This window comes from Malania oleifera, chromosome 13 (genome assembly GCF_029873635.1).
Source record: "Malania oleifera isolate guangnan ecotype guangnan chromosome 13, ASM2987363v1, whole genome shotgun sequence".
NCBI lineage: Eukaryota > Viridiplantae > Streptophyta > Magnoliopsida > Santalales > Ximeniaceae > Malania > Malania oleifera.
In genome coordinates, this window is record NC_080429.1 from 10238929 (window position 1) to 10311017 (window position 72089).

The 72089-nt window shown below is 34.2% G+C and overlaps 1 protein-coding gene across 5 annotated transcripts; it reads left to right on the plus strand.

Annotated features, from left to right (window-relative positions):
* The first annotated feature begins 20982 nt into the window (after positions 1-20982).
* Positions 20983-58314, plus strand: LOC131146005 (pectin acetylesterase 9). 5 transcript variants are annotated; one of them, XM_058095248.1, is made up of 14 exons: positions 20983-21207; positions 21405-21588; positions 21733-21815; positions 27727-27856; positions 32404-32483; positions 38018-38104; positions 38300-38424; positions 38515-38575; positions 39039-39095; positions 39195-39272; positions 39385-39490; positions 39626-39774; positions 50841-50951; positions 58074-58314. In XM_058095248.1, exons 2-14 carry the CDS (start codon positions 21462-21464, stop codon positions 58167-58169), a joined length of 1290 nt encoding a protein of 429 aa, XP_057951231.1. In that variant the 5' UTR covers positions 20983-21207; positions 21405-21461; the 3' UTR covers positions 58170-58314. The 5 variants fall into 5 exon arrangements, 4 of the variants coding, with proteins under 4 accessions (XP_057951231.1, XP_057951229.1, XP_057951230.1 ...); XM_058095249.1 differs by lacking the exon at positions 58074-58314 and adding an exon at positions 51082-51272 and having other exon boundaries at positions 20990-21207; XM_058095246.1 differs by having other exon boundaries at positions 20985-21588.
* Positions 58315-72089: the final 13775 nt, after the last annotated feature.

Sequence of the window (72089 nt, forward strand, 5' to 3'; positions counted from 1 at the left end):
TTTTCAGCATTTCCTTTCTTCCAATCCGGACACTCTAGTTTAACATGCCCCTTTTTACCGCATTTATAACACCAGATTTCCTTTTTTCTTTCTTGGATTGATTACGAGATTTGTCTTGACCACTTTTAAACTTTCCTTAGCCACACTCATTATTTCCTTTCACCACAAGTCCTTCTCCTTCATCACATATTTTCTGTGGTAACCCGAATGTTATACAACGGAAGACCTCAAATTCATTATACCAAAGTACTAAATAACCTCATCAAAATTATATCTCAAATATCAAATTTAATTCATCCTTATAAATTCTAAAATATACAAGAATAACAAATTTAATATTTAATCTAAACTGCGCTTTCTAACCCCATCCACACTTCCGCTACGCTACTCTGATTTCGGCTATACTCCTCAAAGTATTTGAAAAGTTTGATAAAAATTGGGGTGAGACACCTCTCAGTAATTAAGAACTAGATTATTATCAGTGTGTGGTTAAAATGAGTTGTGGCATAAAAATAATTAATTTAATAATTCAACTGTTAAAACCACATTTATAAATAGAGGACCACATATATTTTCTATAATAAAAATTCCATTGTAACCTATGGATCACGTATATCAACATACGTACTTTTCTTCAAAACAACATTAAGTCCATTAAGTGGTGATAATCACATAAATATCCAAATATGTATAAAAGAACTCCTTTTGGCCTATGCACGTCATGTTTAACCCCCATGACCAAGTTGTGCGGTTTGAAAACTAGACTTAACTTGGTTAGCCGACCAAAACTAAATCAAAATATTATGGTTGTAAGATCGATTTGTCTACCACATCCTGGTTCGAAAACAAGTGGGTACAACCCTACTCAGGCCAAATCGACTATCCACCGCCAACACTTCCACAATAGTGTGACTGCACTAATATTCCTCTACAGCTACGGTATCGAGCATTCACCTCATCTGGCCCATCAATATTCTTAAAACATATAATTGCAATTTATACAATTAAAACAATATCATAATCTCATCAATATTCCTAATATAAAATTTGTACAAAAATATCATCTTAATTCCCAATCTCATTAATATTTGCAATAAATCACATATTAAACATACACCACAAAAATCCTCAACTTGCTCAATTATGCGATAAAATAAAATAAACGCATGACACACGATTTGTATAATAATTATGATTTCATAAATTATCTGATAAATTTTTATAAATATATATCCGGTAGATTCAAATAAAAACGCGAGTATGATCGATTCCACATATTTAATTTGACTCAAATATATTTAAATAATAATGAACAGGATCAAATCTACGTACTTCAATTTTACTCACATATAATTTAAAAAAAAAAAACCAATATCACCAAATTCATATACTGAAATCTAATTGGATATAACTAAAATAAATATGTGTTCAAATCCCCGCGGTTTAATTTAATTTCAATATATTCCCAAAAGAAAAAAAAAAAAACCCCCCGTTATGATCAAATTCTCGCAATATAATTTAGCCTAGACATATGGATATAATTAAAATAAAAATAATCAATTTAAAGTAGACATATTTTAAAATAAAACCTGACATAATCTAGCCCACTTACCCTAACCCTGGAGTGGTTTCTACAACGTGTAGAAGACGAAATCTCCTCTGTCAAATCTTTGAAGAGCAGACCTGGGACCTGGGAATGATGTCTGTTCTTTAATTTGACCAAAAAATGGAAGAGAAATTAAGAGAGAGAGAGAGAGAGAGAGAGAGAGAGAGAGAGAGAGAGAGAGAAGGAGAAATCTAATTCTCCTGATCCTTCAAGAGCTTTTACATATATATATATATATATATATATATATATACATACATTATATTATATTATATTACATTATTTAATTAATAATCATTATTATTAATTAATTAATTTTTTATTTTTATTTTTTTACACATACATACATTATTTTTGGAGTCGTTACATTTTCAGCCTTTGATGAAAATTCATTAAGGCACTTGTTACCTCTTCTAAATCAAAAGTTTTTCCCCCCTAAGAGTGGTAACTATATTTTCATAGGTATGAATTGACGACAAGGAGTTTAGCAACATCAACGTCTTATCATCTTTATCAAATTTAACATCAACTCTCATCAAATCACTTATGATTGATTAAAAGCATTAATATGTTGATCTAAGTTTGATCCTTCAACCATCTTAAATAAAAAAAGACGATGTTTAAGAAAAAGTTTTAATTGAGTGATTTGGACATATCTCGGCTTTCTAACTTTTGCCATAAAGCCGCTGGAGAATCCTCCTCCATCACACGATAGAGAACTTCGTCAGCCAAACACATGCGCATTGTAGAAGCGGCCTTTGCTTTTAAATCTCCCCATGTTGCCTCATTCATTGCTTCCGGTTGAACATCAAGTAAAGTCTTAGTCATTTCTTGTTGCACAAGAATATCCTTGACTCTCCTCTGCCACAAATCAAAATTTTCGATTCCATCGAATTTGATAATGTCAAATCTTACACAAGATGATCCCGATGTCATGACAATAATCGCTCTGATACCAATTTGTTGTAAATAAGGAACGAATATAGGATGCACAGCGGAATAAAAACGCAACAAGCAAATTAAACTCAACTAGTAAATAAGAAACAACAAGCACAAAAATAAGATTTATGTGGTTCGACAAAGCATATATCAACGGAAGTAATGACATAAGAATTTCACTAAGTAAATGTCAAAGTATACAGTACACTTCACCAATGATCATTCCCACTATCAATACACACCCAGAATGACATATATAACATTCCCTCGAAGGTTTTCCTCTAATTACCCAACCACCCAAGCGTTCAAATTCAAAATTCAAAAAATCGCTCGCAACCCAGAAACACACGTCGACGAGAATAGAGGATTCGTCGATAAGACAAAGAAGGACACTTGTCCACTAGTCTGATCACTTGTCGACGATCCTTTAAATCTACTCTCGGTATCTTAGAAACTCTGAATGTTTCTTGCTCTCGGGATCTACTCGTCAACGAGTCCCTTCTGCTACTCTACACCAAGAATACATCCATATATTTTTTTCTCCCTTTGTTTTTAAACCCATAAAGTATAAGAGTCACACCATAAACAACAAGGTGCATAATAATTAAACTATATATCAATTATGTTATGTTTGCATTCTCGTAAGAGGTTAATAGATTGTCACAATGTTCCCGACGTGAATTGGACGAAATGTGTAAAAGGTGGTTTTAAAAAATGATATTTTCGTGAAAAACATGGTATGATGGAGTCGTCACTAACCTTTTGGAGTGTGGTTAGAACACTTGATTTCTACCCAATTAAGGGTAGAATCGGTCTGCGTCACCAAAGTCGAGATCGAGAGTTCGGTTACGCGAGGGAAGGTATTAGTACCCTCTACATGCCCGTTCTATGAATGGTACCTAATTAATTGAAAATTATCCCACAAATTAAATTTAATAAACCTTCAAAATTATCCCTTTTAAAAATTGTGAAGAAATGCAAAAATAAATATTATATAAGTATTCTCTCAGAATCGGGGCATACCGAGCTCCGAAGAGCTCATACTCTTTTGCTGCAATCATAGGGATTGAAAAATCGAGAAAATAAGTTTGCAAAATACACTCAGAGATTTTTAGAAATTTTTATAGAATTTTCTAAGTATAAAAAATAATATTTCGGGAGGTTTGGGACTTCATTCGGGATGAAAAGAGTGTCAAAAATATTCTTCAACATCAAAAAATATTTTTTGGAATTTTCTATAATTTTCTAATTTTTTTGTAATTTTTCCTTATTTTCCCCAAATTTTAAGCAATTTAAATAACAAAAAGAGAATTAAGCTGAAAAAGATGAAAAGTGGGCTTGAAAACATTTTTTAAGATTTTATGATTTTTCTAAGTGTAAAAACATTTTTTGGTTGCAAAAATATTTTTTGTGAAATTTTTGGTATTTTTCTTGATTTGTATATTTTTAACATTTTTCCGAATTTGAAATCATGCACATAATATGGAAACAATTTAAAAATATTTTTTGTTTTCCTAAGGAATTTTTCTGATTTTTTTTGTGATTTTTTTTGAATTTTTTTTAATGAATTTTTGTGGATTTTCTTGAATTATTTAAGCATTTAAATAATGATAATTAACAAAATGGAGAAAACAAGTGAAAATCGATTCAGGGAGGCAAACTGGTCAAACATTGACTGGTCTGGGGGAAACCTGTTTAAGGCCTGGTCAGGGTCATGTGTCACACTGTGAGAAGGGCTTGAGGAATGGCCCAGATTGATCAAGTGGTTTCATTATGGCCACTGGTGCGAGGTGGATCTGACGGCTATGGGGAAGGCACGCCTCCCTCTGCATGCGTGGGGAACAGGTGACCCACATGTCACCTGGCGGGTGGAGGAGCAGTGCTCGAGGAGTCACCTGGCTCAGGGCAATCTTGGCCATTAATGGAGGGCAACATCCAACGACAAGGGTGGGGTGAACACGAATTGCTGATGTGGCTGGATCTGAAGCATTGAGAGAAAGCACACATCTGATGGTTCTTAGGCAACCATGTGACTTTTTTATCGAACGGGCAAGGATGCCCCACAAGTTGCAATCTGGTGGTCCTGAGGTCTGAGATACTTAAGCCTCAATTTTTTGTTTCTCTCATTTTTTCATTTCTTTTTTTCTCTCCTCTGCTCTTTCTCCTTCCCTGTCCTATCCTCTCTACGAACCCAACTCAGAAACCCTAGGGTTTATGAGTTTTTTCCTTTCTTCTTCGGCAACTCTATAGCTCAACAATCGAAATTCTAGGGTTTCTGATCTGTTACTTCCTCCCCATCTCCTTTCTTTTTCCAGAAACTCATGAAACGAAACCCTAAAGCCCTAAATCCTCTCTGCTTCCTTTCTTTTGTTCTCTGTAACTAAGAAAAAGATACCTATGAAAAACAAAATCACCCCTAACCTCTCTCTTCGATCTTGTCTCAAACTGCAGTTCCTTTCAATCTCACCCTCATCACTGGTTCACTCAAATGGCTCCAAGCCAACCTAAACTATGACAACCCGAACAAAAATGGAATTTAAATAATAAAGAGGAAGGGAAATGGAAAATAGTAACAGAAGGAGGAGGTCGACTTCGTCGACGACATTGCACTTTGAAAGGAATAACTGAGGGAAATCATCAGAGCTTCATCGACGAATACAGGATATTCGTTGACGAGGGTATAAGAGAATTTGTCGACGAAGATAGGATTCGTCAACGAGGAGATATCGAAAGAGGTTTTTGAGCAGACCGAATTTCGTCGATGAGGAGTGAATTTCGTCGACGAAATTATTAAAGGACTTGTCAACGAATGATGTGGCTCGTCGACGAATCCTGTTCTATAAATATCAAAATCCGGATTTTTAACTTCATTGTTAAGCAAACTTCTCTCTCTCTACTCCCTTCGGTTCTCTCTCTCTCTCTCTCTCTCTCTCTCTCTCTCTCTCTCTCTCTTTTTCTCTCTCTCTCTTTGATTTTGGGCCGGATTTACACCGATTTGACAATCCAAAGTTACCACGACGTTCCTGGGGAAGTTCTCTCCAAATCTGCCGGAGCGGATCGTTGGTGAAAGTAAGTTGGAAATCATCCCTAAGTTAAGGTAAGACTTTTTAAGCTAAATTTGATCTTACGGTAGTTATAAGAAACGATGTACACATAGAAATACTAAAGTTTAATACTGAGAGTTTTCAGTTTCAGTGTATTGATAAGGAAATCCTACGGGTGTTATACTAGGATATTTTAGGGGCTTCCTCAATAGCCAGGTAAGGGAATAAACTAAAGCAGTTATTTTTATACAAACTATTATTATTTATGAGAAAAGTTATTTTCTGAAAAGCATGTGTTATATTTGTAAATTACGAAGGAAATGTACGTTTGAGAAAAATACTGCTACTATGTGGAAATGTATGTATATATATATGTATGAGATGCTATAAATTATGATTTTTAGAATACAATGCATGGTTTTATACAGCAAATGTGTGGCATGAATATTATTTTACATGAAAGAATATCATGATATGATAATGATACGAATGGAATATGTTTTGAGAAATTATGGAAGAATACAGTACCTTATAATGTTGAAATGCATGATAAATTGATTATTTTCAGAATGATATGTATGAAATGTTCAGCACAAGGCCGTCATTATGAAATGTTCGGCACGAGGCCATAATTATGAAAAATGCTATATTATCATGTATTATATGTTATCAGAACCCAGATGTTAGTTTAGTTTAGTTCAGGAGCTCGGTACTATAGCTTATAGATCAGATATTTATGTTCATATTAGTACTAACCACTCCATGAGGGGGTGAGAGATGGATAGTCGATGTGGCTTTCAATAGAGTGTGGACGTCCACCTGGTGGTTCGGACCAGGGTGTGGCGGGCCCATCGTACTTACAAACATATTTTTGACTCGATAGTGGTCGGTCAACCATTGTCGGGTCCCGCCTTCGGGCTGCACAACCTGTCATGGGAGGTAATACATGACATTAGCTAGTTATTCATCCTAGGTATGTTTTCAATATTATCAGTTATAATAGATGTTTTATGTATGTTATGATTTATTAATAAATATGAAAGTATATGAGAATTCAGTATATTATGACGAATGTCTACAGATATATGAAATGTATTGTATATGTAAAATTGCATTAAATGTTCATGTTGCTACACAACTATATTTAGTTTATTTTCCCTTACTGAGATGTGTCTCACCCCCAACATTAATAAATTTTTCAAGAGACCCTGAGAGATCGGCGGGTCGTGACCGCCGTTGAGTCAGTGATATATTACTCCGTTAGGATTCGTTAGGAGGGTAAGCAACGTACTAGGATCAGAATTATTTTGGTTATGGGATCCTAGATGTATTTTGAAATATTTTGGAAGAATGTAAATAAATACAGTATTTTGGGAATGTAGATAACTCTGGTATTATGTTTTATGGTTGGATGATTGAGATTTTATGCTTACTACTTAGGTTTTCGCTGTGATTTACAGGTGTCCCCGTTACCCACGGGTTCAGGTTGACCATTTTATTTATTACGTTATATTTTATGTTAAGGAATTTGAGGTCGTTACAGTTTGGTATTAGAGCCAACACCCAGCCGGAAGTGTAATGAGATTCACATTGCCTAGGTTTGGAAATGTGGGTTCACAACGAGGACGTTGCATTCTCTAAGTGGGGGAGAATGTGATACCCCATGGATGAAATGCTTAAAAGACTAGATGTTACTACCCATATCAATAAGGTGTACCTTTCTTTCGGGAGCCTTCCCATAAGAACTCCATAGTTAAGCGTGCTTGGTTTGGAGCAATCTTGGGATGGGTGACCTCCTGAGAAGTTTTCTCAGGAAGTGTGTGAGTGAGGACAAAACACACTGAAAAGAACATGTGTTGATCTGTGGGGGCAGTCATTAGTCCGATAAGGCCCCCCCTGTTGTCTGGTCCAAGTGGAGAAGGAGAGACGCAGTGCTTCCTAGTAGACCCAGGTTGGCGCATTACATAAACCCTGAGATTCCATTAGACTTCCTAGTTTGGCCAATCCTGTAACCCTAGTGTTTCAGGTTGAGGCTTGATTTCGTGACCTAAAGGAGGTTCACTCAGGTTGACCAAAAAGATACGTGCTCCAAACTCAACCTCCCCCTCCCCCATTTTATTATTATTATTATTATTATTATTATTATTATTATAAACTGTGTACGTATGATATGAGCATTTGTGATTATGGTCTGTGATGATTCCAATTTGTGATGATTCTGGTTCTAGTCTTGCAGGGGTGGTTTTAAGGTTTTTGATTAGGAAGGTTAGCAGGATCTCAGGTTGAAGATGAGTCAACTCGTTTTCAACTCATTGAGTGAGTGAGGGTTGACTCATAAGTTGTGGACTTGGTTTGTCCCGAGTGAGTCACATGACCTCAGTCACGTGTGGGTTTAGGTTAGTGTGGGCTTCAATTTAAAAAGAGAATGGGCTTGGGTTTAGAGGTTTCAAAAATGGGCTTGTGGGTTTTTTAAAAAAAAAAAAAAAAAAAACAAATGGGCTTCTTAAAAAACAAACACCTAGGTCGAGGCTACTTTTAAAAATGGAGTTGGGCTGGTTCAGAGTATTTGGGTTAGTTTTTAAAACAAACCGGGCTCGGGGCATTTAAAATTGGGCTCAGGGCTTCAAAAAATGTAAATGGGCTTTAGTTAACTTTTTCAAAATGGGCCTGGGATAAAATTTTAGAATGGGCTTGAGTTAAAAACTGGACCAGCCCGAGATTAATTTTTAAAATAGGTCTGAGTTAACTTTTTCAAAATGGGCTTTGGGATAAAATTTTAAAACTGGTCGGCCCAAGGTTTATTTTTAAAACAAAGGGCCTAGAGTCATTTAAAAAAAAAAAAAACAAAGGCCTAGTGGGTTTTATCAAAAGGGTTAAGCCTTGGGTAATTTGGAAAAGGATCGGGTTAAATGGGTTCTGGTTTAGGGGCTTTAGATTTCAATTCAAGTATGGATGGTTTCTCAAAAATGGGTTCGAACCCGGATTCTAATCTGGATCAGATTCAACAGTAGCCTAAGCTTTGGTCCAGCAAGGGTTCAAGTTCGAATCAACTATTCAAGTTTGAACATGAATCCGAGGATTAGATGAGGGAAAAACCTGCTTTCATAGATGCATAGAGTCTAGCACAGTTTAAACATTCTGAATTAGGAAAGGGAAAGAGAATTGAATTTACCTTGAGCCTATCACTCCTTCGGTCTTCTTCTCCCTCCTCTGTGTGTCTGTCACTCTACTTTTTTGCTTATGTTTATCTTCATCTCTATTGCTCTGTTCCTCTACTACTTCTAAATTGAATGTTGCTTAGTATTCTGAATTTGAAGTGCTGCTCTGTGCTTTGACTTTTACAAAGCTTTCTCTCCCTTTTTTCTCAGTTTCTGCAGAGCTCTTCTGCAATTCTCCCCTCCCTCTCTCAAATTCCACAGAGTCTCTACCCTCTTTTTCTCTGATTTCTCTTAGTTTCCGCAGGGAATTTCTATTACTCTCTCCATCGTTGTGTCTCTTGCTACAGTGCGAACCTCCCTATTTATAAGCAGGCTAGGGGTGATTTGGCGCCAATTCCCCCTCTCAACCGAATTCCCCTCCACCTGGTAGGGAATATTTCTTTCCTAACAAACTTTATTCTACACCCATGTGATTGCATTTCCTTTTAATTTCTGAATTTCCTTTATTCACTGACGTGTTACTTCTCTCTTTGTGCGCAAGTGAACTGGGCGGGGAAGCTCTAGCTGGCAAGTTGGGATTGGTCTTTCCTGAATTTATTTTTTTTGTATTTTTTTTTTATGTATTTTCCGTATGTACCCCCGTATTGTCTTCAATGCAACCATTCTTTGTACTTGCTTTTCTTTTTCATTGTATGTAATTCATTTTTGTATTTTCTCTTTTTGTTTTTCTGCTTTTTTCCTTGTGCATCTTTCTGCATGTTCTTCCCTTACTTTGATTGGGACACATGCCCTCCATTCTCAATAAAATGTGATCTATGTTTGCAATTTGATCCAAAAATAAATGTCACACTTGACCAACTCCCCTTAAGAAGCAACTAGTTAATAAAACATGACCTTAAAACACGACCAAATACCTGATTTAAATTTAAGAAACCTAACCTTAAAATTGAAAGCCTTAAAATAAAAATTTGAAGGACTCAATTTAAGATCTAAAAATTTAGTTCAAACATTTTAAAGACTCAATTTAAAAATTCACAGATTCCAGCTATTGAAACACTCAATTTTTAATTGAACAGAATTAAAGGACTGAATTAAGGAGCTTAACTAAAAAGTTTAGCAAAATTTGGTTTTTGAAATTAAAATTAAAATATTTGAAAATAGTTATTTTTGGACTTATGATAAAGAAAATCAATTTTAAAATTAAAGGATCATACTAAGATAACTATATTGGGACTCAACTTTAAAAACTCAGAACTCAAAGGGCTTAATTTTGAAAAAGGTATTTATTCGGGACTTAAGGTCAATTTTTATTACGTCAAATCTTCTTGGGAGCCCCTAGTAAAAATTAGGGTGTCTACATAGACATTAGCAGGGCATGGCTTGATTAGCCATAGAGACACGTGGCGAGATCTTTACCAATCTCAGTCTTAAGATGTTCTTGAGAGTTTTGACTTGGTGGGCTCAAGTCAAAATTTTCTAGAGGACCCTATTGTTCAAGCTCACGTGTCATTCATGACACATGCTCCCTTTTGTTTACTCTTATTCTAACCATGTGACCAAATTCGCTAGAAGACACATTAATTTCATTAATTGAGACATGACATGTCAATTGTCACTAGAGATTAACACTTCAACACTACATCTATCCTATAAATTCATCTAATTATTCTTCAATCTATCTCACTCACACGTGTGCGCGCACATGCACACACACATACACAACCCACTAGTTCAAGGAATCCCTTAGCCATAAAAATATATTCACCTACCATAATACATGCTTTATATTCTTATGAGTTGTCAGATTCTCTTCTCTAGGTACTCTCTAAAATATCCAATACTCATGTACAACAAAGCTCTCCTCCTTTCTCAAGAACACCCTTTTTAACAATTAGTAGATTGGATTTTATGTATTTGTACCCCCACCCCAGAAAAAACTAAGATGGTTAGTTTTGGTAGTAACTATACTTAATACCATGCTAGGAAGTAAATCCTTTGCCATTGGAACTTCCTTGATCTTTAAACAATGCTCTAACTTTTGACTTTCCAAAAATTAAAATAGCTCTCGTAATATGTAAAATGAATGGCTAAACCTAAAAGGTCGAGTAGGCCACTCGTAAAAGGTCAAATAAGCCCATTTAGCAACGACAAAGTACAAAAAAAGTCATAGGTTTGCTTAGAAAAATGACCAAGTGCAAAAGGCTATATAAACCTAATTGAAAGAATAATCAAACATAAAAGGACAAACAAATTTACTTAGGAAAATCCAAATCCAACAAGTCAAATAGGCCCATTTAGAAGAATGGCCGAGCAAAAAAGGCCTAATGAACCAAATTGGTAGAATGACCAATGACCAAGCACAATAAGGCCAAAAATGACTTGGCATATAGACTTGAATACTAGGCTACTTCTTGAAGTGATAGCCGCATAATAAGAGAATGTCAATGTACTTTCAAGGCTAGAGGTGTTAACTTTGAAAATTCCCCAAATGAGAGAATATCACTTCAGTCGCTAAAAAAAGGAGGGGGCAACCTTAGAAAAAACTTGTGAAAGATAACGTCATTTTGGTTGCAATATTAGAGTCATAATATCAATAAATGGCCAGTAAACATATACCAATGAAAGAGAACGCTGTATTGGTCAAGAAAGTCAAAGAGGTGACCTTGGGGAATTCCTAAGAAGGGAAGATAACATCTTAGCTCTAAGGCCCTTGGAGGCATGATAATAAGAAGAAATAAAAAAAGGAAGTAAGGGGCACCTTGGCTTTCTAAATCGTGGAGCACCTTGACTCCAAGGTTCAAGGAGGCTAATCAATCTCCAAAATATATAAAAGTGAAGGGGGGGAGGGGAGCTCTTAGCTTTACATACTGAAAATCACTTTGGCTAGTAAGATTTTTAAGGAGGGAACGATACAAGGTATAAAGGAGAGGAATAAAGGTGCATAACCTCCCATAATAAAACCCCCTAATAGGACATTTAGCCTCTAGGGATGATACATATATGAGAGAGGATATAAGAGATAAGCGGGGGTAGATAAGATATAAGAAATAATATATAGGTCATACAAAAAATACACTTGAGGCCACAAAACAGGCATTAGGATGCCACATCATAGTAAAAATACATATGGTATATAGTACAAGTTGCAATGTATAAAATGTATGTAAAATCAATAGATATCATATATACATGCTTGATTTATCCTATTCCCTTGTCTTCTAAACTAGCTTAAGTATCATAGGAGGCTATCCAAGATTTCCTAAGTTTTATTCTCTATTGGTTGCAATAGTGTGTGTAACGACCTGCTATTTATTAAACATTTTTTTTCTAAATATAATAAATATCATTTGTATAAAATACTGAAAATTACATCCCAGGCCCAAAGAGCACTGAGGAAACTCTATATGCCATACATACCATACAATACCAGAAAACTATAGAACTCTGAAACATATTTACCATACAAAAATAACCAGTGACGTCAAAACACTGTTATCCCAAAAATACCTACCCTTCCCACAAGGGCAGCTCAAGTCAACCTCTACTCACGAGCCTGATCTACTCGCCTAACTGGATCTCCTGAAAAATGATAAGTCACTGAGATGAGACAACGCTTAGTAAGTGGAAATATGCTATTACTAGTGTGTGGCAGCTAAGTTAAATATTTAAAATATTGAAATAATACCGTAATATGAGAAAACTGATAAACTTTATAGAATATATCTATCTATCATGTAATCTTTAATATATGACTGTGTATCTGAGTTTGCTATCTGAAAGTACCGTTAGTATAATAATATAAATTGCTACTGTGTGATATATCTATACATAGGAACTTCTGCTATACCCTGGGATCTGTATATCATAATATATCCCCTCATGATAGGGTTGTGCGGCCCGTAGGCTGGACTTACTCTGGTTGGCCCACCAGGCAAGTCAATCTATATCTGTACATCCGCCAATCTGTAATGATCTATGAAGATCCTAGCCCACTGCAATCTCTCCGGGTTGTATCAAACCTCTGTCATCATCTAACTGGCTACCTCAACCTAGCGTGCTGGGGAGACTGCAATCTCTCCTAACACGGTTAGACGGTTAGACGGAATCCATATGCTATCTGAGTCACGTGGTTGCACGTGTCTGAAACTAGCAACGGTACCGTGCTCTGTTGTAACTATATTTGTCTGTAATTTCCACAGGGGTCTGTAACTGTGTAATAATGTATACATATATAAATATATAACAATCTTGCTGCTTTTAACATGATTTCAAAAACAACCATAACACTATATTTCTGAGTTATATTATCTAAGATATCTGACTGAAATATATATATATATATATATATATATATATATATTATCTATATGTATCATATGTACTTTCTGTCTGTACTATTTGTAATGTCTGTATAAAAATATCTATATATAATATATGTATGCTTTGTATATAATATCTGTATGCTTTATTTATAATATCTGTGTGCTCTGTATATCTGCTATAGCATCTTGATGCCATCACTGTATAATTTGTCTAAGTGTTATGGTCTAAAAATCATGTTTTTCTCTGAGAATACTGTAAGTCTCATTCATATCTAATATTATGAAATATCTAAATATTTGTATATCTGTAACACTGTAAAATCTATATATAGGGTACTGTAATAAACTCATGCCACACATTTGAATAAACGTAGTCCCATGCTTAATTTATGTAATTTTGTTATAAAAATAATATTTATAATTCTCTAAAAAATATTCTGATATATATGCTTGTAAATACTCATTCATAATATTTTGTATACATATTAAAAATTGTTAGCATAACATATTTCCCTTACCTTAACTTCGAAAATCCCCTACTAAATTCTGGCCCTATACCTGTAGGGTTCCTAACTCAACATACTGAAAACAATATCCCCCAGAACAAAACATCAGTATTTCCTTACCTACAACATTTTTTACAACTATAAGGAAGGCATAATCTGAATAAAATGTTTTACCCTGGATTTGGGATGGATTTCAAATCAACTTTCCCCACAATCTGCTCCTGCATACTTGCAGAGAACTTCGCCAGGAGCGTCGTGGTGGCCTCAAATCTTCAATCCGGCGAGAAATGGGGCCAGGATCGAAGAGAGAAAGGAAGGGGGTCGTAGGAGAGAGAGAGAGAGAGAGGAGGGTTTTGCGCTGAATATTTTGATTAAAAATCCAAATTTCAGATATTTATAGGACTGGATTCGTCGATGAGACACGTCACCTCGTCGACGAGTTTTTAAGTAATTTCATTGACGAACCCTACCTCATTGTCAACGAAATTCAGACTGCCTAAAAACCCTCTCTCGGTATCTTTTCGTCGATGAGGCGTGGCTTCGTTGACGAGGCCTACTTTTCTGCTCGTCAAAGAACTCTCTGTGTTCGTTGACGAGGCCATGTGTAAAAATTTTCGAGTCATTATATTCAAAGTGTAATGTTGTCAACGAACGCGAAGCGTTCGTCGACGAAGCCTACTGCCTCCTTCTATTTCTGTTTCCATTTCCCTCTCTCTTTATTATTTAAATATAATTATTTTTCGGGTTGTTATAGTGTGTGTGTGTGGAAAGATTGAGGATCAATTTTTTTGTGTCAAAAAATGCCAAATTGGATAGTGTACTCATCTTTTTTCGAGGTGCATTTGTTTTGCAAGGTTGCACTAAATTGAATAAAACTTATAGGAGTAATAATTACAATTCTCTATCAGCCATTCATAAAAAACAAGACGAAGACATCAATATTATTTTCTTTTTTATTTTTGTACCTACAAAATATCCTTGAATTGTTCAATTCCTTATTTTCGTTTCACCAAATATATAAAAAATTATCCAAAACTAGCCTCTGTTGACTTGCGAAACAAATGTACACTTGAGGATAATGTGAGGTCATGTTATAAATAAAGAGCAAATGACAAAAAGTTACTTACATCTCGTGGTTTAAGATAATCTCGATTTCTCAAGTATCAATATAGTCATCTCCAAACTCAAATTTGATAGTTTAAGCATTCCCTTTTAATTTAGTTTGAAGTATAATAATATGGTTGATAGGTGGTAAATAATTTTAATATTTGTCACATTTCAATTATTTCTTCTTTCAATTCCAAATTGCAAATCATCATCATCACCATTTTGACAATAACAATTTGTGGATCCTAATGGGCTCAACAATGTCAAAATAGAAAAAAAAAACATCAATTTTATTATTTCATGCTCTTTCTTCTAGAGTTGATTTACACAAAATAACATTATAGTTTTTACGATTGTATTTGATTTACCTTATCTTTTTTTTTTAAAAAAAAAAATTGCTACAATATGCACGAATGCATGGTCCATGATAACAACTTAAAACACATATCGTTTTTTATGTGATACAAAAATTTCCAATTTAACTTGCGTAGTTTACTACTTTTGTGATGCATATTGTAGTCTACAAGTGATTGTGGCATTCTTATACAACTTCTCAGAATGTGATGGTGATCAATCAACCAAGATGGTCGTCATAAAAAGAAAAAAGTTTGCCTAGTCAAAACAAATTATGTGCAACCTAGTTGGTGAAGTGACTAAATGAAGAATCGTCTATAAAAGGTGTAAGTTAAACACTATAGACAAGACACAAATTGCCTAAGAGATAGAATTACTTATTACCCAAGTGAGAGAACACAAACTTACCAAGTGACGATGATCACATTAGTTACTAGACAACGATGGTCGCATATATTATCAGTCAAAGTTCGCCTAAAATAGTCTAATTCATTAAGTGTAGTTCGCCCATCATTAAACAACAAGGTTGATGAGCATTAACATGTCAACTTTAATGATTTAGATCTTTAATACTATGGTAAGATAGTATTTGAGGACATGATCTGTGTAGACCATACTTTCTTTAATTTTTGCACATTCATATTTTGTTATTATTCTTAACTCGTACCAGTTGGATAATTCCCTAAGTGGGCTCCATGCTTTCCCGTGTCTATCAGCCCACATCATATTGGGCCACTTGAATAATTCCCTAAGTGGGCTCCATTCGGTATCCACCCCAACACTTTTTGCCAGGGCCCAGGTCGCTCTGGGCTGCTTGCTGGCTTAGGAATATCCAAAAGAAGTGAAAAGTGTTTTTGGGTTCATTAGATAAATATTTAATGGCCGTTTAATTGTGAAAATTAGTTTTTTATTTTTATTTTAATTTTTAAAAATTTATAAAAATATTGATTACTTTTTTATTTTTACAACATTTATATGAAATAAATTCATACTAATAAATAAATTTGGCACTAATTGTATAAGAAAATAATTTTACTTTTCTTTAAAATTTTCAAGTAATTAAAAACTTCACTTTATTTTCTAATTTTTTCAATTCATATGTAAAATTTAGATAACATATTTTATTTATTTTAAAAAATTTTAACTTCTACTTTGTGTATAAGAACATGAAATTCATATTATTGTGACTGTAATTTGTACAAATGAATTATAAAGTTTATCCTAAATTCAAACAACTGTAAACCCAAATTCGAAAATCTATGATTTTCAATAATACTTTATACATATTTGAAAATATTGAAAAATAAATTATCTTTTTTGGGTTTAATTCAAAATTTAGAAATAAAAAATAAAAAAATTCGCTCATTTAAACAAATTATTTTTTTTCTACATTTAATATGACTCTTGAAAATAAAAAAAAATAAAAGTTATAATTATTTGCAAAATTAAAGTTGAAAAATGAAAAATATTTCCAAAACTAAACGGGCCCATACAAATTTTCTCACGACACTACATTTCATTTTCTCACATAGTGGATTCCAAATTTGTCCTCCAATTTTTTTCTCTCTTTTTTACCAGGAAAGAAAAAATAAGGGCTACAATTAGCATGTGAAAATTTAGGGGATAAAACTTTCACTTAATAGTTTAAAAAATAAATAGAGTGCATATAAGATTTTTGGAGTGTGAATAGTGTTCAATGTTGGTAATAGGATTTAAAAATCATCAATTATAGTATTTTGTATATATTAATGCTTAGACTTGCTAAGCTAATGTGAAATCCAAGTCATTGAGTCTAATATTAAAAATGACTCTCAATTTCGTGGGTATAAGCACTCATGTGTTATTTAGGCGCCATGTTTTTAAATCATGTCAGGAATAAGTATTACTTAATATTTCTCTCATATTACACTTTTTATATTCTTACCACGGGATTGAAAGCATGAGATCTAAATATTAAATTTACAGTTGTATAGTTTTGAATAAAATATAATATAAAATTATATTAATTTTATTTTAACTCACACAAATGTAAATTTAAAAATCGAAACTCATACTCCTCAATATTGTCTTATTATTTCTTATTTATAATTTGTTTGTTTGTGGGGTGGGGGGGAGCATATATTGGTTCATTTTATTTTTTAACCTTAAAATCTACAATAATCCATTTAATATGATGTATGTTACCATATTTGATGGAATTTTAAAATATATTTTTTTGTGGTTTAATTTCAACAAATTAACTCAATTATACTTTGAGTAAAAGACACTCACCTCCCCTGAAGTTTGACAAAACGACAAACACCTCTCTTGAAATTTCAAAATTTTCATTAACCTTTACTAAGATTTTTCAAAAAAATATAAATATTTTTTTTTTCAAAATACTTGTCTTTTTGCAAAATACAATGAGAGGTTTGTGTGAAATTCTTAAAATTTAAGAGAATTCAATGTCTTTTGCCCTTATACCTTCGGTACTTATATCTTTAGTTTTGTTTATTTAATTTTTTTATCATGCTAAAAGGTTAGGTTGTATTATTTTATTTTATGTTTGTGTTTGCTATTATGTATATTTGATTCTTAATTCATACAAATTTGAAAATAAAAACAATATTATTCATTTAAAAAAAACAATATATTGTACTTTCATATAGAAATTTTTATTTAAGATCATGAGGGAAAATACAAAAAGGAAGCACTGAACCATCTAAACTTGAAAATTGAACCAAACAATCCAATAATAGAGCCTTCAACCACCAAATGGACTTTATTAATTTTCAATTTTGATCATTTGCCAAACTAATTCAATTACTTCGTTTTGAAATTTTGTTTTAGTTAGTCAACAACAAAAACTCATGACAATTGAAATGTTGACAATGACATGCATTATAAATTATTATAACTTACAAAATAATATTTCTTTAAAATGAAAAAAATTAATCACAGGGAAAGTCTCGTTAACCCTCTTCACATTATTGATTTACTATTTATTTATATTTAACATTTTAAGATCTACGTTGTTGCATTTTCTTCTTCTTTTTTGAGAAGTATGAATTTCATGTCTTAAATTTAAATATTCATTTAGTTGAGCAAAATATATTTATTTTTATTTTTTATTTTTCAAAATATTGTAGACATTTTTTAGAAAAAAGAAGATAAAGAATTTGTTTAGTTATATAAATTTTATTTTATTTTGTTTTATTTATTGCTTTCAATAAAATTATTTTTTAAAAAAAAAGTTTAATATAAAGTTGTATTTGAGGTTATGAATTTTAGGAACTGAATTTAAATTTTTGTGATTTAGAAATGAATTCAACGCAATCGTGTACTATATATTGTTGTAATCCATACAAATTTATACATAAAATCTGAACTCCATGCTTCTAAACATAGAGTAAGAAATTAAATATCTAAAAAAATGAAAAATATTTTTATTTGATTCTTAATTCATACAAATTTGAAAATAAAAACAATATTATTCATTTAAAAAAAAAACAATATATTGTACTTTCATATAGAAATTCTTATTTAAGATCATGAGGGAAAAAACAAAAAGGAAGCACTGATCCATCTAAACTTGAAAATTGAACCAAACAATCCAATAATAGAGCCTTCAACCACCAAATGGACTTTGTTAATTTTCAATTTTGATCATTTGCCAAACTAATTCAATTACTTCGTTTTGAAATTTTAGTATATTGTTTTAGTTAGTCAGCAACAAAAACTCATGACAATTGAAATGTTGACAATGACATGCATTATAAATTATTATAACTTACAAAATAATATTTCTTTAAAATGAAAAAAATTAATCACAGGGAAAGTCCCGTTAACCCTCTTCACATTATTGATTTACTATTTATTTATATTTAACATTTTAAGATCTACCTTGTTGCATTTTCTTCTTCTTTTTTGAGAAGTATGAATTTCATGTCTTAAATTTAAATATTCATTTAGTTGAGCAAAATATATTTTTTTTTATTTTTTATTTTTCAAAATATTGTAGACATTTTTTAGAAAAATCAGAAGATAAAGAATTTGTTTAGTTATATAAATTTTATTTTATTTTATTTTATTTATAGCTTTCAATAAAATTATTTTTAAAAAAAAAAGTTTAATATGAAGTTGTATTTGAGGTGATGAATTTTAGGAACTGAATTTAAATTTTTGTGATTTGGAAATGAATTCAACGCGTACTATATATTGTTGTAATCCATACAAATTTATACATAAAATCTGAACTCCATGCTTCTAAACATAGAGTAAGAAATTAAATATCTAAAAAAATGAAAAATATTTTTAAACTTGTTCTTCAAAATTTTGAAATTTAAAAATAAAGAAATATTTAGGTAATTATATGAAAAAAATATTAAACTATTTTTAAAAACAAATATTTGCAAGAACTTTTGACCAATATTCATCTTTCACATACAAATCTTCCAAAGCTAAAAATTAATTGATTTTTTAAATAATTTAACAACAACAACAACAACAAAATCAAATCTTAAGTCCCACTAGATGAGGTCAGGTATATGAATTATTTTCCATCAATTTATGCAATCATGGATCATTTTTTTTTTACAAATTTAAGGATATTAAATTTTTACTTATTATCTTCTCCCAAATTATTTTAATTACACTCCCATCCCTTATATTGCCCCTCACATTAACTAATTTACTTTTCCTTACTGATGCACCATGTAGTCTACGTTGTGTAAGTGTCCATACCATATAAGTCGTCTATCCCTTATCTTATCTTAAAGCTATTTCATAATGGATTATAAATTTATATAACTTTTAAAACAGTTCAGTATAATTTTATATTCATATATTTATTTATTTTATTTTATTTTTTGTATTGATGACTTCACAAATTGAGGTTGGAAGAGATGGGTTGACCCGACCCAAGTGGGGTGTGCCCGTGTGGGGACTCTTACCGCCAGTTAACCTATCTTGCAATTCATGCAACCCACCAGTCACGCCCAAAAGGAACGTCAACCAAACGAGACCTACCACTAACGGATCCACTTGGAAGATGTGATGCCATATACCAACCTCCCCTAGACCACGTTGGAATTGCTAACAAGGAACCCATGCAGTCAAGTCATCCGACCTCTCTTTCAGCTCAAATTCATTTTTTCTATATTTGTAACAATAATTAGTTGGACTAACTATTATAACTAATTTATACCAAATGCTGATTTAATTTGTGCAAAAAAACTAATATTATAATTTTAAATAAATTGAGGCTTTCTTTCAATAAAAATATTTACAAATCAACTATGTTTAAAAAAATTAATTCAGAATATCTTTGAACAATTTTGACAGGTGCATTGAAATCACCCATTTTAAAAATAAATGAAAAAATTTAAAGTTATAAAATTGTTATGAATATTTTAAAAAATGATTAATGTAAGAGAATCATTTGATCTATATAAATATAAATTCAAAATTCAGAATTAAACGTTTCCATTCATAAATTTCTGAATTTACCTTCCTTTAGAGTTGTGGGATCGACGTCAAAGATCGCTTAATTACATGTACCGTAAAACGAATATGTGGATACCTAGTGTGTGTAATCTAAAAAAAAAAATATTTAAAACTAAAACTCTTAAATGCAATAAATTTAAAACAATATACGTAATTATCATTCTATGGATAAGCCAATGAAGGGTGCTCATACATCACACTTACCATGGCCACATCCTTCCCACATAAAACTTATCCAATGGAATGGGGAATAGCCCATGCATCGATTGTCAAATACTCCCCCAAAACTAAAAAAATAGATAAATAAATAAAAGAGGCATGCATAGCTGCATAGTTGGTCATGCTTCTATCATCATCATTATCGTCTGGTAGGCGGTGGCCCCACTTCGCCCCACAACACCTACAGGCCTTGCACTTTCACGCGCTGTCTATGTGTTAACTCCGCAGCCGCAAATGCACTTCCCATCTCAAATGATTCTCTCTCTCTCTCTCTCTCTCTCTCTCTCTCTCTCTGTAATTAAATTCATTTATTCCGAGATTTTGCATTCAATTCGGATTCAATAAATTTAGCTCCGACTGTTACATTTTGGCTGATGAGTTATTGGTATTATGTTGGCGGAACGAAAGGAAATCGCTTCTAATTTCTTCAGTCAAACACGCAATTGCGTCTAATTTGTTAAACTAGAGGTCGTTTTCTTGTCCATTTTGATTGAAATTTCATCGATACAAAAATGTCGATTTTCTGCTTTCTAAATCGTATTTTATGGCGATTTAGTGCCTACTCCTCGTATATATCCTCTTCTATTCAGCATTGCGTGTTTGCTCATCCTTCTGTTTGTTATTATCCTTCTATACCTTCGCTTATAATTGGAAAATCGAAACAGAGGACGCGATCAGAGTCCGTCGCTTCGCATCAGATTCATCTGCCGTTTCCGGAGAAGATGAAGATGAATCTGCTCCCGCTTCTTTGCTTGCTCTTGCTAATATACGCACGAGTGTGTGTTTGCCAGGACAACAAACTTCTGGTGAACATGACTCTGGTCCGCCGCGCTGCGGCGACCGGTGCCTGTAAGACTTCGATCGATGAAACTTCAATCTTCGATGCTTCAACCGAACATTGCTGATTTTCCTTTGAATTCGTATGAATTACTATTTGATTTTCATATTAATTTTCTGTAACATTAATACATATTTATTTATTTATTCATACAGTTTGCTTAGATGGAAGCTTGCCGGCGTATCATCTGCACAGGGGATTCGGGGCAGGAGCGAACAACTGGCTTTTACAGTTCGAGGTGAGTTTCCGTTTCACACAATCACAGCACGCCACATGGATTTTTCTCTTTTTATTTATTTGCAAAAATCAAAAACGTCAGCTTTTTCCTCCTTTTTTCGTTGGGAGGTATCGTTCGCTTGGACCTTTTGTTGCGGTTTTCTACATTTGGACACAGATTCCGCTTGATAATTATGAAGAGAAAGTGCTCAAAAACTAATATATAAATATATGTATATATTTATATATAGTGTATTTATTAATTTACTAGTTTATTTTTTTATTATAATTCTTAACCGGCAAAAAAGTAAACTTTTTTTTTGAAACAACACGAGAAAAGTACATGAGAAATAAATTAGCCTACTTTTATTAATTATAGAGATATTAGTCACTTTTGCTTTCTCATTATTTCTCTTCCTGAGGAATCATCATTTATAAGTCCTTTTCACATGATAATTTTTCTAGTAAGTGTGAAAAAGGTTTTTGATAAATTTTATTAATAAAATTACTTAAAGATATCATCACCTCAAAATAATAAGAAATTTTATTTTTTATTATAATAGATAATATAAAAAACACATTGAAAATTATGTGCACCTACATGTTATATGCATATATAATTATAAGATTATTAAAATTAATAAAGTGAAACTAATGTTCTATTTGCTTTACTGTTTCATTTAAATTAAACATTTTGTTTGAAAAAAAAAATAAATGTTCATTTTTTATCATATTTTCTTTTTATAGTAAATTTTTTAAGAATGCAAATTTATTTTATAATAAATACAACTTAAATATGCAATGTTTTTTTTTTTTTTTTGTTAGTTGATTTACTACCAGGACAAATCAAACTTCAAACTTCGTAGGCCAAACTAAACTTAAAAAAATTATATTTGTTTAAATTTTTCAATACCAACCATATAATAATTTATTTTTAGCTTTAGCTATATAAAGTTGGACTTGATGAACCACATCATGCATCATCTAACTACTATTGAAACTTGCTTATTTATTTATTTGTGTTAGTAAAACTCATAAAATATAGAATATGATATTGTGTGAAATGAGTCTTAAATTAATTCACTTTGGCTCCATTTGAATCAAGGATTTGTGAAGAAAGAAAAATAAAAATAAAAAATTATTTTCCAATGTATTTTTTTCCCACATAAAAAAAAAAAAACACCTATTAAAATGAGTTTTTATTTTAACATAGGTAAAAATCAAGATCAAATGTTATTGATGTTTACAATTAAGTTCTTGTTTATTGATTTGTTAATAGAATTAATTTTCTTTCTTACTTTTCTTAACAATCAAATATGAAAAATTAGTTACATTCTTTATATTTTTTTTTTCTTAATCTGAAGTTCCAAACAATAAATCTCAAAAACTTCAGCTTTGTTCTACTTGATTATGATCATATATAATAGATGAAATAGCAAGTCAATATCTATATTCTTAGAAGTGGTAATGTGTTGAATATATAATATATAATTTTTTTTATATAATAGATTAACCATATAATTGGCTAGAAACAAGCCTCAAATTTAACATTTTGCTTGGTATGTTTCAAATATTTTGCTCAATCCCAAATTTGCTAGGAACCTTATAGGGACATTTGGTTTATGTCATTTTTTAAAATTCTTGAAATTGTGATGCTAATAGTATTTCATTTTCATATTTGTTTAAATATGAGAATCTGACGTGACGTTAATTTTTACATCTGTAAGTTCAAACAATTCTTATAAAACATGGGCATCCTATTTCAATATTTCCAACTGTACTCATGTGTAAATTTCATGAAAATTCCATTCCCTTGAAAATCTTAATTTTTTAACCAAATTGTACTCACTAATTTGACTTTTAAATAACAATGCCGTTATAACACAATATAATCGAACTTTTAAATAAATTAATAATTAATAGAATAAAGGTAAAAAATTCGAATCAATATAAATATTAATTATTTATAATAAGAAAATTTTTATGATGTTAAATAAATAAATAAATATTTTGAAAACTTTTGTTAGAAGTATAAATAGTCATGTTAATTAGCATTTTAATTGATATTTGTAATTTATTAAATAAAGATAATAATATTATTGTCTTGTAGAAACTTAATATACTAGTTAATATTTAAATACTATATTGCCCTTAATCATATCAAATAAATCAATTATTCAATATTAAAAGTTTTAAACTTATAGTTGTTAAAAATTTTAGGATATAAATTTAATTAAATACAAATTTTTAGTAGGTTTTTTTGCTTGAAAAATAAAATTATTCTCCATACATTAGTAACATACATATCAAAAGAATTACACATTGACATGGGAATGTTATATATATTTCTGTGAATCTTGTCATGTGAACTAGTAAAAAATATTCTCACGAGACAGACATACGATTCTTAGGAATAAAATTCCTAAAAATTTCATTTTAAAATTGTTTTTAATATTTTTTAATTAATTAATAAATTTATAATTTATTTTTGGTAAATAAACATAAGTAGAAGAATCAATATGTAAAATAAACTATTATCAATCCAAGAGATAATGGAGGTTGAGATGATGGGATCTTACTTGTGTTAGTATTTGTCTTGCGAAATTGCTAGGATAAAGATTTAGAAATATTTTTTCTTTATGGTTCAATTTCAAATTATGGATGAAGGTTTGTTTATATGGGAAAGGTTGACTATCTCATAAAGTGTAAAAGAAAATAGCATGAGAGAGTAAGAGATTGAGAGATGGGACAAGTTTGCAAAAACCATTTTGAGTATGCGAATGAAGATTATGATTACATGTTTAGTTGTAGGAGGAAGGTGTAGAGAGAATCAAATAGTGGGAGGGAAAGTTTGAGAGGGAGAAAAGGAGGCTAGATAGGCACAAATTATGGCGGAGTACATTGAAAGAGATGAAGAGAGGGAGGGAAATGGGGAAATCCAAAAGGGGCTAGAATTTTACACTTATTGTTCTATTGTAATATACCACATGCTTTGTCCAAGATAAAAGTAAGGAAAGGATGGGAAAAAGTTCTGAAAATAGAGTCAAAAGGTGTTTCAATCATTAAAAATCAACCAATAAAAAAATTTACAATTAATTAAAAAAACAAAAACTTTAAAAAATTTAGGATTTGCTTAGATAAAAAATGATTAATCTTATTTTATTCATTTACTATATATCATACTTGTTTAATTCTTACTTGACTTGCTTGAATCGGATGATAAGAATATATATATATATATATATATATATATATATATATATATATATTTTCATTTTACTACTAAGCTAAAGATTGAGACCTAATCATTTTCTACTCCCCCCAAACACATCATTAATTTGTCTAACACTTCAATTAGGTTTTTAAATATAATAATTTTTAAGATAAAATTCAAGATCTTACTTATAAATTTATCAAGGTTTTTATAGTAAATTTGATTTTAATAAAGATTAAAATAAGGACTGACGTCTTGTTTGGTTTGCAAAATGGAATGAGATAAAAATAAAATGAAAATTTAAATGGAGAACTTGAATAAAAAAACTGATAAATTCTATTTCATTTTATGCCATTTTATTCTGTTCTTGTATATGTATCAAACATATACTGAGAACTATATATTTCTATCTCACATGAGTCTCCTACTCTAGAATACATAATAAAATATTTTAATTTTTGTAAACTCTCTTAGTCCCCCTTTCAACTCCTTGACCCAACAATGCTAAAAATGAAAAGATTTTGACAATTTAAGCTTATATATGAATATATATATATATATATATATATATATATATATTGTGTGTGTGTACACACACACACAAGTACGTATGTACGTATGTATATATATGTATGTATGTATATTATTTTTGGGATGGTTGTTGTCGCGATGTTCTCCTGCACGGGGCGAAAACACAAAGGATGTGTGTTGCCCCAGGGTACACGAATTGGAAAAAGATGAATTTTTTAAAATAATATTTTCCTAAAAATCACGGGTGGATTTAAGCTCATGTTAGTGGTAATAATTAAAATTTTGCATAAATATTATAATATGTTCTTTAAAATGCTTTTTCCGTCTCTTGTAAAAAATAAGATTATTTTGGCTTTTAAACTTTTAACCTTTATGAACGAATGAAAAGCGTAATAAAAATCAATTTGGGGGTGTGAGACATTTAGAAACTAGAATTTTCAAACATAATTCCATATACTTAATTAAAAAGTACGTTTTCAAACTTCTGTAAGAAGGCAAGGTTTTTAACTTTTCATGATTTTAACTTTTGTGAACAAATAAGAAATGTAATATAAATCAAGGCTGAACTCAAATTCAAGCCAATGGGAAAAGTAAGTCCCAATTCAAATTTTGGAAAATAGTACAATAAAAAATTAATAGTTTTGTCTCTTGTAAAAAAATAGCATTGTTTAAGTGCGATTTTAACTCTTGTAGATGAATTAGAGAGGTATTAAAATCAAAGATAGATCCAAGTTCAACTTTAGCAAGCATTTGATTAGAATTTTATAAAATAATCCAATATTTAAAAGTGCTTATGTTGTCTTTTGTAAAAAGAAAAAGAAAGATTGTTTTAGTTTAGTGGTAAGACTTGATTTTGTTGTTATTGTTGTTGTAGGAGTTTAGCTTAACTTATCGAGACTGGACCATATTTAGACTAGTGGAAATAAGTGTCCCATTAAAATTTTGAAAAAAAATAAAACAATATACTTAATAGATCTTGTTAACAAAAAATATTTTGATTATAATCATTATTAATGATTTATAAATCATATTTAATTTGATAAATGTTTATATTGAATTGAAATAATGTAATATTATATTAGTGTTTTTAATATAATTCATAGATTTTATGATTTAATTTATTTTGATTCATGTATTATTTAAATTTTAAAACATATAATTTATGTACCCATACAAATTAAGTAAATAATTTTATATGTTTAAATTTTAAATTGATCATTAAGAAACTATAAAAAATAATTTGATAGTAGTTTAGATACATCATATAATTAAATAACAGATATATATAATTGTCAAATCACCAAAGTTATAAACTGCATTTTAATAATGTTAATATAATGCAATTTCATTCATTTTTAATCAAGTTAATAATTAATTCTTAAAGATTGAATTAAACTTATTTTCACATAATGATAATATCTTATAATTTTAATCTTTATTTTCATGTGAAGTTTCTGTTAAAGCATAAAATATGTATCACAGACTATTGTAAATGTTAGTAGAAAAATAGTACTTATTTTATACAGGAGGAGTTTGCCCTTCGATTTTAATTTAGTTGTTTTAAATATTCATGACTTTTTTAACAAATACAAAAAAAAAAAAATCTTTTGCTTTTTAATAGCTTATTTGTCATGGGAATTAATATTATTATTATTATTATTACAAAAATCTCACAAATCAACTTATTTTCATCACGTCATTTTGAAAAATTTCCATTTCAAAAGGTAAGGTCAAACTAAACATGATGGTACCATATATCTTACTTTTTAAAATATTTTTTTCTAGTGTGTTGTGTGAGAAAAATCTACAAATTAATAGTTATAAAAGCATTTTTTTACATATAAATTATATATTAACCTTATTTTTAGGAGAGTGAAATTTAAAATTTAAATTGGTTAAATAAAATAAATAATTATATTAAAATTTATTAAAAATTTACTCAAATTTAAATAAAAAAGCATAAAATTCATACTTTCGATACAATTTAAATTTAAAATAAGTAAATCAAAGAAACTCAAGTACTATAAATTAATTATAAGTGTACACGTATTCCTTAAGATAACGATAGACATATTAATGGTTTTAGATATTATGATATAGGTCAGCTAGTGATACGTCACATGCATTCTCCAAACATTGATTATAATTTTTAGAAAAACATACATTTATCATATTTTTTTATATGTAGGGGGGTGGATGGTGTAATGATGTAGCATCATGTCGGGATAGAGCCAAGAGTCGGCGTGGATCAACTCGTTACATGAACAAGTTGGCGGTCTTTTCAGGAATCTTAAGCAATAATGCATATTTAAATCCAGGTACATTCTCATCAAATACTTATGAAGAACGATTACTTCCTATAAAGATTTAAAATTTATCAATTTAAAAATATTACAATTTAGGGCCATTAAAATATTATAAGGTCTATATTGATCCTTATTTTTTTATTTATATGAATCCATATATTATTATGATATTCTATAATTAATGGATTCTAAATTTATGGTGCAACAACTATTTCTTTTCGATGTTTTTTCATAGTCATTAATATGCATATTCGTGCATAATCTAATAACACAAATTGTATACACCGAGAAAAAGATTAGCGCGCATTACACTTTGTGTCACAATAGGCTCATGTAGCAGGGATTGAAGAGAGTGAAACATTTTTGTAGCCATTTGTTATCTATTTGCTACGGCCATGCATACCCATAATAATATTATTCTATACGAGCTCATAATTGTTTTCATTTTATATATGGGCATTGATATTGTCATACGTGCCAATAGAATTATTATATAATAGAAATATTCTAATAATTAGAAGTTATCAAGTTTTTTATAATATTGATTTTGAATTTTGTTTCTCAAGAAATATATCATGGCTAAAGTTTAATATTTTTATATTAAAAGTCTCCATTTTAAATATACAGACAAAAAACATATAATACATACACAGTATAATATAATTGAAGGCAAAAGACAGGAATGTTTCCTAAAGTTTGATAAAAAAAACAATGACTTTTAAGATTTCAAAAATTTTAGAAATCTCTCTTAAGACTTTTAAATTTTCAAAAAACTTCCATGAAATTTGTCAAAAAGACACAAATTTTTCTTTACATTTTGCAAAATGATAAGTATTTTTAAGGAAAGTCTATGTCTTTTTGGCAAACCTTAAGAGAGGCTAATGTTATTTTTGAAACTTTATGAGATGTTCGTGTTTTTTTACCAAATTTCAGGGAAGATGAGTGTCTTTTGTCCTATAATTAAATTTAGTGTGTAGTTTTAATTGATAAAAAAATGTGAATTTTGATATAGAAAATGAGTAGGAGTGAATAAAGTTGTATGATGTGTTTATAACTCAAATAAAAGGTCTGTAAAAGAAAAACGAGTAAATAATATGATAAGTTTCTAAAATTTTATCGCATTATTCAGTTAAATTGAATTATTAATTAAGGCTTAAAATGATGTAATCAAAATTGTAAAGAGTAAAGCACAATGCAATAAAATTTCAAGACGTTTTTAGTTAACACAAATGATATTTTGAACAATTTGACTAGAATGAAAGAAAATAATTACTTCATAAAATCATTTGTTCTTCTTAAAAATGCAATAAGTTTCTGCTTTGAAAAATTTTGTAGTTCTAAATTAATAATATAGTTAATAAAAATATGTGAATTTTTTAAATATATATATTTTTAGAAAAACATAAAGACAATAAACTAGGTTCCATTCAAATTTAACAAAAAGAGTTAATGAAATTTGATTATCATTAAATTTAAAAAAAAATCATAAACTTCTCATAATATTTTCTTCATAGATATAATATACCTTTTTTTTATGCTTGACGTAAATATTTCAAAATCAATTATTTAAGTAAATGTATTAAATATTTTTAACTTAAGTAGGAATGTCAATTTTCACTAAAACAGATCTTATGTCCAAAATCTTAAATACTCGTCCATGTAAAGTTAATTAATATTTTAATTTAAAATTTATAAAAATGGAATTGAATTTTAGAGAGTAGGTCTGTTTTTGTATACAGATCACAGATGCAACTGATCATTGGCGGGGCCACCGTACCGCATTCTTTGGGCTTTGTGTTCCTTTAATCCTCCGGACATTAATATCCTCAATAAATATCATCATCCGAGAATGCAGTACCTACGGTCTTTTAGCTAATGAGGGTAATCCCGGAAATATAGCCAAACATTTGACACCTTCCACGTTGCGCACTTTTTCTACGTCGTACCCGTCACGTGATGAACAGCTGACGGCAAAGCAAAAGGCTACGGGCCTATACGGCCCATTGGCCGTTCCCAAATTCCAACCTCGCCCTAGCCTTTTCCCCGTTCTTTAGCCTGGCAGCCCTGGCCCTTCTGTTGCATCTCGAAGTTATTGAATTGATCAAATTGCCCTTGAGTTGTGTTGTACTTGTTCACGTTTATGAAATGCGTGAAGTTCTTACCTTAGATGTGTCTTTGCGTCATTTAGATAAATCTTTTATTTTTCATAATCTTCTAATAGTGTTTAAAAATATGAGTTTTTGAATTTTAGATTTGAATTTAAATAAATTTAAACAAATTTTTATATATTTTTATGCATCATCTTAACCAAATTAAACATAACTCTAAATCCAAAAATCTCTCTAAACATGCAGTAATAATATTTGAATCAGCTCTAATTAGTTTGCTCCTTGATTAAATTAGTCTTAATTTTTATTTTATTTTAAAATTTAAATTCTCAACCGAAACAAAACTTTTAAAAACAATCTATGCAGAGTTTGAATTCATCCATAAACAAATTAATTATAATTCCTTTTATGATCGATCATGCATGACTAAATTAATGGCAAACGTCTCCCATGTGTTCTGACAGCTGCGTTAATTAGGAAAACTAAAGTCTGTGACTGAGTTATGAGTAATCATGATTACCCCTGAGATTCCCATGACGAGGGCAGGGCTGGGCCGGCTGGCGCCTGGCAAACCGTGATAATTCGTAAAACAATGGACTCTGCCTTGGCCCTTTTGTCCTACCACATGCATGCCATTAGGCACTACACATGATATTCACGCGCGCTTGGGAACAGATGATGTGTTTGCGTTATTGCATTAGACTGATTCACAATTCTGATTCTGGTTTTCGAAGTACTTTGATTGTTGTTTGATTTGAATTTGGTCCAATACCCGCGATTAATCAAACCAAATCAATATTTTGTAAATATGCATGTATTTTATGTTTGCAGACTTAAAATTAATTACTTGAGTTTGAATTTACGTAACTTTAACAAAATATATTATAAATTACATTAAGATTGTTTTTGAAAACATGATTTTTAATTTTTAAATTTATATTTATATTTAAAAACTACATTAAATTTCATGTAAACTAAATCAAAATTTTAGATTTAGCGTCTTATTTTAAGGTCCCAAGCACATGTTTAGTTTCTTTTAAATTTATATATATATATATATATATAATCTAATTAATTTAAGATTTTTAAACATATCCTTTAAGGGCGGGCCTTAGATCAATGGTAAGATTGCTCTTTTGGATCGATTCGTCATGGATTCGAGTCGAAGGAAAATAGCCTCATGTATAAAAGTAGGCGTAAGGCTACATATGCTGAGACGACCCTCCCCTTATCTTCACAAAGCAGGGAACCTCATGGCTAGCAAGCTCGGAGATGTCCTATATATTAGCATCTTTTTTTTTGGAATATAAAAATTTTTAATTATTTTTGAATGAAAAATATAATTTCTTCATTAGTTTGATTTAATTAAACACTGGACTTTGGCCCAAATTAATGGCTAAGTGATCAAAATAATTCGGTCTTGGTTCAATTTTTGACGAGTCAAAAATTAATAAGTTTATTTAGCATTTTAAGTTGACAGCTTGGTTATCTGCACCAAACCCGCTCTAAATTACAGTCTCTTAATATTATTCTCCTTCACATCTATGTTGGAGATTATTTCATACAATTTTAAGGAGGGTAGAATTGAATTGAACAGTAAATGGACTGCTCTTGTTATGTGACTTTGGAAGCCTCCACAAAGCCTTTAAAAGAAATGATTGGTTTTAAAGACAGCATGATTGGTGATTTGGTGGTGCACAAAAATAAACAATTTAAAGCAAGCATGATTGGTCCTTAAAATTTGCTTTGAAATATTCTGTGGCACGTGAACATAGCCCACAGCTCATATGAGCTGACCTCATAAAAAAATTCTCTTGTGAATCGGCCATAAAGAGGGAATAAGAGACAATTACATGTGATATGCTCATGGTAATCTGTTGTGTTAAATATTCTGAGAATATAGTGTGCGAATAAGAGACAATTACATGTGATATGCTCATGGAAATCTGTTGTGTTAAATATTCTGGGAATATAGTGCGCGTTCTGTCTCTTCTGCAATGTTATCTGCGTGTAATTTGCTCCTACTTACAAATGTAGCAGCGTCAGCATAGAGAATATATAACGTATAGATTTATGTAGGACAGCTGGTCCAACAATTGGTATAAATTAATATGAATAAATCACAAAGTCCTATCATGAGACTAACACTGGTTTCTTTTATATAAAAGTATTAATATATTAATGGATCATTTTTTTGTTTGGTTTGATGCATAGAATGTTTTATTGATTATTATGTAAGCCTTAAGTGTTATTTTATTTTCATGGTATTTTTTCGTCATAAGGGTTATTAATAAATTTGGGACGAGACCGCTATGTGAGTGAATTTCAACTCTTTCCAAAAAAAAAAGAGGGTCATTTTTACTTTTTGACGTCAAAATTATAATTAAAGTTTGTCATAACTAAGTAAGGGGTGACATGTAAAGTCATGATACTGTGACTTAAATTGTGCAGATTTCTACAACTGGAACCGTGTGAAGCTTAGGTACTGTGATGGAGCTTCATTTGCTGGGGATGCAGTGTTTCGCAATGGGGTATATCTTGTATTATGTTTTAGTTTATCAAATTTGCACATGCATATTGTTAAAATCAATACCATGTATTAATCTTTTTGTACTAATACAACTATACACGGCCATCCCTTTTATAGGGTACGAGGAGGCATATAAGGGTACAAGGGTATTTTAGGGGTATTTTAGGGAGATATACTAACATACCCCCTCAAACTCAAGGTGATATCGAAGATGACATCTGGAGTTTGCAGACTAAAACACGATGACGACCAGGTGGATGAGCTTTCGTGAAGATATTAGCCAATTGATCAGCCGAAGGAACTGACAAGAGGCGAAGTGTCCCATACTGAAGATGATGACGCACAAAATGACAATCAATCTCGATATGTTTGGTGCGTTAATGAAAGACATCGCTGTGAGCAATCTGGATAGCACTATGATTGTCACAATAAAGCGGAGTGCTCGAGGGCTGAGGAACTCCCATATCTTGGAGAAGCCAACGAAGCCAAAGAAGCTCAGAAGTAGTATCAGCGAGAGCCCGATACTCAGCCTCAGTGCTAGAGCGAGCAACAAAGTCTGCTTTTTGCTCCGCCAAGAGATAAGAGAGTTACCAAGTAAAAAAAGAAAACCAGTGGTAGACCGATTGTCAGTAGGGTTCCCTGCCCAATCAACATCTAAATAAACTTGTAATGTCAAAGATGAGTGAGAGGAAAAGAAAAGGCCATGAAATAAGGTGCCCTTCACATATCGCAAGATGCGAAGAACAGTTGCATAGTGAATGAAACGAGGAGCCGACATAAACTGGCTAACAAGGTGCACCGCATAGGCAATGTCTGGTCTAGTGACAGTGAGATAAATCAAGCTCCCAACAAGCTGTCGGTAACGAGTGGCATCGGGAAGGAGCTCCCCATTAGTCAAATAGAGTTTGATGTTGGGTTCCAGCGGACTATCAGTTATCTTACAATCGGTGAGGCCAGCACGTGTGAGAAGATCAGAGGCATATTTAGCTTGGGTCAAGGAGTAGCCATCAGAGGTTGGGGACACTTCTAAGCCAAGGAAGTAGCGAAGAGAACTAAGGTCTTTCATCTCAAACTGTGGACACAGAAATTGCTTAAGCTCATGAATACCAGAAGTATCAGCACCAGTAATGATCATATCGTCAACATAAAGTAGTAGAAGAGTGATGCCAGTAGTAGTGTGACGGGTAAAAAGAGCTGAATCATAGGGACTAAAGGCAAACCCAAGCTGGGCAATAGTGGAGATGAACTTCGCAAACAAAGCATGGGGAGCTTGCTTAAGCCCATATAAAGCACGGCGGAGACGACAAACCTGACTAGGAGAATGAGGACACCCAGGAAGGGGCTGCATATATACCTCCTCAGTCAAATCACCATGTAAGAAGGTATTCTTGACATCCATGTGAAATAAAGGCCACCGCCGAGCAGAGGCAACAACCAAAAGAGAGCGAACGGAGGTAATACGAGCAATAGGGGCAAATGTCTCCTTATAATCAATGTCATATTCCTGAGTAAAGCCCTTTGCCACTAAACGAGCTTTATGTCGTACTTCAAAACCGTGGAGTTTGTTTTTCGTTTATACACCCATTTGTTCCCAACTACAGTCTTACCAGGAGGCAGGTCAACCAGGTCCCAAGTATGAGTTTTGTGAAGTGCAGCAAGTTCTTTAGACATAGTTTGCTGCCAAACAGGAACAAAACAAGCTTCACGATAACTGCGAGGCTCGTTAAGGGAGTCGAGAGTAAAAAAATAGTGAAAGTCACTAAGATAGTTAGGAGGTGCCCTTACTTGACCAGAACGACGGACATCCAAATCAGTGGACTCAGGCGGAGTGGAAGCGACAGAAGGATCATCAGACGGTCCAGGTTCGGGAGCGGCAGAGGCAGAGCGATCACCCGATGAGCTGGCATGACCTGCTTTAGAAGAGAAAGCGGGAGAGGGATTAACGACATGATCAGTGAAAATGGGGGAGTATGAGAGACAATTGGAAGAAAATGGAGAGAGACTAGCGAACATTTTGTGTTCCCAAAACTGAACATGCCGAGAGACTCGAAGACGCTTGGCTATGGGGTCATAGCACCGATAACCCTTGTGTTCAATGCCATAACCAAGAAAGCAACAGAGACGAGAGCGAGGTTCAAGTTTTGTATGTTCATGAGGTGGAAGCAAAACAAAGCAAGCATAACCAAAGACTTTGAGAAGAGAGTAATTAGGTACCTTGCCATAGAGAGCCTCATATGGAGATTCATTGGAAAGAGTAGGGGTAGGAACCCGATTAATAGTGTAAAAACGGTAAGAGCAGCTTCTCCCCAAAAGGATTCTGGGAGGGATGCAGAGAAGAGTTGAGAGCGAACAGTGTCAGGAATGTGACGGTGCTTACGTTCGGCACGACCATTCTGTTGGGAGGTGAATGGACAAGATCGATGGGATAAGGTGCCAGCCTCTCGAAGTTCTTCAAGGAAAGGGGTAGAACTATATTCCAGGGCATTATCGGACCGAAAGACTTTAATAGTGCGACCAAACTGAGTTTTAATCATCTGCTTAAAGTCACGAAAAACATTAAGTAAACCAGTGCGATCATGCAAAGATAAATCCATGTATACCGAGAGTAATCATCGATAAAAATGACAAAGTAACGAGACCCGCCCTTAGTAAGGACAGGAGCAAGTCCCCAAATATCAGAATGAATCAGATCAAAAGGTATAGAAGACAAAGAAGTACTTTCATTAAAAGGTAAAGCTTTCTGTTTCCCAAGTTGACAAGGCATACAATCAAAATGTTCAAATTTAACATCTCCTAAACAACCACTAGAAGCTAAATACCGAACACAAGACAATGGGGCATGACCGAGACAAGAATGCCAAACACCAAAAGACACTGCAACGGAAAGAGACGGAGGGGAACACGAACGAGGCAAATGCAGAGATGTAAGCTCGAAAAGGCGACCAACTCTACGCCCTGTCCCAACAAGTTGGCCCGTCTTCAGATCCTACACATCACAACCTTTGTGAGAAAAGGTTAAGATCAAACCACATTCAACAAGTTGACCAACAGAAAGGAGGTTGAGAGACAAGTTAGACACAACATATGTGTAAGGTACAGAGAAAGTAGGAGTAGAAATATGACCAAGATGACTAACAGACATATGTGAACCATCAGCAGTATAAATTAAGGGAATAGGATTTAAAGACTGCTTATGTGTCACTAAAGAGGAATCAGAGGTCATATGATTGCAACAGGCAGAATCAATAAACCAAGGTGTAGAGGTACCTGTGGAGATTGATAAGGCAGTAGAAGTGCGGGATAGAACCTGGGTGGTAATTGCCTCAAGGTCAGCTGCAGAAAGAGACGACAAAGGAGGTGTTAAAGATGGAGCAAAAACTGAGGAGCTCGTGGAGACAGCAGCAACAGGCTTGGAAGAGGAAGAAGCCTTAGCCTTAAGAGCATCCTGAGCATTCTTCACCTTCTTCTTAGGACAATCAGAAATACGGTGATCGTATTCCTTACAATAGTGGCACTGGCCATTAAAATAACGCGGTTTAGAAGATATAACAGCTGCAGCAGGAGTAGCCGAAGAAGAGGAACAAGAAAGAGCAGTAGCTAAAACCATATCCGTAGAATGAACCCAACGAGTTTGTTGGCATGTCTCCTCAGAAATGAGCTCCACAAAAGCAACCTCAAGTGTAGGAAGAGGCGAGCGATGTAACAAAAAAGCTTGAGTATTCTCAAATTCGTCCCGGATATGCATCATAAAGTATATAAACTGACGACAATTCCGATATGCAGCAAAAAGTTTAATCGACTGCTCATCAGAAAAAGTAGGGTCAGATTGAGAAAGTTGATCCCAAATGCCACTAACCTGAGCATGAAACTCGGCAATAGATTGTTCAGGTTCCTAACGTAGTTGGGAAAACTTAATTTCCAACTGAAACTCGAGACCAGCATCACTACCACAGTTGTACCATTTGGCCAAAAAATCCCAAGCAAGTTTGGCATTACGAAATTTAGGAAGTAGACTCTGAATAGTAGAAACAGATGTATTAATAAACCAAGAAAAAATCTTACAGTGAGTACTTTCCCATTCATAAAGAGCCTCATCAAACTCCTCTGTTGATTGCGTGTCAATTTTCGTGGGTTTTTGTTTTTTTTTCCAGTAACAAAACGCCATAATCTTCGACCAATAAAAAAAAAATTGACATATGCTGGGCCCATGCATTGTAGTTGGAGCCGTTTAGAACAATTTCTATAGGGCGAGCAACATCAGTTAAAAATGCTATAATAAATATAAAAAAATAAAAATAAAAATGCAAGGGCAATAGCAGCAATTGTAGCATAGTAATAAACTTAAACAAGCCTCGGTTGTGCCCCTGTAACCTAACTGCAGGTAGCTTGTCAGTGATGGTGACTCGCTTGGCGTGTAGTGCACAGGGAGAGCTTCAACAAAATGAAAATTGTAGCAAACAGTGCAAAATGAAAGCTTCAAGTTCGCGGACCTCTTTTAGTACAAGAGATCGTGCTTCCGCCCCAGTTCAGGTAAGGCCAAAGCAGGGGAAGATAGTTCACGGACCGTCTGCGATCACTAAGGTTTCTGGTTCTGGATCCTCAACCTACTTCTACTTCTCCAACGATTCAAGGGTTTCTTCATCGTCCTTGTCGAGCAAGGGAAGAAGGGCGTGACCTGAACTGGGCTTTGTACTCTCTCTTGCTCGCGCACAAGTGGAGCCCGTACGAAGAGTCCTCCCCGGTGGAGCCTGTGGTGGAGGCAATGGAATCTCAAACACAGGCTGAGGAGCTCCAAACAATTGAGCGACAACAGAGAGTTTGAAGTAGATACCAATGACGATGGATGGCCGTGGAAGTCAAACGGAGACTAGAGGGAGACGGAACCAAAGGGACGCCGGATGGAGACCAGAGGGAGACGGAACCGGCAGCGGTTTGGCGAGGTGATGACGATGTCGTCCGGAACGGCTACCAACAATGACGACGACGTCGTCCGGAACGGCGGCTAAGCGGAGGAGATACTATTTTAGGGTTAACTTGGCTCTGATACCATGTTAAAATCAATACCATGTATTAATCTTTTTGTACTAATGCAACTATACACGACCATCCCTTTTATAGGGTACGAGGAGGCATACAAGGGTACAAGGGTATTTTAGGGATATTTTAGGGAGATAGACTAACACATATGTGTAATTCACACACACGCACACGCATACACATGTACTTACATGTATATATATTATGCTAATTCATAAGGTGGGAGGATTGGTCAAGTTTTAAAAGGATTGAGTGCAAAGAATGTTTATGTGTGTACACTATTGGATGGATCAAAACTTATATATGTGTATTTTTTTTTGGGTGTGTTGTGGTTAGTGACAATCATAAATTTTCTTCAATTTGAACAACTTTTATGATCATATAATCATGAGTATCTTGACTATCTTGTGCAACTTTTATGATCATATAATCATGAGTATCTTGACTATCTTGTGCAAAAATAACAATATTTTTCTTTTCTTTTATGCGTTATGACAGACATCATTGCTTTATTTCAAGGGACAAAAGATATGGGAAGCAATTATTCATGATCTACTCCCTAGAGGATTAGGCAAAGCACATAAGGTAAAATCTTTATATTGTTACAACTATTTAGTTTTGCCTCCAAATGTAGAGTCATGAGCTAAATTATGGCCAAATTGGTAGATTATATTAACCTTTTACCAGGGAACATTCACAGACTACAATAGCTAAAATTTTGTCCCAATTGTCAGTATATAAGTTCAAAACCTCTAATTATTTGTTACATTCATTTGTTAGGCTTTGCTTTCAGGTTGCTCTGCAGGGGGATTGTCAACATTTTTGCATTGTGCCAACTTCACTAGGCACTTGCCAAGGAATGCTAGTGTGAAATGCTTGAGTGATGCAGGATTTTTCCTTGATGCGTATGTTGTTTCCTTATTTCATTATATGTTCAATATATTGTTGCCTCGCTTTATTTATTTATTTAATATTTTGAGTGTTGCTTTCCACAGACAAGACATAAGTCACAATTACTCAATGAGAACCTTCTATGAGAACCTTATCTCTTTACAGGTACAAAATTCTTTTGTCACTCATATTATAGTAGTAATTATTTCATGCATTTTCCAAATGCATACACTTCATGATGCACCATATAGTTGAAGGCTTTTAACAAAAAATCTTTGCTTCACTCGACATTCTATTGTCAAAATTGTGATAATTGTCATCCATTTCTTCTTAAAAGATTTATATGATGATATTGGTTAATTACTTAAATGGAGTGCTTGGAGTAGTTGCAATTCAATTACTAAACACAAGAAACCATAGCTATCAATTGAACTTATCAGTTATCACAAAGCTTAGTTAGGAAAATATACAACATGCCTATGACTATGGGTGTGTGTGTGTGTATTACATGAGTGGGTGTTGCTCTTTATGACATATGCCTATGCCAGACTATTTGTTCGTGTCCATTCTCTTCTTGTTCCATTCATGTTGTGGATCATATATGCACTCACAAGTGTTTATTTGACAGGGTATAGAAAAAAATTTGGATAAAAACTGCACGAGTTCTCCCCACCGTCCCACCGATGTACGACTTTATACACTTTTGGACTACAACTTATATAAATATATGACTTTGTTATGTTTACTATATGGTCCTCACAAATTTTTTTTCATCTTTTGACAGTGTTTCTTCCCACAGTACGCATTGAAGTACATCACAACACCGTTTTTTGTTTTAAACACAGCATACGATGTATTCCAAGTACGAATTAATTTCCTCTCTCTCGTTTCTATGGATTTGAGATCCTATATATATTATGGAATTATTTTCAATGAAATAATAAAAAGATGAATACAACATTTAATGTGTACAGTTTCATCATATATTGGTTCCTCCTTCCGCTGATTTGCAAAGACACTGGTTTCACTGCAAGCTTAATGTGACAGCATGTAATGCAGCACAGATTAATATATTACAAGGTTATTAATTCTTGTTATCCTCCTTATATTAGTTCAAATTTTTCAAAACTTTATGTAAATTCGTTCTTTTAATAGTCGTGTCATAGTCAGCATTATCTCACCAATATAAAGAAGTTGACAAATTTTGTTATTTAGATTTTAGGCAAGATATGCTTGCAGCTTTGGAATTTTTCTATAAAAATTCAACAAGAGGAGGGCTGTTTATAAATTCTTGCTTTGCTCATTGCCAAAGTGAATCACAAGACACATGGTTTGCAATTGACTCCCCGACAGTAAACAACAAGGTACTTCACTTGCTTTGTCTACTCATATATGTTCATAGAGGCGATTCTTGGTTGATTTTTGTAGATGAATTCATTTTGGGCAATTGTGTATATGAATGTTTACACAGGCGATATGACAAAGCTCGTCTATTTAGATATGATCATATAATGATTCTTGGTCGATTATTGTAAATGAAGCCATTTCGACTGATTGTACATGTATATGCATGTCCACATAGGAGATATGTACATATGGATGTAAACTAGATGAATTTGAAGCAGTAGGGGCTGAACCTTAATCCTTAATCTACCCCTCCAGGAGTAGTTCACCCTGTCTACTGCCAATTCACCTTGGAGCATTATTTGTATCCCCATCTCATCATATTAAGGAAATTTTCCTCTTCCCAAAGATATAAAATCTTTCTCGCCAACTATTAAAAAAAACATGTAATGTTTTGAAATAAAAACTAGCTATTTATCATAAAAAAATAACTTATTCTAATATAATTATATGGTTGATAAAACAAAACATTGCTATAAAAAATACTACAGTCATAAGTGATGAATAATTGCATGAAATACACATAGACCGATATTTATATATCACAAAGTTCATCCCAGTTAGTACCTTTAATCCGTTTAAGAACTACTAAATCCATCACTATAAGGGCATATAGGTATGGAATATTGACCAACCCAAATCTATTTACATGCCCTAAATATGTCAAACCAAAGATAAATTTCTAAATGTGTGTTGTTCAACATTGTTCAAGCATAGCTAATCTACTAATGCCAATAACATTTTTACCTAACTTAACATTTTATATTGATTAGAAACTCTATTCATTGTAACAAATTTGTATACACCTGAATACCTGATTCTAAGTCATTTTATTCTCCACGATTTTTGTGCCTAAGAAGTTTACTCCTTGTTGTTCACCACACCAATAAACACATGGGTCTGATACCTGTTATTGTTCTCAACAATCAACCCTTAGAAACCAATTGTCGGCACCGAATGTGTGCAACGGAAGAACTCACACAAAATCTCATGAACAATCAGTAGAACAAGCAAGCAAGCACTTGATGATGAACTATGTGAACTTGGCAATCACTCAAAAATGAGAATAAATGAAAGCAACGATCAAAACACAAGAAATTTATGTGGTTCGACAATTTGCCTACGTTCACGGGAGCAGCGGATATTTTCACTATCAACAATGATGCTTACAAGCTAAATCCCATCTAGGGTTACATTGTAACGCCCCGACCCGCTATGTGGGGTCTGAGGTGCTACTTTAGTGATGTTTGTATACCTGATACCATATTCATTATATAAATGCAGCGGAAGTAAATAAAACATTCTCCAAAATCCATTTCCAGAGTTCTAAACTACTAATATATATATATATAAAAGTCTCTCGATATCCATATTACATTCCAACCAAAAGAAAGAAAACTAACTCAGTCCCTACGACCATATTACATATCTAGGAAACTTCACACATAACTTGAATACAGTAGAGTTCTTACAGACACTCAAAAAAACTAAACTGGTTATCACCCTGCCCCGGAGTTCACTGTACTCGACCTTGAGATGGTCCTGAAAAGATAATTTGTATATTGGGATGAGACATTTCTTAGTAAGGCAGCTTAAGTTAATATCAGTGTGTGGCCAACATGAGTTTTAGTGTATACAGAAAACATTTCATTCTCCATTTAATCGAAAATAGCAGTTATACATTATACTCACTCTACACAGTTGAAAATACCCTTTTCATTTCCACCATATAAACCAGTTCAGTAAATAATAACACCATTTAGATAAATTAACATATATGCATAAAAGACACTCCTTGGGACTAACGACATGCTTAACCCCTATGATGGGTTGTGCGACCTGAAGGCTCGACTTAGCCTTGGGGGATCAACTCAGACAAAGTCAAAATATCCATCTGCTAATATACACCTGCACGCATCCGCAACCCAGTTGCAGGTCCAATTACCTTACCACTTCCTGGTCCGGACCCTAGGGAAGATACCACCTCTACATAGGCGAATCAGCTGAAACCACCCTACACCTCTCAATCTAGTGTGGGCACACATGACCAAATAATAATTCCCTAACAACGGTACCATGCTCACAATACAACTGGTCCTCATGGTTCTTGTACCATATCATGCAATTTAAATAATAAAACTATAGTATAAATTTCATTCTGTATAAAACCTGCCATTTCACAAAACCCGGCCCCCGGTCGTCAAATAAACTCGACTCTTAACTGTCATATACAACCCAGCCCTCGACCGTTAAATATAGCCCGGCTCACAGCCGTTAAATACAACCCAGAATTTCACAAAGGCAGTTACAGTATTTTCACAAACAATTCAGTAGTTCGCAACCATACCCAAATTTATTTATACCATAATTCATACTGATTATTCACCTGCCACACAATTTCAATATTTGAATATAGCCATTTAAACAACCAAGAAAACACAATTTGAAGTTCATAAGATAAAACCCAGTTTTCCACAGTTCATTTTATCCAAAATACCATATCATATATCCTAAATTTATAAAGTTCACTTGAATGGCCGGTTTTCAAAATAACCCTTGAAATCATAAATATACATATATATATATATACATATATATATATATATATAGCAGTTTAATCGATTCAACTTTAATAAAATCCTAAATTAACTTAATCCCTTTACCTGTTTACTGAGAGAGTTCCTACGACGCTCCTAAAGCCCAACCAAAGGTGACATGGGCTCCAAAACCCTGAAAACACATTTCCCCAGTTCAAACAACTCAACCCCAGAATAATAATCATTAAACATCCCTAGGCCCATACACCCCCTTTAATTAGTTAAATGCTAGATAAATAGCCCATTTCTAGCCTTACCTCAACTTTGGAGTGATGCCTAGAAAACCCCAAAACACGATTCCGTTTCTATGAACTCATAGAGAATTCTCCCCAAATCCTTGTGGTGACTTCCGATCGTTGATTCAGGTGACAAACGGAGAAAAATAGAAAAGCGAAAGGGTGGGGTGTGTGGTTTTACAAAAAGAGAGAGAGAGAGAGAGAGAGAGAGAGAGAGAGAGAGAGAGAGAGAGAGAGAGAGAGAGAGATTTGTTTTCTTAATGAAGAAGTAATTTATAACCTATTTATAGGTCGTTGACTCGGCCGACTTTGTCGACGAATTGGGGCATTCGTCGACGAATTACAGAAGAGCATTCGTTGATGAAATAAGGGGTTCGTCGACAAACCTTAAGCCTGAAGTTTTTCTGTCGCTCAGGATTTCTTCATCAACAATGCTTGAACTTCGTTGATGAGTCACAGAAGGGAACTCATCAACGAAAACAGGGGATTCGTTGACGAGTCTTACTGCTTTGCCCTTTTAAATTTTACTTTCTTCTTTATTTATTTATTTATTTTATTTTCATGGTTTAGGTTTCTACAATCTCCCCTCTTTATAAAAATTGCGTCCTCAAAATTGCTAAGTTTTACCGATTACAACCTTATCGTACGATCCATCTCTACAGAAGAGTCGGCAGCCACACACATAGCAGCCTCGTCCCAAGTTTATTAAATGCCCTCAGTTATGGCGAAGGAATACTATGGTTGCACACAATGTATTGGGAGATTACAATATCAAACAATACTCTCCCAAAGACCATCCATAAAAAAAACCGAAAATAACTAACAAAACTAACCAACTTACCTTACCTAACTTGCATACAAAACCCACGCTTACCTGTGCTACCATACTGAACTGTCTAGCACCAAGTCTCTTCGAAAAGCTGTGGGTACTTCTGGTGAATTTCTATTTCTAATTCCCAAGAAGCCTCCTCAACTGCATGGTTATGCCACAGCACCTTCACTAACGGTATGTCCTTTGTACGCAGTTCCTATATTTTCTGATCCAGAATCTGAACTAGTACCTCCTCGTATGCCAAAGCATCCTCGATATCCAAAAGCTCATAACTTATCACGTGCGAAAGATCTGGCACGTACTTCCTCAGCATTGATACGTGAAAAATATTATGAACTCTAGACAACACTGGGGGTAATGTCACTCGATAGGCAACTGGACCAATCCTTTCTAAGATCTCGAATGGACCAATGTACCTAGGACTCAACTTGCCTTTCTTCCCAAACCTCATCGCCCTTTTCATCGGAGCAATCTTCAAAAATATCATATCACCAATCTCGAACTCTAGCTCCCGTCGGCGAGTATCCGCATAACTCTTTTGTCGACTTTGTGCTGCTTTAATCCTCTCCCTGATATGCTCGACATTTGTAGAGGTCTGCTGAACTAATTTCAGCCCCAAAATCTACTGCTCGCCCACCTCATCCCAGTACAATGGAGATCAGCACTGGTGGCCATACAAAGCCTCATATGGTGCCATCTCGATACTGGCCTGATAACTGTTATTATATGCAAACTCAAAAAGTGGTAGATAGCAAATCGAACTATCCCCAAAATCCACCACACATGCCCGTAGCATATCCTCTAGAATCTGAATGGTCCTCTTGGATTGCCCATCCGTCTGCGGGTGAAATGCGGCATTGAAAGTGAGTTGAGATCCTAAGGCTTCCTACAAACTCTTTCAGAACCAAGAGATGAAATGTGGATCTAGTTCTAAAATAATGGAAACCGGGACGCCATGAAGTCACACAATCTCTTGCATATAAAGCTTTGCTAGCCTATTCATAGAATAACTGACTCTGATTGGAACGAAGTGCGTAGTCTTCGTTAGACGATCCACTATTACCCATATGACATTCTGTCCATGCACCCCTGAAGGCAATCCCGATACGAAGTCCATCGAGATATGCCCCCACTTTCACTTAGGGATATCAAGTGGTTGAAGTGGTCCCGCTGGCCTCTGATGCTTTACTTTTACTTTCTAGCATGTCAGACACTATTCCACAAATCTAGAAATCTCTCTCTCCATGTTACTCCACCAGAAGGATTCTCACAAATCTTTATACATCTTCGTACTTCCCGGATGAAGAGTATAGAGAGAGCAATGAGCCTCTTCCAGAATTGTTATTTTAATCTTCGCATCATTAGGTATACACAGCTTGGTGTGAAATCTAAGAACTCAATCCTCAGAAACATTGAAGTCTAGTTGCTGCCCGCTCCATACTTTCTCCACAATTTCCATTAATTTTGCGTCTTTCGTCTGAGCGGTTTTAATTTTCTCTTATAAGGTTGGCTGAATAATTAGACTAGCAATGAATGCCTGTGAATTCCTGTCCACTAACACTACACTCAACCTCTCTAGGTCCATCATGATCTCATGTTGCACAACAATTGTTGAAACTGACGCATTCACCAACTTACGACTCAAAGCATCAGCTACCACATTAGCCTTTCTTGGGTGGTAACAAATGGTACAGTCGTAGTCCTTAATCAACTCAAGTCATCTCCTATGCCCCATATTCAGTTCCTTCTGGGTGAAAAAGTACTTGAGGCTCTTATGATCAGTAAATATCTCGCACTTTTCACTATATAGGCAGTGCCTCCAGATCTTTAATGCAAAAACTCCTGGTCGTGTGTAGGATAGATCTTCTTGTACTCCTTGAGTTGGCGAGAAGCATACGCAATAACCTTTTCTTACTGCATCAATACACACCCAAGTCGTTTTTGAGATGTGTCACTGTAGATCACAAATCCACCCTCTTCTGACAGAATGGTCACTACTGGGGTTGTGAGTAGTCATTGCTTCAACTCTTGGGAACTCTACTTGCATTCACTAGTTCACTCAAACTTTCTATTTTTTCTCATAAGTTGTGTCAAAGGACTAGATAACCTCGAAAACCCTTCAATGAACTGGCGATAGTATCCTGCTAGACCCAAGAAACTTCTAATCTTATGCACGTTCTTCGGTCTCGCCCAATCAACTACTGCCTCCACCTTGTTTGGGTCCATTGAAATTCCATCCCTGGACACTACATGTCCCAAAAATGCAACATGTTCCAGCCGAAACTCGCATTTCTTAAGTTTAGCAAATAGTTTTCCTTCTCTCAGCACTTGAAGCACTATCCTTAGATGTTCCTCGTGTTCATCCGGGCTCTTTGAGTACACCAGTATATCATCAATAAATACTACCATGAACTAGTCCAAATACTGGTGGAAGACCCTATTCATCATATCCATGAACACTGCAGGAGCATTTGTCAATCCAAACGGCATAACCAAGAATTCATAATGACCATACTGAGTTCTGAATGCGGTCTTCGGAACATCTTCTATCCTAACCTTCACCTGATGATACCCGGATCATAGATCGATCTTGGAAAAGACCTGTGTGCCCTGTAACTGGTCAAACAGATCGTCAATAGGGGGTAACGGGAACTTATTCTTCACTGTCACTTTATTAATCTCCATGTAGTCAATGCACATCCTCATCGACCCATCCTTCTTCTTTAAGAACAACACGGGTGCTCCCTAAGGTGATACGCTCGGTCTGATAAACTCTTTATCAAGAAGTTCCTGCAGCTGCTCCTTTAACTCCTTTAGTTCAGCTTGAGCCATTCTATATGGAGCCTTAGAAATTGGTGCTATCCCTGGATTTAATTCGAGGGCAAACTCCACTTCGCGATCAGGAGGCAATCCCGGTAAGTCCTCAGGAAAAACATCTGAGAACTCCCTTATCACTGGGATATCCTCCAACTTAAGTCCCTCATTCGGTGCTTCTTTTACAAGGTACCCCTAGCCACCCTCTAGAAGTAGTCTCTTTGGCTAAATTGCTGAAAGGATCTATGGTGCAGAGCGTACCCACGACCTGATAAATTTAAACTTCTACTCCCCTGGAGGTCTGAACACTACCTCCTTTCTGTGGCAGTCAATGCTGACGTAGCTGGATGTCAGCCAATCCATCCCCAAAATGACGTCAAACCCATGCATGTCAAAAAAAATTAGGCTAGCAGGCAACGTTCTCCCCTAAATCTCCACTAGGTAGTCTTTGATCACCTTACTACACACCACAACTGACCCTGCCGACGTGACCACACCTAACTCGACATCTAATAACTAAGTCTTTACCCCGCACAATTTAACCAATCCCCGAGCTACGAAAGAGTGTGTTGCACCTAAATCAAACAACACTACAACATTATTTGACAAAATGGAAATAGTACCTATCACCACATCTACTCGAGCTAGTAGATTGTGACGCGCCTCCCATTTAACACCCGGAGACGTAAACCAAGTTCAAGCCATGCTTGAACTTGACCGTGGTAATAGGAACTCCACCTAACTGGACACCTAGTTCCCTAAATGATCCTTTAAACCACAATGCCACCTTGGTAGCCTCTGCCTCTGCCAAGTACTCTAATCTAGTTGTAACCAGCGCACCCCGAGATTGTACCCTGGACTTCCAACAATTAGGCCTTCCCACAACATACCTCGTTGTAAGCCTCCTATCATCCAAGTACCCTATGTAGCCTCCATCTGTGAACTGCACAACTGGCGGAACCCTCTGTTGCCCACTAAAGTACCCAATTGCACTGGCATAGGAAACCTTTGACACAACTCGAACATCACCGTTAATCCTTGAGTACTGAGCGGTAGAATATTTAATTACTTAGATTCGCCAACAGTGTACTGGTGACCGATATAACATCAACCATGTTAAACCTCTCCAACACCCGATCCCCAAAACCACCTTGAGATAACCGCAATATCCATATAGTTTTGTCCACACAACCACCCTAAGATAACACCAGTCTCCCCGCAACTATGACTACAAAAGTTACCTCGAGATAATCTCAATCTCCATGTAACTTTAACCTTGCGAATCTCCAACCTAGGAACACTCTTAGCAGTACCCGACACCTTTATGTCAACTTCCATTCTGAATAGATTCTCCGAATGATTTACCTAAGTTTGAACCTTCCCAACAATCGACATGTCACTCACATAAAACAGCAGAATACTTGCCCACTTGTAGCCTATCTCACTCTCCCCCTCTAGGAGCTTCACCAACCCCCACGTCTGATTCTTATACAATACCTCCATCTCCTCCACCATGGCACCTATCCATATACCCTTCTTTTGGTTGTGCACTGCCTCCTGAAAGGCAGTAAGATCCTTCTTGGTAGTAATGGTTGCATAAGACATCAGATCATACCTAGGCGGTGTCCTGATAGTGCCTCTAAGTCCATTGTGATCCTGCTAGTCTCCCGAGCTTGAACTCCCTGCATTATGACGACCGTTATTTCTGCCCTAAGTCTGAAATTCCACCTATATCACAGTCTTTTTTCTATTCCAATTTTTCATATGATACCGCAAGTTTCCTGTGTTAGAACTCCCTGCACTTTTGCCCTGAGTCTCCTACTCCATCTACAAAACATGTTCATTGCTGCTACTGCAGCTTTTTGACACCCATTTCTCTCTATCTACCTGAGTATGTTATCCCATGGTTTTAACACATAAAAAAACCATGTCTCCACCAATCACCACCCTGTTTGTCATTGGATCACCCAGCTTGAACCCATATTTCTTATATACCATAAAGATGCACTGTCTAAACATCACACCAAGCCTAGATCCTACCTCATTAGAAACGTCCATAGCTGGACCTCCAAAGTCTACCGCATAACCAATCCAAGCCTCTCATGCAACTCTCCCATCTAATGATACTTTTGACGATCGATTAACCGAGAAACACGTTGTACTCGCTAACTTCGCCAATAAGTCACTTGCAAGCCCTGCATACACCATGCCCTACTCACAAAACTCCTTGAACACCAGTGTATTCAGAACCAATATCTGACCTGAGGAATTCTCCCCCGGCTTGGTACTCCACCTCAGCCACAAGTTACACCTAGCAAACAAATCTAACTTGTGTCGCATGAAATACCTCCAAACCTTTCGTAACAACCTTATGAAATACCCATGTCCAACTCATGATGTTGCCCTCACCGGTCCTCAAACATCCACACCAATGTAGTTAATAATACCCATTGTTTTGCGTGTGGTTATGTTACACTAAACGGTATTACCTGACTCAGAACTCTCAGCTACAGCTTCACTTACAATTGTATTACCTTGCAATGTATAGAGATTTCCTACCATCCTTTATCCCTTCATCACCATTAAAAAAGTGCCTTCCCACACCATCACCATCCCGACTTCAGACTTGTAACTATACCCATTACAATCTAAAGCACCAAATGATATCACGTTCTTCCGTAGATCAGGTATTGTCTTACCCCACACAATGTCTTTACCACACCATCGTACATTTTGATCCTAGTATCCCCTATTCTGACAACTTTCCAGTCTGCACTGTTTTCCATCAAAACGGAACCATGACTTACCAATGTGTAAGTGGTGAACCACACTTTGTTGGACGTCATGTGAAAAGAACATCCTGAGTCTAGGATCCAAGAACCCGTGAAGTGTTCTAAACCTGATGCAACATAAAGCATCTCACAATCACTGCTCCCTGAGTCTCCTTCATCCAGAACATTCTCGGATTTTGACGAACCTTCTTGAGCCTTTTCCTTCCCTTTCTCCAACTCCAGAAATTTTGATTTTATGTGCCCTAGTTTCCTACACTAAAAATAGAAAATGTCCTTCCTCCTCCTGGATTGAGTTTTATTACCACTCGATCCACTCCAGGACTTGCCTCTCCTATGATCTTGATTGTCCTTTGCCACGAGCCCTTCACCATGTGAACCCTCATCGCTAGCCTTCTCCTTTAATGGAACCCCAGCAATGCACTCATGATGTCCTCCAACTCCAGGATTTCTTTCCCCCAAGTCAGCATCGTAACCAGATTCTTGTATGTAGGCAATGTAGGTAGGAGATTCAGTAGCATCAACGTTTTTTCCTCCTCCTCGAACTTCATGTCAACTCGCCCCAGACCACTAATGATTTTATTAAATGTGTTAATGTGCTGAGTCAAGTCCAAACCCTCTGCCATTTTAAGCCAATAAAGCTTTTTCTTAAGATACAACTTGTTCATCAATGACTTGGACATGTACTGGCGCTCCAGTTTCAACGAAATCACTGTCGGCGAGTCCTCATCTATGACGTGATACAACACCTCCTCGACCAGACATAACCTGGTAGTGGACATAGTCTTTGCTTCTAGCTCCTTCCAAATTGCATCGTCCATGCTTTCCGACTTCTTTCCGTATAGACCCTTCACCATCCCTTACTGCACCAGCAAGTCCTTCACCCTCCTCTGTCATAGCCCAAAGTTCCCTGTTCCATTGAACTTACCAACCTCAAACCTTGCAGAAGAAATCGCATCCATTGAGAAGCAATAGCTTTGATACCAATTGTTGTTCACCACACTAATAATCACCCGGGTTTGATACCGATTATTTTTCTTAAAAATTAGCCCTCAAAAACCAATTGTTGGCACTGAATGTGCGCAATGGATGAGCTCACACAAACTCTCATGAACAATCAATGGAACAAGCAAGCAAGTACTCGATGATGAACTATACGAACTTAGCAATCACTCAACAATGAGAATCAATGAAAGCAACAATCAAAACACAAGAAATTTACGTGGTTCGGCAATTTGCCTACTTCTGCGGGAGCAGCAGTTGTTTTCACTATCAACAATGAAGCTTACAAGCTCAATCCCATCTAGGGTTACATAATGATCATGATTATATATCAATATAATGCATACAAAAAACCTATCGTTGATCTAAAACACTTATGTAGTAATCCTCTAGAGGAAATCCCTCCAATTAGCCCAATATATTGATCTTGGATTCGAAAATCCATTACTTGCGCTGACTAAAACCGTCAACAGTTTGGAGCAGAAAGAAACACCTCGCAGCTACTGCCTGAAACTATCAACGGGTTGCCTTCAATGGCTACACCCTACAACTCTCTTTTTGTCCCTCACTTCACGGTGCTTTCCTTGGTACATGCGTTCCACTCAGAATATAAGTCACATACCAACACTCTTCATGGCATTATGGCTTATTGCATACACTTGAAATTGACTACAACTTCTAAATTTCGTTACTTGTTATGATGATTAAAAATGTTATGTATTGTAATGTGTGTAAAAATAAGCTTTTCTTTTGCAGACCATTGCAAAAGCAGTAGGGGACTGGTACTTCAGTAGGAACATAAGCAAGGAGATTGATTGTCCATATCCTTGTGACAAAACATGTCACAATCTTATTCCATCGTCTCAGGTAGCTTGCTTTCTTTTCTTTTAATTTTTTTTCTATATTCAAATATCTCAAATTGTGTTTCTATGACTAAAGTTGTAGCTCATAGTATTCTTTGTGCCCTTGATTTGACCCAAACAAATATATTGCATAGGTTTTGTAGAAGCTTCAATTCTCTTTTGTCAAAGCAATGAAGCTGTTTGAAAGCATCGACACATTGTAAAGGGATACCAAAAGAAGTATACTTCATTCATAGATTATTTAGCAAAATTATTATACAAAATCATTTCTCAACTTTTGTATTTTCTCAATTTTATCAATGAATAAAAGTTCCATTTCTTCAAATTTTTATTCCAAAACTTTAGTTGGTCATGGAGAGGACAAAGATTGCAAAAAAGTTTAAAATCGTAGGGGCTCACAGGGATTTGGAATGGTTGTTGAAAGGACAATTTTCTACTACATATTGTACAATATTGATGCAACCAAATTAGGCATGAAGATATTTCATTAAGTGCACGACTTTCCTTATGGAAGGTATATAGTTTAAAGTTTTCGACTTATCCAATTTTGTTGGGAGATTTTCTTAGTGATAAAGATGCATTTTACATCTTTGTGACCATTGGTTTCTTCACTTGTTGTATTGACATTTACGTATCCTTTTTGGCCACTTATAATGATTAAATAGGAAGAAAAAAAAAAAAAAGCTTAAAGATTGTTCGTGCACAATCTCATTATGTTGAACAACATCATTTGAAGATAGTCCAATCTATTAGTTTGGGAGCATTCTTCCTCTGAGAAACACAACTGTATATCAATGTTTCCTCTTTATTTTAATTACCTTTTCATTTTCTTTCTTGCTTTTGGGTGTCTTTTGCTTGTCATAGTATGAAGAGAATAAAGTAGTCCACCTAATGGGTGTTATTTCATTAAGCTTATTGTAACTATAAATTGCTTGATTAATAGAGATTTCCTCCCCTATTTAACAATTTTTTAGCTTTTTGTTGGCTTTTAATCTCAAGGGATCCTGGTAATCAAAGTTGTGTTCATAGTCCTATTATCATCATTTGAGTAAAAGATAATTATGTTGGCCCAAAAGACAACCCAAGAGGAGGGATGATTTGGGTTTAATAAAAATTAAAAATGTTTGATTTCAAAATTTAAAACTAATTACACAATCTAAGCAAATATACTAATAAAGAACAATTTAAATAAACGAGAGTAAAGAAGAGAGATTGCAAGGGAATTTATAATGGTTCAACAGCTTGACTTACGTCCACTCTCTCAAGGTCAACCACGTTGAGGTTTCACCCCTTTGCTTTAACAGTGGCAAGGACATCTTTTACAATCTCCTTACTTTTGCAAAGGCAAGGTCATCAACCTTACAAACAAACAATAAATACACAAGAGATTTTTCTCACAATGAATGGTTTACAAGAATAGATGAGGAGATGGCAAGTTTTCTAAAATTTCTCAATAAGAAGCAAGTTTGAACACAGAGAATTTTTGAGAGAGAAAGAGTTTTATCACTTGATAAATCAGTTTTGAGTGCTTGACATGCGTTCTCTATACTTAAATGGGCATATATATAGAGATTGGAGAAAAACTAGTCATTTTATGCCTATTAGAAAAGTTTTCAGGTATGGCTAGTCGATCACTCACAAATTCTGGTTGACTTGATAATCAAACTATTGTAAAAAAATTGGGCAAATCGTTGACTACCTTTAGGGGCCGGTTGACTGGCTCCAACTTCTGCCTGGACTGGTCGACTGCCCCATGCTCAAAAGCCTAGTTTTGGTCTCCTTTTCAATATTTTTGTTTGTTTAATACCTAAAGTGTTATGTCTTTAGTATTCTTAAAGATTTATATAATAAAGCTCAATACAATAAAGAGAAAATAATACAACTTGAACCAATTTAAGTCTTCAAAAAACTTTTCTCAACTCTTTAACCCGTTCAACCTTAAATGGCTAATCACATCTTTAAAAGCAAAATAATTAACCAAAATAATTTCTTATCATCAAAACATGGTTAATGAAACATTCCGACTAACAAATTAAAATACACAATGCAATCTCCTTTGGCATTTTGTTATTATTTTCATGCATTGTACGACTTTTAGGGCCCAAATAGATGTTGTGATGCATATTTGTTAAGGTGCCACAAAGAAAACTATCAAGCACAAAGCAAGCATAAGTTAAAACACAATATTTAACTTAATTTGTTAAAGACTACCACTTAGATTACTCTTTTGATCCATTTCCAATCAATGCACGACAGTTCCTTTTAGAATCTTCAAATTATCACTTTAGCATGAGTCAATCAAAACTATCAATTTCACTTAGTTGAAACCGTTATGATGTAAGATTTTATGTTGAAAAGGGTGATCAAAATGAAAAGAGTCGTCAACCTACTTTTTTATAGAAATAACGAAGACAAAACTTCTTCAAGAAATACTATGGAAATTAGAAGTTTGAAAGTTCTTTACGTGCATGAAAGGCGATAATATTCAACATGTCTAGTGGTGCCTTTTCATTAGAATGCTTGTGATGAGATTGGCTATTTTCCTAATACCATTTGAAAATGATTCCTCTTATTAGGAGAATGTAAAAGAATTATCTACAATATATACGAATAGAGGATATGTTTGCTCCACGAAACATCAAAATCACTAGATGAAATGTTACAGGTGGAGTAATCATTGTTGGACATAATAATATCTTCATTTTCAATTAACTATTCTATATATAACAAAAAGATTACAAACTCGACCTCAATTCAGAAACAAGAGTCCTATATGAAGAAAACTCACTCACTTTTCAATATTGACGAGACTAAAAGAACCATCGTATATAGTTTAAAATTATGAAGCACTAAAAAAATTTATTTAAGGAAAGAAAGACAACACAACATCACTTTTATCTTAATTTTGTTATTTGTGGTTTCTATGTCCTTTTAATGATATGTTATATGAAATGAGTTGGTAATTGTGCCTAAGGGGAGGGGAAAAACCTTATCTATAGACAATATCCAAAGTTTCCGATTATTGACAAGATAGGATGCGAGGGAGTAGTGGTGTATGATAGTAACAAGACAAGTGAAATAAAGAGAAAGTGGAGTGATACAGGGGAGATGCTCCTAATATGATGACTATATCGGGCAAGTGAAACTAAGAGAAAGTGGAGTGATACATGGGAGATGCTCCTAATATGATGACTACGTCAATTGAAATCAAACTCATTCTCAACTATTGAGTGCATAGATTGTAACGACCTGCTTATTAAATTGATTTTTTTTTTCATAATAGCAAATAACATACTCTGATACCATAGTATTAACCTAAGCAAGAGGAAGCAGAAATCATACAAACACAACCATAAACCATTATATACAATACCACATAATACCAGAGTACTACATGTTTCCAAAATATGTACATGTATTTGTTTCCCAAAAATACCCTCAGCTAGCTAGGGTTTATAAAAACGTTCCCAAAATGATACTCACTCTTTGACAGGGCACTACAGACGCCCCTCTATTTGTGAGTCTGGTCTGCTCGCCTACATGGATCACCTGAAAAATATTTCAACACTGAGATGAGCCAACGCTCAGTAAAAAGAAATATGCTATTACTAGTGTGTGGCAAATGAGCTACTATATATATATATGTATCATGAAATCTGTTTCATATAAACATGAATAACTGAGTACAAAAGTACAGCACAAATAATAAAGTACACCACCCCTTTTCCCTATTACTTGACATATCAATATTATGGTTATAATTTAAAATACTTCTATTGTATATAAGTAGGATCCCCATTTCTGTACATCAATACGTAAGTAATAGTAACTTAAAATGTTCTCTGTGGCTATCTGTGTCATGACATGCCCCTCAGGACGAGATTGTACCACCCGTAGGCTGGATTTACCCTGGCTGGCCAACCAGGAATAAATCACTGAACTCCGTCAGTCGACTTGCCCACCTCAACCCATATCTGGATGGGGAGCCTAACCTCTTCAAGGGCCTAGGTGGTCGACCATACCACGTATTATCTGAATAGGTGGTTGCACTCATGAAGTAACATAGTATCTGTAGCAACGGTACTGTGCTCTGTAGCTGCAAGTCCAACAGGGTCTGATATCATATAATATTTTTCTATACATATCTATCTAATTTACCATGATTCTGAAGTAATCATATTAACCATGATGCTGCATAACTTACTGAAATCTGAATAATCATAACATGGAACTGCATATTCGTAATACTAAAAATTTGTATAATCATGGTACTGAAATCCGTAAAATCATGGTACTGAAGTTCACATAATCATAGTACTTAAATCCGTAAAATCATGGTACTGAAATTCATAAAAATCATGAAACTACAACTCGTAAAACATATTCCCGTACTACATACATATTCACAAGCCACACCATAATTAATACATAATTTTCGTAAATAAATACACTGTATAATATTTAAAAATTTCCTAACATAGGATATTTCCCTTACCTGACTACTGGAAAGCCCCTAGGAAATACAAGCCTAACACCCGCAGGACCTCCTACAAAATATCCTGAAACCAACATATGCCAGAACATAATATTAGTATTTTTCTGCCTACATCATTTCCTATAACTGCCAGGAAGTCAAAAACTAGATAAAAGTCCTTACCCTAAATTTGGGACGAAATCCAACTTCGTTTTGCTGACGATCCGCTTCGGCAGATTCGCAGAGAACTCCACCAAGAGTGTCGTGGTAGCTTGGTGGGGCCAAAATCGAAGAGAGAAGGGAGAGGAAGACGTAGAGAGAGAGAGAGAGAGCTTGGTGAAAAATGGGAAAAAAATCCCGGGTTTCTACTATTTATAGGGTCAGGCTCGTCGATGAGACACGTCACCTCGTCGACGAGCCCTTCACAAAATTCGTCGACGAGACCCTGTGTTCGTCGACGAAATTCAGAGCAGCCCAAACTGTCTCTCGATATTTTCTCGTCGACGAAGCCCTGTGTTCGTCGACGAAATTCTGAAGACCTTCATCGACGAGACCCTGTGTTCGTCAACGAAACTAGGCTTTGATTAATTAATATTATCTCCAAAATGCAATGTCGTCGACAAAGTCTACGGCTTCCTTCTGCTTCTGTATCTATTTTCTCTCCCTCTTATTATTAAAATGCTATTATTCTTCGGGTCACTACATAGATGGTAGAATCACCCTATTGCACATAGGGTGATCAAAAGGAAAGAGTACATATACAAGATAACCTTTCAACTCTTATATCATCTGCATTTTCTCTGTATTTTCAAGTTTAAGTATTATAGAGGCAGTTAATATGCTAGCTTTATGAAGAGAGATATCTTATTTTAATATAACATTTTAACCTTCAAAATTTCCTTATTATTCTTATTACTCTTACTCCTTTGCCATTTTTTTCTTAAAAAAAATAATTTAATGAGATATTATTTCTTTACATTTTTACTAGTAATCCAACAAAGTCTTTAGTTTGTAGCCTGGGTTATTAGGTCAATAGTCATGACTACCATTGTTATTAGTGAGGTTCCCATATTTAATCAATAGGTGTCTCTAGCTTTTTCAATAAAAATTGACAAAAAACTATTCCTCAATTTAAAATTTGAAAACCACCAATTGCGAAATGTCATGATGATATCTAAACATGTTAGAGTAGTGAATGAACTATTCTCCTGAGTATTTATCCTCCTTTCCCATTTTTCTCGATCTTTTATCTTTTCATTATGTGTGGGTACTGTAGGGGGCCGTTAGCATCTACACACAAAGCTTGCAATAATGAGTATGTGCTTTACGATCAGCACAATTATATGTTTTGCATCGAAACATGTCGTGATTAACTAATTGTAAAAAATATGAGCACAAAAACAACTTGTGTGATTGTTTTTTTATGTTTTTGGGGTGCTATTATGCTGAATTTATTATGATTCGAAGTATGAGATGTGAGAAAAAAATAGGCTGAGAATCAAATATTAGAACTACTTGTAAAAAGTGAATTAGAAGCATATGTAGGGATTGTGTTTGGTTGGTTTTAATGTGAGTTTAATATGTTAGAGTGTACGTGTATGTGCTTGGATGTCAAGCATGTCCATTCAAGCCATGGAAAATGTCCAAATCATAGAACAAAACATAATAAAGCAAAAAAAAAAACATAAAGAAAAAGAAAAAACAATATGACGTGTTAGTTGATGGTGATCCACATAACAATGACGTTGCGTGAATGTAAATATATATATATGTAGATGTGTGTGTGTGGGGGGGGGGGGGGTGTGGTGTTGTAAATTAGCTAGTTAGCTCTCAGACTCCTAGTACAACAACACTCACCAAGGGGGGAAATGGTTACCCTACCTATTGACTTTTTTCCCTCTCACATAATCTCTGACTCTGCTCTTTTTTATTTTGTATGAGTTTTAACATAAAATAACAGGTGGCAACATTTATGGATAACTTATTGAGTGAAAAATAATAAGTGTTGTTGACGCTAAAAATCAAATATCTTCTTCACATCCATAGATCATAATATTTTGGATAATGTACCATAATATTTTGGATAATGCATTAGTGAACCTTGGAGTTCTCTAGAGTGTCTCCTCTACCTCTGCATACTTCAATCTCTCCTTGATATAGATAAGTCTTTCCTAAAATAAATGACATCTACCTTTAGTTCTAGAGGATTATCGGATTTACGTCGGGGTTCTACTCCTTCATTACCCTCATTAGGTTTTATTCATCATCTTTGATGCAAGGTAACCTATAGTGTTTATATGACTTCCCATTTAGCACTTGCATAGATGATACTTTTTGTTATTTTATCTCCATCAAGTGGCAATTAATGTTTATGGATAACGAATTATTTTTTACTTGTATATTTGTTTAATTATGTTTTTTTTTATTTGCACATCTATTTAGTTATAATTTGGACACATAGAAGGTTGTGCTTTACATCTTTTCACTTGGTTGGATTTTAACTTCTCGTGAATTTTCTATTGGATTCCAATTAAAGTTGAATTTGATTTCAACTTAATGTAAACTTCTCATGCACTATGCTCCTATGAATTTATCTTGTTTTCATTGTTTGTTATATCCATTTTTATAAGTTTATTTCTGTTGTGCTTGTAGGTGACAAATACAGGAAATAGCACAAAAGAGAAAGCTAATAGAGCATTTTATTTTTGTTTCTTTTTGTTATATCTTATGTATTTTATTTATTACTGAATTGTAATTGTAAACTTGTGTTAGTGATATTTTTTTTTTCATTTTTAAGTTAGATGTGTGTAAGTGGTGTCCAAGGGTGTCTAATAAAAGTGATGTAGAATGAAGGGTTTGAAAATTAAATGAGAAAAAGTTTCTTAAAATTTTTACCTTTGTGTTCTTAGCTATGACGGGAGAAATTACATAAATGATTTCAATTTCTAGAACTTTTTTTGACATAAATATAAGATAAAATAAAATGAAACTGTCAAATATATTTAAAAAAAGAGGATATTTTATGAAAATGTGGTAGATAAGAGTTAAAGCCCTAAAATTTAAATAAATAAATGTATACCTACAAATTAATCGGGGAAAAAAATAAAGAAAAAAATTATTTAGCTTGAATGAGTGTAGAATTAGACGAGAGGAAGAGATTTAGGCCTTGGAGGAAATAAAAGAAAATAAATTAAAAATAAAAGTCAATATTCTCTAGGATGTGTGGTTTATAGACTGCCTATTTTAAGAAATATGTTAGTTATAATATGTTAGTTACAATTAGTCATGCAAAAAGCAATATTATTATTATAAAATAAATAATAGAGTGAATATTTTTTATGAAACCATAGTAAGGAATAGATAAAAAATAATTATTTTCAAATTTCACCAAGAGAATGTTTATTTATTTCTTATTACGTGTTAATTGTTTTCAGATAGTTAAAGAAAGAGGTCTTCAAACAAAAATACATACACATTTGTTGTGGGGAAATTTTCATACATAAAACTTGGGGTGGTTATCCATTGTTGAATCCAAAATATTTTGGCACTTTTAATACAAAGCTTCACTTTATATGATCATGCATTTTTAACATATCCAGCTTCAAAGGACATAATTCCCTTTCTTTCATCCTTCAATAGACAATTGTATAATCTAATTGGCAAGAATGGAATTGTGAGGGATAAACAACAATTGAGGAGTGCTTACTAATTTATCTAGCAATTTTTCAGAATCTCAAAGATGAACTAGTACCATATGTTACATGTGCTTATTGGCCTAAAGCTCTTCACTCTTGAAGCCAAACTAGACTTTGGGATTAAGGCTAAGATGGTCTGGTTAACTTCATTCAACATAGCTCAAATGATAAGGAAATTCCTAACCCTTCCCACCACATTTGTCCTCATGATAATCCGGTAGGTTACACAAAAAATGGTTGACATATCACTAGCTATTGGGAACTTTAATGCATGGATATTAAAGATGACATCTTTAAGGATTGTACTCGATATCTCATTCCCTAACAAATTATTGTTTAGTTCACCAAGTAATCTATATTCTCATGGATAGTCAATGTCATTCCTCCTCCTCGAATTTTTGATAATAGAATGGAGTGATGGAATGTAACGATCCCAAAAATAAGTTATACAAGATTAGAGGAATGATCTTAAAAAAATAAATAAAATAAAATAAAATTAATTAATTAAATAATAATTATTGTAGAGACCCGATGAATTATATTTTTTAAATAATAGGAAGAGAAGAGAAAAAGAAATTATAAATTTGAATTCAATAGGGTCTCGTTGACGAACGCAGCGTGTTCATCGATGAACACGCTTGATGGGATCATCAACGTTGACACGCGTCTCGTTGACGAGAAGTTACTGAGGAGCTATTTTCAGCTCTGAATTTCGTCGTCGAGGAATAAGCGTTCATCGACGAACTCCCTTCATGTCCTTGTCGACGAAGTGACATGTCTCGTCGATGAGGGCAGATGTATAAATACCCCTAAACTCGGGTTTCAGCGCAAAACTTGCATGCAAAATGGAGTTTCTCTCTCTAGTACGCATCCTTCTCCTTCTCTCTAAGATTCTAGGTTGGTCTCTCACTGGTTCGATAATCCGAAGCTGCCACGATACTCATGGGAAGTTTCTCTTCAAGTTTGCTGGAGTGGATCGTTGGTTAGGCCAACTTGGACTCCATCCCAAGTTCAGGGTAAGACTTTTTATTGAGTATTTAAAATTCCTACAATTGTAGAAAGGGTGGCATTTGAAGAAATACTAAAGTTTTGTTTGTGGTAATGTTGTTTTCAGGGTCTTGAACGGGGAACCCTGCGAGTGCAGGAATAATCGTTTTAGGGGTTTTCTAACAGTCCGGTAAGGGAGTAAACTAAAGTAGTAATTTTTCATGAAAATTATTATTAATTAATAGCATATTAATTTTCAAAAAGCATGTATTATATATGAGTATATTTGGGAATATGTATATATATACACACCTAGGAAATTGTTGTTTTTACACAAGAATATGTTTTAGTGTAAATGTTAGGAAATGTGATTTCAGAACAGAATTCATAATTTTATTCAGTTTGTGTGACATGAATATTATTTCATGTATATTGTATTATGTTAAGTTAGATTTACAAAAAAAGCATGTTTATAGTTATTTTTAGGAATAACACAGATAATACAGGAAATTATGGTTTCAAAATATATGATAAACAGTACATATGCTCAGTTCAGTATCTATGATATGTTCGGTGCAAGACCGTGATTGATAGCCGGCGCAAGGTCACAGTTATGTATGTTATCTGGCGCAAGACTGTGATTATTTATGTTATGACTGAATTCAGAAAATGCTATCAATCTATTTATGTTAAAATAGTATATGATCATGTACTATATGTTATCAGAACCAGGATGATAATTCAAATCACTTTTTAGGAGCACGGTACCGTAGTTATACAGTTCAGACTCGTGCTAATTATCCCTGCCAGTAGAGGGCATGGGAGATGGATAGCCGATGTGGCTTTCAGTGTAGAGTTGTAGCCCTCCACCTGGTAGTCCGGACCAGGGTGGCGGGCCCATCATACTTACAGACATTTTTGACTCGACAGTGGTTAGCTAGCCATTGTCGAGTCCCGTCTTCGAGCTGCACAACCCGTCATGGGGGGTAATACACGACACCAACTAACTATTCATCCTTGGTATATTTTAGTACTACTATTTATACCAAATGATTTTATGAACATTGAGATACTGTATGATTCAGTATAACTATGAAAATGTATGATTATTCAGTTATGATATTATCAGTGTTTTTAGGCATGTAATATGTATTGTATATTTATTATAGCACGCAAATATTCATGTTGCCACACAACTGTATTTGGTTTATTTCCCTTAGTAAGAGGTGTCTCACCCCAGCTTAAAATTATTACAGGAAATCCAGACAAACAGGCGGACCAAACTCTGTGCCATTAGAGGCAGTTTTTACTATCCTGCTAGGAGGGTGAGTTTTTAAGCTAGGATCAGCTGGTTTTTGGTGTTTGATTCTAGTTTTGTCTTCTGAGGTTGTGAGGATTGTATATATACATTACATACATAGTACGGTTTTTATAAACTCTGGTATTGTATATTTTGTATGGAAATTATGTTTACTGCTACTTAGGTGTCCGTTGTGTGTGATAAGTGTGTCCCCGTTACCCTTGAGTTTGGGTTGACGTTTTTATGTTTTAAGTTAATGGTATCAGGGTATTTAATGTGGTTGATTATGTAGTAAATTAAGAAGGTCGTTACAGTTCGGTATCAGAGCCTAGGATGTTAGGTTCTGTAGACTCTAGAATGCAGCGGTAACAATACCAGAGTATAGGATAAGGGAATTTGAGGTCTGTTTTTGTAGTCTAGATGCAGGACTTCCGTGATGGTTTGTGTGTCTTTCCTAGGGTGATGATTTCAGGAAAGTCATAGTAAACTATTGTCGGGTTGGTTATCTAGGATGTAGGATTGAACCTTGAATTAAGATCAAGGATGATAAATCAGTTGAGGATATAATATACTAATTAGATGATATGATATGGTAATAGGTTCCTAAGATAAGTTTATTGTCTTTTTAGGATAGACCCTGGAGGTAGTAGCGCCCATGCTAGTGGTAATGAGGGTGCTGGGCCCTCGAACACTACTGGTGGCAATTCAGACGTAGTACTGGCAACGTGGCTCAACAAGTCATGGCTGAAATTGCTAAGAACTCCAGAGAGCAGGGTGGTTCGTCTGTAGGCCACAGTAGTTTGATTGAAAAGTTTATTAAGATGATCTCATATGTGGGATAGGTCTTACCTAATGCATGTAATGAGTTTATAATGTGTGTGAATCTAGTGTACATGCTCTGAATGGACTCACCTACATCATCCTAAAGGCCTCATATTCACTAGTCAACATATCTATCCTACTATCTTTCACATCCTTATTACCCACATATGTGACTTCTAACTTATCCCAGATTTCTTTTGTAGTAGAATATGCTATTACTCTATTAAACTTATTTACGTCAATACCACAATACATAATATTCATAGCAGTGACATTCAAACTAACAACTTTCATATCATCATCATTATATTCTTCCTCAGTTTTAGGAACTCTAGTTGTACCCTCTGTTTTTATAGGAACATAATTTCCTTTAGAGACGATCCTCCACACCTTCCAATATGTATTTTGAAGGTAGATGTGCATCCTCTATTCCCAGAAGGTGTAATTGACACCACTAAAAATCGGAGGTCGTGTGGAAGATGGTCCCTCAGAAAAAGGGGTCACGAAGTTATGAGCCATCAAATATCTTTTGCAAAATAACAATGAGTCTATGCTACGTGGCTCTAATATCAATTGTCAGCTTTACCGTGATCCCAAGAGGGGGGGTGTATTTTTAAAATTAATGCCCTAGGTTAGTATCCTAACAGCAGTATATTCACAATCCTATGGTCAATTTAGTGCAAGTAAAATAAATCAATTGTAATATGTAGCAAGCATTAAATAATGCAATTTAATCAACCAAACATGCAGCAGAAAGCAATAAAGAGAAGTGACACATAAAAGTGTTATCGAGGTTCGGCAAATTTCTTGCATCCCCACCTTGGCTAACAAGCACAAGGATTACCACTATAATGCTCACTTAAACGAGTGGAGCGACACCTAAACAATTAGGTCAATTAGCACAGGGCTGACCTCCACCTTTACACACAATCGTTACCAGGCTGGATTACCGCCCCCTCAGGTCACGTCTGGAATACAACAGTATTTTCTCAATCAACTAGTACAGTGATTATGCTTTCATGGAAAGCAGATATGTACCTAATACGCACAGTCACATACACATCAAAGATATGGATATAGTGTAAGCTTAGTGATGCAAATAGTTGTATTATCAACACTCAATATGGTATAATCAGTGAAATGCTTAAGAGTGTTCAATACAAGTAATATCTTGGAATTTAAGCAAAGAATAGTTTAGTAGAAAATAAATATTCCAAAGCAGTTTTGAAGAAATTGTAATTTTTATATTTTATTCACGGTTCGAGTTGTGAACCGGAGTTGAGGAGGAAGCTACACCTCTTGTAAGTAGCAGGTTGTAAGGGACGCTCAGTCCCAGTTAAAGGAGTAGATTTTTAGTGGAATACTTGAATGGGTTGCTCAAGGTGAGGATGTAGGCTGGGGTAGGCTGAACCTCGAAAAAATCATGTTTGCCTTCTCTCTTTCCTTAATTTCTTTTAATTTCCGCTTGCATTTAAATTATCTGCTTATTGTGTATGAACTGAGCATTTGATAAGTTTGTGAGTGATTGGGTAAAGTTGTATTCTTAATAAAAACACACATTAAATTGATTAATTTTGAAATATTGAGCTAGTTGTTAAGTAGTTTGCAAGTTTGTAATCGATAATTTTCAAAATTAGAACTTGAAGGATTTAATTTTTTTAAATACCCAATTCACCCTTCTCTTGGGATAACACCGGAATTCACATTTGGTATTAAAACGAGGTTACATAGACTTAACGGTTATTTTTGTAAAAGATCACAATGGCTACCATTTTCACATTTCAGTATTTACCTTTCAAAATTCTCAATGCAATTTTCACATTTCCAGTATTCATAATTTCAGAATTTCCTATCTCAATATACACATTTCAGGATTCATATTGCAATAATTTCATTTTCAGCATTCATAATTCATCACATCATATCAACAATATTTTCATCATTTTCTGTTTCTTCCTATCCTTCCAATACACATTTCATTCTCATAATAAAATATATAACCCATTTTCGTGAATTTCCACACTTTTCAATAATACAAATCATATTCTCATATTTCCCCATTTATTATAGAAAATATTTCTATGATCATATTTCCTATTCCAAAATATCACAATTAAATATTACTCAAATGCCACATAATTTATCTGATATTTATATCATAATAATTTTCAGATAAAATATCATATGTTCATTTTTACATATCAATTCAAACAATAACTCTAAAAATATTGTTATAATTTATTTCTCTTACTTAACTTATTGAGAGTCTCATTAAAACCTAGATCTTACGCCCTTGGCGCCCGAAACTCAAATCCTGCAAATTCGCGTTTTCCCCAGATTAATTAACTAATTTTTCAAAATAACTCTTATATAACCTTCCCTAAGCTCCATATACTCCAAATTAACATTTAAACTAATATTTAATACCCTTACCTAGTTTTTTGAACTATGCCTATAGGGTCCTAAAATTACACCTGCGACGCTCACCTAAGCCCTGAATTCCAAAAACCCTACTTCAACCTCAGAATGCCCAATATTCTTACATTTATTGTAATGACCCGAATTTTAAGAGTGGAATTTAAATAATAAAAGAAAGGAGGAAGGGAAATTGAAAAGAGGGGAAAAGAAGGGAAGCTGCCAAGCTTCGTCGACGAACACAAGGTTTCGTCAACGAAGGCTTCAAAGATTTCGTCGACGAACACAGGGCTTCATCAACGAGAAAATACCGAGAGGGGTTCTGAGGTAACCTGAATTTCGTTGACGAATATAGGGTCTCGTCAACGAAATTTATAAAGAACTCGTCGACGAAGATCGGGCTCGTCGACGAGTTCTGTTGTCTATAAATATGAAAAAATCTGATTGTTTATTCATTTTTCACGCTCCTCTCTCTCTCTCTCCTCTCTCTCCTCTTCGGCTCTCTCACTCTCTGTCTTCAATTTTGGGTTAGTTTTACACCGGATCGAAGATCTGAGGCTACCACGACGTTCTTGGTGATGTTCCCTACAAGTTTGCCGGAGCGGATCGTTGGGAAAACAAAATTGGAAATCATCCCTGGGTTGAGGTAAGGCTTTTTAAGGCAAATTAGACTTTATGGTAGTTATAAGAATTGATGTACGTATGAAAATACTGATATTTAATATTGGGAATTTTGAGTTTCAGGGTATTGAGTAGGAAATCCTACGGGGGTCGGGCTAGGAAATTTGAGGGGCTTTCTCAGTAGCCATGTAAGGGAGTAAACTAAAGCAGTTCTTTTCCATGCAAACTATTATTGATTATGAGTAGTTTTATTTTCAAAAGAACATATGATATATTCGTTTATTATGAATGAAATGTACGATTGGGAAAATACTGCTATGATGCTTAAAAAGTATATGTATGTATGAGATGTCAGAAAATCATGATTTTAAAATATGAAGTATGATTTTTAATAGAGCATGTGTGGCATGAATATTATTTTACGTGAAATGAGATAAGATATGAATGTTTTTACGAGTAAAACATATTTTCAAGTATTTTGGAAAGATGGGTTATGTTATATTGAGTTAACGAATATATGATAAATGAGTTATTTTCAAATGTAAATACCTGAAATGTATTTGGTGCGAGGGCATATTTATGTTATCGGCACGAGGCCGTATTTATATGATTTTGGCACGAGGCCATGTATTTATGCTATCGGCACAAGGCCGTATTGCTATTATTGGCGCGAGGCCATATTTACTATGATTTTGGCACGAGGCCATACGTATGATTTTGGCGTGAGGCTGTATCTATGTTTTCAGCACGAGGCCGTAATGATGTTATGTATGATCATGTATTATATGTTATCACAACCAGGATGTTAGTTTAATTCAGAACAGGAGCTCGGTACCGTAGCTATGGGTAGATCAGATTTGGCACGAGGCCGTATTAGTGCTAACCATTCCACGAGGGGATGGGAGATGGATAGTCGATGTGACTTTCAGTAGAGTGTGGACGTCCACCTGGCAATCCGAACCAGGGTGTGGCGGGCCCATCGTACTTACAGACATATTTGATTCGGCAGTGGTCGGCCAACCATTATCGGGTCCCGCCTTCGGTTGCACAACCCGTCATGGGGGGTAATACATGACATTAGCTAGCTAGTTATCCTAGGTATATTTTCAGTATTACGAGTTATAACAGATGTTTATGTATGTTATGACTTATTAACGAATATGAAAATACATGATTATCCAGCATGATATTATGATTATTTCTAGAGTTATGAAATGTACTGTATATGTATAAGCACTTTAAATATTCATGTTGTCACACAACTGTATTTAGTTTACTTTCCCTTACTGAGAAGTGTCTCACCCCCAATATTAATATATTTTTCAGGAACCCAGAGAGACCAGCAGGTCAGGGCCGCCGTTGAGTGATTGGTGCTTCCCTACTAGAAGGGTAAGCCCTGAGCTAGGACTAGGAGATTTTTGGTTACATAGTCCTAGTGTTATTTTGACTTTTTGGAGATTGTACATATGAACAGTATATTGATGTTAATAGAAAGCTCTGGTATTATGTTTTATGGATGGATGTATGGATTTTTATGTTTACTGCTGCTAGGTTTTCCGCTGTGTATGACAGGTGTCCCCGTTACCCACGGGTTCGGGTTGACCATTTATTTATTATGTTGTATTTTATTGAGGGACGTTACACTTATAAATCAACATTAATTAAATAATAATTAGTCCCTTAATAACCCCCTTATCCTAATTTTGGGGTTATGCCTACGACGATCCCACGAGAAATCCGTTTTGCTAGACTTGTAGAGAATTATCTTTAGATTATCATGGTGGTGTCCAACTGTCAATTAAGCTTAAGATTTACAAGAAATTGAGGTAAGAGTGAGAATTTAGCTTACCCCAAAAGATATGTCCACGCCGCTCCTATGACCAATCCGCTCCGGTAGAAATGACGGTGGCGAAAAATGGAGTCCAGCTGTATTTTCTGATTTTCAATCAGACAAAAATCAGTCGAGAAATTGAAGGAAGTGGGAGAGAGACGGAGGTGAGCGAGAGACTTAGAAGGGGGGCTACGCAGCTTCTGTTTCTTCAGGAGTTTAAAATCCTTCCTGGAGTTTAAAATCCTTCCTAAAGTCTCTGACTTCAGGAAGGTTAGTTATATATATATATATATAAAATATAAAATAACAATAATTTAATTAATTAATTTTTTTATTTATTAATTTTTTTATTTTATTATTATTATTATTAGTTTTTTATTTTTTATTTTTATTTTTATTTTTATTCTTTTGAAATCACCCCACTAATTTTATATAACCATTTTTGGGGTTTTTTAAAAAATCCTCTATCCTAATAGAATTCTCCTAAGCTGGTAGCGGGAATATTTCCTAACCAATTTTATTTTTCAGCGCATGTGATTTCATTTCTGTTAATATTTTTGGATTTCTTCTTCTAACAACCTGCCTTGCTTTTGTTTGTTTTGTGCGCAGGTGACTTTGGGGAAGTTCCATCAGCTTTTGCCAGCTAGCAATCACAGATTGGAGGGTCTGGCATCTTTTGTTTTTATTTTTATTTTGTATTTTGCTTTTGTGGGTGTATTTGGCATGTACCCTCAAGTTGCTTTTCTTGCAGCTACTATTTGTACCCTTGTATTTGGTGCTTTTTATTCTTGGTATGTATGTCATGTTAATTTCTTTTGTATGCACTCCAGTCTATATCCTATACTGCATGTGTGCCTGGCATTGCAATTGGACACGTGTCCCCTCCCCTTTCAAGAAAATGTGACCTCACCCTTTTTAATATTCCAACTGCAATCCCATATGTTAAATTTAGACAATTTCGTCCCTAAAAACTTGATAATTAAAAATGATCTTAAGACCCCAACTAAAGCATCCGACTCTCTAAGGATCCACTCAATTAAAAATCCAATTAAAAATTTTCGAATCCCTATATCTAAAAGTCAATTTTTAAACCAATCATGACTTAATTTTGAAATTCATCATAACAACTGGACTTTGAAAACACCATCCAATGAGGGGTTATTTGTGGGACCTTTTGTAAAATTTAGAAGAGTCTAATTTTGCAACTAACATGATTTTCGAACTTAAGAAATTCAAAAATGAAATTAATAAAAGACTCAACTTAAGGACCTCGACTAAAAATGAAATTTTAAAATTCATCCGGATCATCGAGACTTATTTTGAAAAAATGCAATTGACTTTTAAAACCGAGAGGGCTTATTTTAAGAATGTTTGCTTTTGGTTTATTTTTGCAAAGAAAAAAGATTAATTTTGCAACTAAAGAAAATTTTATAAAAGCTTAGTGTAAAGATGACTCAAAACTTTTCTAGAATACAGAGACTGAGCCTGAAATAGTAAGACTATTTTAAAATGACCTTGATTTCGAAAATGGGACTCTAATTTTGAAAAGGACTTAAAATTGAAACCATTGGAGCTCTAATCAGATTTAAAGTCAATTTTACTACACCAGGTCTTTTTAGGAAGGCTTAGTAAAAATTAGGGTGTCTACGCTTATGTTATGTCTTCTTGTCGTTGAGCAAAATAATGAGTTTTTGATGAAAAATCACCAAACTCGTCCAACTGATTTGACACTATTTCCTTAAGTGAATATGAACACATCTCATGGTTGATGATAAGGCCGCAAGCATGGTTGTGGGCATGGTTGTGACCGTGGCCGAAATAATCACTATCATCAACGTCTGGCTGCAATCCCCCATAGAGGGATAACCCCCAGAAGGGGGATGACCCCTAGAAATGGGTTAATGATCAAAATTAGCGATTCAGGCAACATGAAACTGAATGTTACAGATGCGTGCAGAGAAAAAGCTCATTGGTCGCGTACCTGTCGTATGCCTAGACACTTGGTAGATTTATACCAAACCACTGCAAAAAGGAAAATAATAAAGAAGTTGAAACAAATTTTGCAAATAATGTTATTCCAATAGATTTTAATGTTGGACTATTCAATTATGTTTATCTTGATGTTGCTGATTTCCTTGTAAATCAAGATGAAAATAATGATGTAATATTTTAAGATACAAAGTAAACAATATTGTATTTTGATTTTAATAAATTATCGTATTTATTGCTGGTATGATCAATTATAATAACGAGTTTTTAAAATATGTATTGTAGTGCGAATTGTCTTAAAACTTTAATCAATTTTAAGATGTATTTAGAAGAAGTTTGTTTAGCTGACAGTGCTACAACACACACAATTCTTCGAGATAGGAAATATTTCCATCACTTGAATATATTTTCAACAAATGTTAATACAATATCTAGTTCTACAAATTTGATTGAAGGCCCCAGAAAAGCTAATATAAATGTTGACTCTACGAGTCCAATCCGGTTTTTATAATGACAAATCACTTGGTATTTGATCTGTACATTGAGTTTTAGAACATGAACTATATTAAGCATGCACAAAAGGATAACGAGTCATGGAAGCCTTAAAGTAAAGCACACATATCTAGGCAAGATCCATGGAACTCAAAGAGTACGAGAATCAAGACGCAAGTGGCAAAGTACAAGAACATCTTGGGAATGGGTACTTAGACCTCATGTATATACATTTTCGTATGATTTAATTTGAGGCTCAACATATACTGTAAAATGACTTTAGGACTCATGCATTTCATGAACATCATTAGGGGACATTCATGGACTTAGAAATAATGTCAAAATCTTGAAAAATATTTTTATAAAAGAGGTAAGCAAGAAAGCAAACCAGATTTTTGAACTGGAAAGTAAATATGCAAAAATTGGGAACTTCAGATGACTGAACTTTAAGTTCGGTTGACTGAAGAATTTCCTCAGACGTCTGAAGAATAAGCTCAGTCGTCTGAAGATTTTTGGGTGAAAAACAAAAACTAGCAGAAGCACCTTAGATGACTGAACCTTGACCTCGGTCATCTGAACTCGACACTTCAGTCGTTTGACCCTGTGTCCAGGTTATTTTTTCGAAGGATAAAAATGTCTTCAGTCGTCTAGGCCATTGACCTCAGTCGTCTGAACTTGCAGGAAAGATTAAAAATGTAATTTTTATTGGTCAAACGTGCAAGCTATCTTATGATCCAACAGTTGAAATCAATTCTAAGGGTAAGACACTATTTATACTTCGTATCTAAACCCTAGTACGTGGAGAGGAAAAGAGAAACGTGAAAAACTAACACACACAAGAAGAGAAGAACACATCTTGTTGAGAAACTTGAGCTGATTGTGTTACAATTGCCTGCACTTCAACCGATATTCATTTTCTTTGTGCTAATCAAATCACAAAACCAAAAGGGATCTCACTCATACATCTTTCGTTCATCTTGGTATTAAGATTTGGTTGATTCATTTAGTTCTTTTCAAGAGATTCTCATATCAACATCTGCTATTGAATACTTTTATAGAAGTTTGCTATTGAGTCTTTTCATATTCATATAAAGATTGTTTTTGAAAAGAGAAAGTTTTTATTTGACCATTGTTTAAAGAGTAATCATTCAAGTGTGTTGAAAGTTAAAGACGTGATAGTTTGGTTACTTCTAAACTAGTTGGTTAGATATCCTAAGAAGAGCATAACTATATCTATACATATTGAAGGATATTTTCTAAAAATCATACATTAAGTATTTGATACTTAGTATTCTCATCATATAGATACATATATATATATATATATATATATATATATATATATATATATATATATACATTAGGGCAAATACTACCAAGATCATATTGAGATTGACATCTTGAGAGAAATATTGTTTTCCACAAAGTGTGTGTCAAATCTTTGCAATCTTCAAAGCTATTTTTGTATTCAAAGATTTAACCTAAGTTTCTCCAAAGTATTGATTCATACAAACATTTTGGGAGATTTGATAAAAAAAGAATTGTGTGTTGAAGCATATCATACATAAATGATTGTATCGTTTCATACATTCTAAGCTTCAAGTTATATCATATGTTAATGTATTAGGAATTTGAATTGTACTCACAAGCTATTATTTGAAAGCATTTTTGAGCATTTTTACAGATTTTATTGTATACATGGTTCGGTGTGTGAACCGGTGCTTTAGGAGAGAGTTGTATCTCTTGCGAGTAGCGGAGTAGGAGGGAGATGTACCTTTTGTAAGCAGTGGATTGTAAGGGAAACTCCGTCCTAATTTAAGGAGCCGAGATTTTAGTTAAATCCTTGAGTGGTTGCTCAAGGTGAGGATGTAGACCGAGTTGGCTGAACCTCGTAAAAACTGTGTTTGTCTTCATTCTTCCTTTTACTCTTTACTTTTAGCACTACATTTAAATTGTTCGTATTGAATGTGTAGGTTGAATAACATTGCACACAAGTAATTGGGTAATAAGAACTCATTGGTAAATTAAATTTGTAGGGATTAAATATACAAGTAGGGATTAAGTGGTAAATAGATTCAAAGATTTTTAAAATACCTAATTCACCCCCCTCTTGGGATTACACCTAATTCAACAATTGGTATCAGAGCGGGTTTACGTAGACTTAATAGTCAATTTGTAAAAAGATCACATGGCACATATCGGTGTGACTCCATTCGGTAAGGGACACTCATCCACTAGACCACCCATTTTCTGTGGTGTAAATTACACCTATTGGAAACGTAGGATGAGCATATATCTATTGAACATAGATTAAAAGGTATGGAAAATAGTGACTAAGGGTAATCATATTCCAATGAAAGTAATTGATAAGATTAATGTACCTAAAATTGTAGATGAGTATATAGAGGAAAACTGGAAATCAGTACAAGTCAATGCTACTGCCATGAACTTGATTTTTTGTGCATTAGATGTCAACGAATTTAATAGGGTAATGTCATGTAACTCGACTAAATAAA

What these genes read in the sequence shown, in the direction of transcription:
- LOC131146005 (XM_058095246.1), top strand. Translation starts at nt 21,252, where the DNA reads ATGTCGATTTTCTGCTTTCTAAATCGTATTTTATGGCGATTTAGTGCC. An exon ending in TAATGCATATTTAAATCCAG is followed by an intron (nt 27,857 to 32,403) that starts GTACATTCTCAT and finishes TAAATTGTGCAG; the next exon opens with ATTTCTACAACTGGAACCGT. An exon ending in CTCCCCACCGTCCCACCGAT is followed by an intron (nt 39,096 to 39,194) that starts GTACGACTTTAT and finishes ATCTTTTGACAG; the next exon opens with TGTTTCTTCCCACAGTACGC.